Source organism: Orcinus orca, chromosome 6 (assembly GCF_937001465.1).
Source record: "Orcinus orca chromosome 6, mOrcOrc1.1, whole genome shotgun sequence".
In the NCBI taxonomy this organism is placed as follows: domain Eukaryota; kingdom Metazoa; phylum Chordata; class Mammalia; order Artiodactyla; family Delphinidae; genus Orcinus; species Orcinus orca.
Window position 1 is genome coordinate 39,813,453 of NC_064564.1, and position 68,904 is coordinate 39,882,356.

Sequence of the window (68,904 nt, forward strand, 5' to 3'; positions counted from 1 at the left end):
CAGCGGAGACCTGGCCAGGGCTGAGTGAGCGAGTGAGTGTGAATGAGCGACCCGGGGGGACTGGGTGTGCGCCCAGCGGCCCTGGGGGATCCAGCGGAGTGGGTGTGGGTGTGTGTGCGTGCGCGTTTTTGAGACCCGCGGTCGGGGCTGCACATGAAGCGCGGGGACTACAGCAGTCTGGAAGGCGTTTCCGAGAGAGGGCGAATGCGAGGGGGCCAAGCGTGCCAGTGCGGGCGAGTGTGCCCGCGGTGGGGAGGGTGCGTGCCAGCACGAGGCGAATGGGAGCGGGGGCTCACAGGCCTACGCAGGATGAGTGTGCCCGCGCGAGCGGGCCGCGCGTGCCAGGCGCGGGAGCGTGCCAAGGCGGGGGCACGCGGGGGCCGTGGCCGGGAGGGGGTCGTGGCGCGCGGCCGCCGAGGCGCGGGGAGACCAGGCGGGAGGGGGAGGGGAGCGAGGGCGCGCGCGGCCGAGCGGGCGCCCGCGGTCACATGGGCGAGGGAAGGAGGGAAGGAGCGCGCGAGGGAGGGAGGAGGATGGGGGGGTTAAAGCCGCCGAGCGCCGGGGAGCCGGTGCAGAGCGGGCGGCGGCGGCGGCGGCAGCGGACGCGGCGGCTCCAGCCGGCGCGGCGCGGGGCTCGGCGGCAGGATCTGGCAGCGGTGCTAGCTCCGCGCTCCCTGCGTCGCTCCCTGCCGGGAGCGGTCGAAGGTCGAGGCGCGGAGCCCCGGCGGCCCGAGGGCGCGGTGAGTACCCAGCGCGGACCGCGCGCGGCCGGACCCTCAAACCCTCCGGCTGACCTACAGACCCGGGGCCCTCGTGCGCGCGGGAAGAGGGAGGGGACGTGCATGGGCCCGAGACCGGGGGGGAGGGGGACAGGAAAGTTCACGGGAAACTTTGCCCGTAAACTCGGGGGCGGGGGCGCAGGAGAAGCTGCTCCCCACGTCCGGGCGCGCCGGGGGTTGGGCGTGGTGGGAGGGGGGGCGGACAATCGGCTGGCGGGAGGTGGCAGGGGCCAACTGCCCTAGCCTCCCTGTTCTCCCTCACCGCTCAGCACCGCGCGCAGGGTCTGGGAAAATTCCGGAGCTGGGGGGTCGCAGTGACCCCCGCGCGCCCAGAGGCGGCTTCTTTCTCCAGCAGAAATCTGGACTTCAAAGCGCCCAGGGGTGTGAATGGACGGTTGCGCGTCTGCCAGTGTATGTATGTCCGTGTGAATCCGCTTGTGTGTGTGTGTGTGTGTGTGTGTGTGTGTGTGTGTCAGCGTGAGCCCGCCTGTGGTTTTCTCGTGAGTCCGCCTGAATGTATCTCCATTTAGTGGGTCTCCTGCAGTATCTCTTTGTAAGTGTTCCTGTGTTGTGTGTCCGTGTGGGTCCGCCTGTGGTGTATCCCCGTCTCTTTGTGAGTCCGCCGGTGTGTGTCTCCCACAGTGCGGCTCTACATGAGCCGGCCTGGGTATCCCTGTATTGCTCGGAGGAGTGTATCTCCCCGTGCGTGGGGGCTGGGCCGCGGGGAGGTCACCAGACGGACAGCTCTCCTCCTCGCCTCCTCTCCTCTCCTCTCCCGAGCCTCTCCTCTAGCGCTCCCTAGACCCCCTCCCCCCCTTCAGTAGCTTCAGGCGGGTAGGACTATTTCACGCCTTGTTGAAAATTCAGGATTTTCTTTCTCTTTCCGTCTAGTCTCTCTCTTTGAGAAGCCTCTGTGTGTGTCTATGTGTCTGGCAGTTTGTCTGCAACACTGGGTGTGTGTCTGCATGCCGCTGTAGGAGTGTGTCTGCAACACTAGTTGTGTTGCCTGTAATACTTGGTATATTTGTGTCTGTGTCGGTAGGGTATTCGTGTGGCTGTAATCACTGAAGTGGTGGGAGTATGAAATGCTGGGTGTGTTTGTGCATCTGTAACTGCTGTTTGTCCAGGGGGTCTGAAACACTGAGTGCATTTTTGTGTGTCTAACTCTGGGTGTGATGGTGTACCAATGTATGTATGGGGGTGGTGGGACTTTAACAATTGGATATTCCTACGGCTGTAGGGCTAGCCGGGGCTTGGCGGGTGGAGGGGGCTGTGTCTCAATAAACTGCGCATCCCTGCTCCACGGCCAAAACCCACACAAATCTTCTGGACTGGTTCTTAGGGCTCCTGGTCAGGATCAGTGACATGCAGCCAAAGTTCACACTCCATCACAGTTAATACTCCACCTGGGACCCTGAGCCTTATGTGAAAAGTAGGAATTTAAAGTTAACACTCAAGACTTCTAGGGGCTCTGGAATTCATCCTCAGCTTTCCTCTGGGACACTTAAACTCATATGGACTCGCACCAAGAATTACACCAGGACAATGGACTTGCACTCAGATTCACACTTATGTTCTTGTCATATCCAGTGATACACTTCAGTCCTGTAGTTTACACTCAGACTCACATTGGGACTCTAGGCTCACACTTTAGATTCACGTTTCTGTCCTGAGGCTCATAGGCTGACATTGAGACCTAGAGCCCATGCTCAGAACACACTGGAGTCCCAGGGCTCACAGTGGGACTCGCACTAAGACCCTGGAGCTTTCTCAGTTCACACATTCTGAGGCTCACACTCAGACTCACATGGAGAACCTGGGGCCCACATTTGAACTCAAGGACTCACGTAGGACACTGGGGTTGATACACTCACGCTCACATCAGTTCACCCTCAGATTCACACTAGGACATGCAAGATTCTCACTTCCATCCTGGGATCACTTAGGGACCCAGACTTATAAAGGGACCCCAGCGCTCACACTCAGACTCACATGGGGAAACGTAGCTCGCATTCAGAAAGCCGTGAAGACCAGGGGCTCACATTCACACGAACACTAAGTCTCTAATGCCTATACTGACTTGTTTGGGAATCCTGGGGTTCACAGACTCCTACTTCCGTCCTGGGGCTTACAGTCACATGCACACTGGGACCTACATTCACAGTCAAACCTATACTTGCATCTTGGAGTTCACACTCAGATTGACATCCCTGTCAGTTACATTAAACTTGCTTCCATCTTGGGGCTCGTGCTCAGACCCACCCTAGGGACCTAGGGCTCACACTCAGACTCATGCTTGCACCTTGAGGCTTTCATATTCACATGGGAGCCCTGGGGTTCACACTTAGAATCACACACAGCTACCCTTCCATCTGGGGCTCACATTCAAACCCACATTAGGATTGTGTTCACGCTCCCAGTGGAACTTAGAACTCATAGTTAAATACACCCATGCTATGGTGTGTCTCAGGGAAGTTGGGGACAGGAACAAGATCTGTCCTCTCCAAAAGTGGGGAGGGGAGGAGATACATGTTTGGTCACATCTCTTACTTGGGTTGTGGGCTGATGGAGGGGGCGGTGGGAAACACTGACCCAGTTAAATTTTTCTGCCTTTTCTTCCAGAGGAGACTAGACTCTCACAGCAGGAAGGTTGAGTGGCTTTTTTGGTACAGGGGTGACATGTACCCTTAGAGTTCCCCATGTACATGCACATCCCCCTTAAATAGTTTTGGGTACCCTTCCTGTGATAGAGAGGGTCAGGTATGGGGACATGAGATTCATGTCCTCCCAAGACATCTCCCCCATCCCAATCATCCTTAGGTTGGGAGAGGTGTGAAGATTGACTTGGTGAGGGGTAGACCTCTGGCTCCTCTGACCTTTCCAGGATGGTGAATCTCTGATTCTAAGGGAGATGGTAGCCCCAGATCTGTGGTGAGAAGGTGGCTGGAGGAGGAGACTGGACTGGAACCCACCCGCCTCTCTCTCCTCTGCCCTGGCTGGAAAGGGGTTGGACCAAGTTATGTTATATCTCACAGTGTCTCCTGGAATGCCTGAGTCCTTATCCTGTCTCCAGGGTATGCCCAGCGTTCTCCACTCTGCTTCTTCCCCAAAGAGCAATAGCCCTGGGGAGGGGGGGCAATTGAGTCAGGTTGCAACCAACCTTAGGACTCCACCTGCCTTGGAGACACTGCCGGGGGCTTTATATACCTTCCCGCTGTGGAGGCCAGTGGGCGGGGCTGCTGAAGTACATGAGCACCCCTTGGGAGCCCGTGAAGTAGGGACCTGGCCCTCAGGCTCAGATGGCTAGGCTGTTAACTGCTCCTTGTCCCAGAGGGGGACACGTGCTCTCCAGCCCCCCCTATGGGGGTGGTGCGCTCGAAGGCAAAGCACCCTGCTCTGCCCCCCCATGGCGAGCTGAAGTGTAAATGAATCGGAAACAGATGGAGCGTATTTTCTTTGAAATGCAGATGGTTGTGGGGGGGAACCCTGTGTGCCTGGTTGGGAGGGGGGGCGTCCCAGAGAACAAGGAGGCTAAGAAGAGAGAGCTGACCCCTCCTCCAGACCCGCTGTGGGGTTGGGGGGAGTGGTGGAGACCTCAGCTGTGTAAACTCCCGTGGCCCAGGGTGACCACACCCACCCCGGCTCCTGGCTTCCTGTGGGGAGGGGCTGGGGAGCCTAGTGGTCCCTGTGAGCTGAGAGCCCTGAGGTCGTCACCCCCCTTTACCTCTGCAGAGGGCAAAGAGAACCCCCAAAGCATAGGGCATGCTGGGTTTGGGGTCACCAGAGCCAAGGAGTGGGAGGAAGAGCTGGGGCAGATGTGGGGAAGTTAGACCCTGCTGCTGCGGGGAACCAGCTCCCAGAAGCTGGGGCTGGAGCTACAGTGGAAGGAACTGAAGTTAGACTATGGTAGTGACTTCTGGGCCGTCCAAGGGCCCGTCCTGGGGTTTAGGAATGGACTGAAGCATCCTCAGTCCTGAAAGAAGTCAGCATGCCCCACCATACGTTACCTGTACTTCCTCTTCACAGTACTCACCAAGGCTGCATAATAATTGCCTGTGAACTCTGGGACCTAGGGACTGGGGTCTGCTTTGCTTACCACCCACCCACCCTGCCCCTGGCACAGACCAGGTACACAGTGGGAGGGCACTGCTGAGTAAATAATACATCTTTTTCTCTCCTGCCAGACTGAGTGTTGTTGGTGGGCAGGACCATGTCCCTAACTCCTGGCACAGGACCTGGCAGGGATTAGGTACTCAAGAAATGTTGAGGAATGAACATTGAGTGGGACAGACCATGGGGAGAGGGGACTCTCTGGGGTTTGTGGCTTGAGACCCAACAGCCTCTGTTGTATAACCCTGTTTGGCTCAAAGGACCCCTGAGTGATTTGCAGCTAGACTAAAGGAAGGACTTCCCTGCCTTCAGGGAAGGAGTGCAAAGGATAGGCAGCTTCTTCCTTGAAAAGGTCTGGACTAGGTGAGACTGGGGCAGGGCAATGCCCCTGCTTCTGTGGCAGAGGTCAGAGGTCACCTCTGTCCTCTCCCCAGCTTCAGGATTTTTCAGAAGATGGGAAAGTCCTTTTCTCCCCGCGTGGTTGTGAGCATGTCATGTCCCTTGCTCTCTCTAGGTCTGGGTTTCTTGGACTGTAGCTAAGGCAGTGGACCCCATGTCTGAGCCTTTGAGGCTGGGTTCCGAGTTTGTTTAGCTGCTGTGGGCACCACGGACTGTCTGTATTGGTTATTAATGTCTGTCTGAGAACACAGGGTTCGGATCCTAAAAATACCCTGTCCAGCCAGAGCCAGGGAGTTGCTGGTGTGGGTCAGTGTAGCAGTGGCTGCATCTTGATGGGATAGGCACAGAGGCACGAGAGACTGGGAGAGTGTGGGGAAACTGAGGCAGCATGGGCGAGAGTTGCACAGGAGACAGAGCCTTTGTTTTATCTGGAACAAAGGTTTATAAAATAGTGGTGCCACTTAGTCAAATTATGGCAACATTTAGGGTAAACTGTTACCCTGCACTGCAGAGAATTTCTTTCTCAGAGAGCCTGGAGGTACATCTGATATCAGACATAAAAATCGAGTAGTCAATAGTACTCTAATAGTCATTTCAAGTCCAGCTTCAGGATGTTCCAAAATAGTGTGTGGCAAAGAACAAAATCTTCCCCAAGTAGCCTTTTCTGAGCCACTGCCTCCATCCCTGCCTCCTAGAGCTCTTCCTTGCAGCCCAAGACCCAATGAGGTTCTTCCACACCCTATTCTATAGGTCCCCACCTCACTTCTGACCCCCACGCCTCTGTGTAGCCCCTCTCCCCCAGGAGAAAGGAACTGCACAGTGGGCCCCAAAAGGTAAGAAGAGCCCCAGCCTCTGAGGGCAGATGTCACGTGACCCTGGCCCGTGAGCTGACCTTTCTGGGCCCCTCCGTGAAATCGCGAGATGAGGGGCTGGGCCCTGGCCCAGGCCCTGAGAGAAGGCGGTTTTGGCACCCATCCAGGTCCTTGACGTCAATGACTCTCCAAATAATGGAATCAATATTGGGGGGTGGGGGCCAGCGTGAACCAGGCCCCAGCGATTAGAAACAGATCAGCACAAACCCGCAGCTGATTCTGATAGAGCTGCCTTGGAGAGCTAGGGTGGGAGGCCTGGAAGGAGGTGGACCTGGGGGGGCTCAGGAATGGAGGCGGAGCCATGGCGTGTCCAAAGCGTGAGAGTACACAAGTGGGCAGAGACTTTGGGGCTGCCTGGGTTGGAATGATGGGGTGGGAAAAGGGGGGCTGTCCTGGTGCCTTCCTCCTTTGAGCCTGTGGGGTTCCAAGGCTGGGGAAGCTTTGTGAATGGAGACTTCTTTCAGCCAGTGAGTGATGAAGAGTGGGCAAGGGGAGTCCAGAGTTCATTTCTCTCTGTGTCCCCAGACCTGGGCCTCTAGGCCACATTAGGGGTTACAGGTTATACCCAGGGAAGGGGGAGAGTTCTGAGTGAGACCTAAGGGAAATGACCTTTTGCTTGGGAACATTGGGCATTAATCCAAGATAGAGAAATGGGTATTCTCCCTCAGGTTGGGAGTCTGGTCTCCTTCCCTAGCCCATGTCCTCTCAGCCCTGTAGAAGACAGCAGGTGAGGATGGAGGGGGCCATGGGGTCCACAGGGGGCTGGCCTGGTGGCAGCTGACAAAAAACAGGAAGAAGGGCTGGGGGAGTGGCTGTAATTACGGGGCATTTATTATTAATCAGATGAAATTGCTGGAAGCAGCTGGTGTAATGTGTGTAGTGATACAGATTCTGCATGCCCCCAACACAGGCACACTCGAATGCACACTTACACACTTACCACACACTGCCTGAGTCTTGTTTGTTTTCACAGTTTTCTTCTTGTGCAGGTGGGATGGTTCCATATGTGTCTGTATGTCTGTGTCTATCCTTCTGTGTTTTTTTCACGTCGGCCTGTATCCTCCTCTCCCTCTATTGTCTCCTTTTCCCACTGTCTCTGTCATTCCTTGGTCCCGTGTGTCTGTCTCTGTCTTCCTCTCTTTGGGCCTACCTATCTCTTGGTGTGTCTGTATCTGTTACCACCAGCCAGCCTGTCTCTAACACCTTGTTTTCGTTTCTGGCCATCTCTCTCTGTTCGGTGGTACCTCTGCCTCTCTGGGCAGGGTTGGATGACATGGCGTCCCTTTCTCATGGGTATGTGTTTAGGCACTTGATCATGCCTTTGGCAGACACATCTGGGACCTGTTTTGGCAGGGAGAGGAGCAGTTGAACCCTGAGAGTCTCCCGGGGTCTTGTAGACGTCGAGGGCTCTGTTAAGTAAGTGGAGTCCTAGAAGCAACAGTGACTTTCAGAACAGCCAGCTTTCTTACCAACTACCAGTCATGTGACTTGGGGCAAGGCGCTTTTGTTCTCTGAGCCTCAGTTTTCTCATCTGCCAAAACTGTGTGTTAAGTCCTCAGCATGGTATCTGGCTCATCAAGGACCCTGAGCAAGTGTTAGCCGTTCCTATTATTATTGGGAAAGGCACTGTGCTGGTGGGAGAGAGATCTGCAGAGGCAGACTGGTATAGCAGAAGGGCTTTGGAGCTGGACTTGCACTCATATCTATGCTCTGGAACGGATCAGCTGTGTGGTCTTGGGCAAGTCAACCTCCCCGAATCTCAGTTTTTTCAGCTGTCAAATGGGAATAATAGTAGAACCTACCTCACGGAGAAGTCATGAAGATTCAATGAGATCATGCATATAAAGTGCCTAACAGTTCCTGACACATAACAGATGCTCAATAAATCGTAGTGGTGATGAGGAGAAAACAGTATGATGGTGGGTGTTTATGCCCTCCTGGGGGCCATGGGTCTCTGTATGAGTACGCATGGGAGAATGTGTGTGACATGGAGGTGCTTGTGTCTGTGACCTGGTTGTGTGGGCATTTTGGATTGTCTTTGGGTGTGTATCTATGTGTGGTGTCAGGCCACTGGCTTCTGGCCTACTTTTGTCCCTGTGGTTCAGAACCTAAGGTCTGCAAAGGGTGCTGCAGGGAGTCTGGACCACTCCCAACTTTTTCTCTTCTAGACACTTCCCTGCTGCCTGCCTCAGTCTCTCCTTCTCACAGTGGGGTTGTGAGTGTGAAGTGAGCTCTGAGTTGGACTAAGGTCTCCTCTGTAGCCTCTGATTTGTGCCCTTTGCCCTTCTAGAATCGAGCCTTGTCACATCATCCCGCCCCCTTGGTTTTGGAAGTCTCAGGAAGAGTTTGGTCTGGAGGAGGAGGACGTTGATGTGCTCCGTGTGCGGCCAGCGGTGAAGAGGTATGTGCTGGGGACCCAGGGGAGGCGGGTCAGTTTCAGGGCATCTGGCAGGTGCATTGGGGCTGTAGGTCTGGGAATGTGAGTGAAGGAGGGCCTGAGATCTCTTCCTGCTCTCCCCTCCTCCTTCCTCCTGAGGCTTTTCATGACAGGCCAGTAAAGGGGAAGAGACTTACCCACAGTCACACAGGCAAGGGCAAAGCCAGGTCAGAAAATTGGGTTCTGCACTGAGGGAGCTGAATCTGGATGTGGGAGTATGTTTCGTCTCATTGTCAGGCTCCCTCTCTGCCCCCAAAGCATCTCTCTGGCTTGACAACAGGGAGCAGCTGGGCTTGGAGGAGGCAGGATAGAGGGTCAGAAAGTCCAGAATCTTCTGAGGCCAGCCTCGGAGGCTGGGCCTGACTCTCCCCGCCTTTCATTCCCCGCCTTTCATTCCGACCAGGCAAGGCCCCCGGATTGGCAGCCCCCAGGGTGGGGGTGTCCATGGGATCGAGGCGCGCTGGAGCGGAACGGAAGGGCCTATTGTCCGAAACCCGCCAGAGGCCCACAAAGGCCGGCCAGGCTTTTCATCTCAGCTCCCAAACAGACTGGCCATTTTCCTGGCCTAGGAGTTGGGGGGGTGGGGTGGGTTGCTGACCCTTCAGAACTAGGAATGGGGTGTTGTTGAGGGTGCGGGGGGGGGTATCCAGGCTGACAACATGGCCACGAAAGGGACAAAATGGAGCTGGGGTTCTGAAGAGGAGGAAGGGAGGCTCCAGAAGGCTGGAGAGAGTTAAGCTTCTGTCTCACTGTTCCCAGAAGACCTAGGGACTTGGAGTGGGGTGTCTGACAGAAGTTCAGATTTACCCAGTATTAGGGAGCACACCTGGAAGGAGTGTGATGGCCGGTTGGGAAAGTGAGCTGCTCAGCTGTGAGGGCCATAATCCTCCCTCCGACTGGGGACATCTTAGGGCGTTGGAACTGGGACCAGAGAAGAGAAGGCTAGTGGTCAGGCAAGAGAATGGGCTCCCTGCAGCAGGAGGGACTGAGGCCAGACAGCAGGAAGGACTTTCTGCCAATGAACAGTAGCTCAGATGCCCTGACCCTGTCCCTGGGGATCCCAGAGGATCACAGAGAGCAGGGGAGCTGGAGAATACCCCTGGGGGCTAGGGCTGAGGCAGCTTCTGTGGGGGCAGACGAGGAGGCTGAGAGGGAGGACTTGGCAGTTCCGTCCACTCTCCCGCAGCAGCACCTCCAGCACCACTTTAAAGACAGCTTTTTAATTTAACATAGTGGATGAAAAACTGTTTTTGGAAATAAAAGATATCTGCTGTCTCCCAGGCTAGCACTCAGCCCTTGCAGAGAACCTGTCTCTGGGTTTCTTCCTGCTGTCGGTGACTCCTTTCCTCTCTCTCTGTCTGTCTCTTTTGTTAGTTTGTTTGTTTCTACTCTTCAGCCCCCCAGCTTCCCCTCGGCCTCACCATCACCCCCCCACCCCCCGGCCCCATTCAGCCTCCGTGGGAGTGTCATCCGCAGCCTCTTATTTCCGTGTCTCAGTATCTCCTTCTGTCTCTCCGCTCCCAGTCTCTCTCTTCTGGGGCTTGTCTCTCTCTCCTGATTCATCTCTGTCTCCCAGCCTGTCTCAATCTCTGTCTCCCTTCCCCCCCTCCTTTCTCCCCCAACCCCTGCTCTAAATGGGTCTATTTAAAACACCCGACGCTGCCAAGTCAGAAAAGCGTCTCCTGATAAAGCGCATTAGGCGGAGGGAGGGAGGAGGAGGGAGGAGGGAAGAGGGAGCGGCGGGCAGATGGATTGATCCAAGCCGGTAACCCCATTAATCAGGCATTGTGGATCCCCCTCCCTCCCCCAGCTTCAGCCCCTTCAGAGCTAAAAGCTGCTTAAATATTTATCACCCCTCCTCCATGGGGGCGGGGGGAGGGGTGTGTGGCCCTCGGTGTGAGTGTCCCCAGCCGCCTGGTCTCCCCCCATGTGCGTGTACACATGTGTGCATGTGCTTGTGCGTGCACACCTGACAGGCCCAGGGCCCAACTGTCTCGTCTTGCCCTCCCACCACTTGAGTGACCTGCTCCCCTGAGCAGCCTCTGGGGACCTTGGGGTTCTGGCCTGGCTCCTGCCCCTCCTGAAGAGTTGGGCATGCAGAGTAGAGACCCTGGGCTCCGTTGGGGGTCCTCATGCCCCCCAAAGTGCAGGACTGGGAGGCATTGCACTGTCATTCTCAGGAGGCAGGAAGGGGAGCTTCGGTTCAATGTCCAGATTCCCCCAAATTCCCAGTGCAAGAAGTCACCTGGGGAGTAGAGTTGGGGACTCCACGTTTCTAGAGTGCACGAAGGTCCCTTGCAAGGCTGGTGGAAGTTCCCCCTTTATCCTCACAGGGCAGAAATACGACCTGGGGGTGGGATGGGGGCTTCCCATTACCCTCAGACATGCGGGAGGGCAACCTGGGCCGGGAGGGGGTCCCCATCACCCCCAGAGAATAGAAAGGTGGCCGCTCTATGGGGGCGATGTGGGTTGGAGCCCCCATGGCAGCAGAGGTCAGCCTTGAGTGAGACGGGCAGGGGTTTGTCCCAGTTGGCCCGAGACAACTTGGCCCTGGGCGGGGGAAGGGAGGCCGCGGCCGGCCCTGGGTGTGAGGAGGGGCCCCGGCCCGGAGCCGGGAGGGTCCCTTCCCCCTCCCCTCCCCCTGCATCGAGTGCCACATCTCCTCCTGACTCAGACAATTAGATTCAAAGGATGACCTCACTGCCTGCCGTCCCTCACTCGCTCCCTCCGCTAGCTCGGCTCGCTCGCTCGCCGTGCGCTCCTTCCTCCCCTCCTCCCGGCCCGCTCGCCGCCTCGCCCGCCCGCCCGCCCGCCCGCCGGGACTCTCGGGGGTGGGGGTAGGCGGGGGGGGGGGACACGCCTGCTCCCCGGGCCGCCCGGGCCCCAGCCCCGAACCCCAGGGGCCCGATGACCGCGGGCGGCCGGGCGCACCCGCGGAGCGCCGGAGGCACCTACTGGGCGCCTGCACGGGGACCCAGGTCAGTGGCCGCGCAGCCGCAGGGCCGGAGAACTTGTCACCCCCGCTCCCGCGGCAGAGACGCCCCCGCCCGCGCCGCCCGCCAGCCCGCCTCGCCGCTTCCCGCTCCTTTCTCGGCCCCCGCCCCCCGCGGCTGCTCGGCCCTCCCTCTGCCAAGCTGTCTCTCTTCTCTTCTCTTTCTCCCCCCCCAGCCCCCCTCCTCTGCAGCCGGTGGGAGGGGCTGGGACTTCCTGAGGTCCCAGGGATGGGGCCGGGGCCCAGTGGCTGCAACTGGACCAGGCCTCTGAGCGAGGAGGGGGCTCTGGCTGTGTGCATTGGCCTGGGGGAGGGGACCAGCACCTGGGTGGGAAGGGGGCTACTGAGAGAGAGGCCCAGGGTGTGGGGGACATCTAGACAGAGGGCATGAGCTCCTGATAGCTTTCTTTTCTCCCATCCTGTGGGCCTCTCGCCTGGCTTCATTTGTCCCCACCTCCTAGCTAACTTAAGTCCCCGCGGCCTGGCTTCATTTGGCCCCCACAGCCTATGTTCTTTTGGGCCCTGTCGCCTAGTTTCCGCAGACCTTGCTGCCTGATTTCTTTTGTGCCCACGGCCTGCTTTTCCTAAGTCCCCATCACCTGGCTTTATGGGGTCGCCCTGCCTGGTTTCCTTAGGTTCTGCTGCCCGCTGTTTGCTCCCCCGCCTGGCTTCCATGGAGCCCTCTCAGACTCACTTTAGGATGGGGCATCAGGGCTCAAGCTACACCTGGAGTGGCAAGTGGTGAGGATGTCAACAGCATTGCCAATTGTTCTCCAGTTGGGGCCCTGCCAGCACAGCCTGGATTCCTTTCTGCCTGGACAGCGACACAGCGTCCTCTCTTGTGATGGGAGGTGGGGCTGCAGGGTCCAAGGACACTTTAGGATTCTTGTCCTCAGTGGTTTGTCAGAGGAGCACTGGCTTGGCCAGTGCTGTCCCCATCTCTCTTTGGGGTCTGACAGTGATGACAGGGCTTTGGCAGGGGCTGGGGGTTGAGGTCGAGGCCTCATCTCCTTCCCCTTGCCTCCCTTCCTGCAGCCAGGCCTGACATTCAGGTGCCCTATAGACAGTTGTAGGCACAGAGAGGTTTTGAAGAGGCCTGGGGTCACTCAGCAGGTGGCTAGGCTGAGAGCTGCTGCTTCTCCTCATCCTGGAGAAGAGGGGGTGAGGAGGTGAGGCAGGAGGGCCCTGGGGGCAGGCTGGTTTCTGGGGTTTGCTGGCTCCTGCTGCCACCATCTCTTCACCCGGGGGCTCCCTCACCCCTCTGCTCTGGCCAGGATCTCCCCTCATTCCCAAATACTGGCAAAAGCAGGGTTAGGAGAGGAAGGAGCCGAGTAGGGAATAGTCTGTTTCCTCGATTTTCAGGAACTTTCCCTTCCTGCTTTAGGCCACCCTGAGCTTTATCCTGTCTTCCCCCAGGCACAGGCCAGGCAACGCGAGGTCCCAGCATGGAGTGTGTATCTATTTCCCACTGCCGAGTGTAGGGGTGTGAGGGCTGAGGGTGCCGGGGGGTGGGGGGGGCGCTCTGCGTTTCTGGAGGTGCTCTGTTATCTGTGTGGAAGGGTGAGTGTTCTGAGTGTGTGCTGGTATCCATATGTGAGACCAGGACTGTTTTGATTGAGTGCGTGTGAGAGAGTCTGTTGTGTGTGACTGTGACTGTGATTCGTGTGTGCGCGCATACCAGCATGTGCGAGGCTGTGGCAGCGGGTGTCCACGTGGGAGGCCGTGATGAGTGGCTGTGATGGGAGACTCCAAGTGCCTGTGTCAGCGAGAGGCTGCCTGGGTGTGTCTGTGAAGCTCTGGCTGTGTGTGGTGGAGGTGGGGGACTTTGGGAGGCTCTGCCAGTGGTAGTGAGAGCCCGAGTGTGCGTCCCATCTTGGGGTGAAGTGAGCACTGGGTGTCACGCACCCCTGAATCGCGGGTGTGTGTGTGAGCATGTGTGCGCGCATACTCATGCCTGTGTTTACCCATCAGGAACAGATTGCTCTGGCTTCCCCACTGTGCGGAGGGGAGGAAGGGGGAGGAAGGATGGCTTGCTTTTGCCCAGCAGACCAGAAGCTTCCTCAGAAGTAGTGTGTGCAGTGTGCGTGCGTGTTGGGGGGCAGGGAGAACAGCGCACGTGAAGACAGTTGACATTTCTGTTCCCCTGCTCACCTCTGGCTCTGTCGGAAAGACCATCTTCAGTTCTTTTCGTTACACATCAGTGCTTCACATGCACTGCCCACCCCCACCCCCCCTTTGTGTGTGTGTGTGTGTTCGTGTGCGCACGTGTGCACGCACGCACGTGTACACACAAGCTTGCAAAGCATCTACCTCTGTGTATATATTTGAGGGTGTGTCTGTGCCATAGCAGTGATGGGGCCAGGGGTGGGGTGTAGTGGGACATGCTGAGGCAAATAGGTCTTTGTCCCAGCCCCCAAGTCTGGAAAGCTATTCTGTCCATCCTTCTGTCTCCATGGAGGGCTCAGCAGCCTCCTTCCTGCCCCTGCCTCATCTGCTGCGAGCCCACTCCCCTGTTGGCGGAGGGAGGTCTCAGTCAACCCTGTTGCTCTGCCCATCCCCCGCCTTTCATGGAGTTCTTCCAGCTGTCTAACCTCCTGCTGCAGCATCTGTCCCTCCAAGAAGGCCAGCCCCCAAGCCCCCACTCCCCCTAGACTTAACCCGACTGGTATGTGGGCCTTTTCTGGATAGAGGGATCCTCCTGATTCTTCTAGAAGCCAGAAGGGATTCTGGACTGGGGTTAGGGGATGAGGGATTTGGAGCTTGTACCTCAGGTGCTGTGAAGCTATCCAGAGCCCATGTGCCCAAAGGGAGGATATGAACTTATCTGCCCCTTCCTGCTTCCCATTTGAGAGGCAGGGGGCTGGATCAGATGACTTTTGAGGGAGAAAGCCCAGACCTTTTGCACCGAGAGGGCTGCTTAAGTCCAGGCCTGCATATGTGAGCATATACAAGCTGGTGCCCAGGTCACCAGGCAGCATGCAGGGCCCCGAGTGGGGCTCCACATGTGCGCACGGCTGGTGGGATTCAGACACCCATCTCCCCAGGACACCTCCCAGCTGCCCAGCCAGGCCCGTCATATGGGAGGCCCACAACACGCCCGCACACACGTGCAGCAGGGCACGCACATGCTGATCTCAGGGTCCCCACGGTGCAAGAGGCTGGGGGGTGGGGGGTTTGAGCGCTCAGAGTCCGGGCTGCTGCCAAAATCCATCGGAATCTTGTCCCCCCCCCCAGGCCCCCATCTCCGGCTGTGGAGGTCACAACAGCAGGTGCGGATACCCCCCCCAACTCACTCACATTGGGCCGCCTCCTTTTCCACAGCCTCAGCCAGAGGCTGGAGCTGGGGGACCGCTCCCCCTGCCTCCCTCCTGGCCCCCTCCCGCTGGTGCTCAGCTTCTCCTGCCCCCTTCTGTGGGGGAGGGGGGGGCATATGTTTGGGTGGGGTCCTTTCCCCTGAGCATGGGGGCTTGCTCCCGGAGCGGGTGGGGATGGGTAGCCCAGGAGGAGGTACGGCTTGAGTCCTAAACCCAGGCATGGCTTCTGGGTCCTGTGCCACTTAGGGTGGGGGCACTGAGAGCTGAGAGGAGGGCCAGGTCTGGATTCAGAGAGAAAGGAGGAAGAGATAGGGGGAGATACCGTGGGGAGTAGGAGGCTGCCCCATGGCCAGCCGGCCCCAGCCCAGGAGCTGGCCCCTGACCCAGGCCCGCCCCCTCCCCCATGGGGGGCCTGCTGGGCCAGCTGCCAGGGGCCAGGCCTCCATCCTTGGCCTCCGCCCCACCCCCAGCCTCTGGACCGCTCAGGCCTCTGCCCCCCCCACCGCCCACGCTGTCCAGGCTGCCTAGGCCTGGTGGGATCTGGGGGCCTCCTGGCCTCAGCCCCTCCTCCCCATCCTGGAGCTTCCCGCCCGCCCAGACTGTCTCTCCCAGCCGCCCCCTCAGCCAGCACTGTTCCTCCCTGTCCACCATGTCCTTGTCCCTGTCTCTGCCCCTGCCCTGTCTTTCATTTTCCCTCTCTGTCTCCAAGTGTAGGTGTCTGTCTTCCCCCACCCTAATTCCTCTGCAGGTCTGAGGCCCCTAGAGTTTCCTAGGCCTTTGAATCAGCGGGTCGTCCGGCCCTGGGTTCTTGCCTCATTCCCAGGATGCATCTTCTAGGGCTGTGGTAGGGAGAGAAGAAGGGGATGAGGCCCCAACACAGAGTGCCTTTTCCCTTACCCTGGGGGATCCTGGAGTCTGGGGTTGCCAAGGGAGACTGGAAGCTATGGAGATGTCACCTTGGCCCCTGCTGTGGGCCAGATGCCCTCCCTCAGAGGGATGCTTCTGACCTCACCCCAGCCCCAGGCCGAGGGGGGTGGGGTCCAGGCCAGTGACCTTCATCGGATCTCAGTTTCTCGGAGGAACCACGTGGGGCCTCCCCATTCATTCATTGTCCAGGCCAGATTGAACCTACCTGACCCTCAACACACCCACACCAACCAGCACCCTGAAGCCCGAAGCTCAGAACACGCTATTGCACGTCGACACACACACAGTCAGAGCTGGGCCCCAGGCAGTGGTGCCCAGAACCCCCAGTCCCATCCTGGATGTGGCAGGGGTTCCCCAGGGTTGGGCTGAATAACTTAATGCAGGGGTGAATAGAGGCTTTCCCAGACTCACACTTCCCTTTCTTCGGTTTTGCCTTCAGCTGGGCAGGGGCTGAGGGTTGAGGTGCAGGGCACCTGAGCTCCTGCTGGGGCTGGCAAAAGGGCTCTTGGGCCTTGGATCCTAAGCCAGAAACTGGGTAGTTGAGGTCCTTGATCTGGAACACATCACTGTGTCAGTGTCCCTGCTGGCGACTGTCAGCCTCCGTGGTGTCAGCGTTACTGAGGGCTGGTGTTACTCTGCGTGACTGTCCATCTTACTGAGTCTGCCAACATCCCTGTGTCACTGTGGATGTCACTGTCATTGTTAGCCTATGTGACTGTCAGTCTCATTGCATCTTTGATTCTGAGGTTACTGTCATTGTGACTGTGTCAGTGTCAACAGGTGTCATTGCCTTGTTTGTTGATGTCATTGTGTGTGGCTGTCACTCACTGCATCATTGTCACTGTGGTGACTGTCATTATCCCTGTGTGTCATTGTCAACTGTGCAACTGTGTAATTTTCACTGGGTGGTGTTGTCAGTGTGTAATGTGTTTGTGTCATGGTGGAACAGTGACAGTAAGTTGGGAGCCCAGGGTTGTCTCTTGATGTGTCACCTGTGTGTGTGTGTATGTGTGTGGCAACACTGTGGGGTTCTGTGTCAGGAGAGGTGCTGGGCTTCTGTTTACAAGGGATTTGGGCTGCTGGGCACTTGCTAGTGGGGTGCCCTCTGTTCCCTCCTCATTTCTGGGTCTGGGGCTGGCGGCCAGGCTGGGCCTCTGGAAGGGTCTGCAAGGAGCCTGGGCCAGTTTGCATAGCCCTCATCTGGGGCTTTATGGGATTTAGGCTCCAGATCTATCCCAGAGCCATGGGGTGTGGACTTGGAAAGTTCCTGGGAAAGATGCTCTTTGCCCTGGGATGGGTGGCCTGAGGTGAGCCAGGGTAGGGCAGAGGTGTAGCTTGGATGCCTCTGGCCTCAGCTTCCCTACCTGGGAATGGGTCCAGCGGGGACTTGGAGGGAAGAGGGAAGTGAAATTGGCCTGGGGCCCCCTGGACCTGCAGGTGGGGTGGGATGGGGGTTTTGTCCGCCCTTATGCCCTTGGGGCTGGGGTCCTGGATTCATAGGCAGAAGCCCTCCCGCCCCCAGGAAGCCCTGCTCTTGTCGCAGATCAGCCAGCACTGCTGCACTGATGGCATCCTCTCCTCACACTGCAGGAGGTGGGTGGGCTTGGAGAGATGCTCTTGGTGGGCACAGAGACCCTGTTGGGGTCTCTGTCACTCTCTCTGGGTCTGTCTCTCCCTCTGTCCTTGAATCTCTGCCCATCTCCTATGCTCCCTGTCTCTCTTCCTGTGCCTCTTCTTCCATTTCTCCCTGTCTTGTTCTTTTCTTGTCCCTCGGGGTCTCTGCTCACTGCGTTCCCTCTCTCCTTGCCTCTCTGTTCCCCCCTCCTTGGGTCTCTCCCTTTTCTGGGTGTCCCCAACCGTGCAGCATCTGTCGTGGTACCCCATCCCCCCTCTCTGCAGTGCTTGCTCTCAGCAGCGCCCGTCTCCCATGGCTGCAGCCCCGTTGGCCCAGGGCCCAGCCCTTACAGTAACTCATCGGGCTGATGGAGGCGACTTTGATGAAGAAGCCTCCCCTCCCCCTGTGAGGACCCGGGTGTGTGTGTGTGTGTGTGTTTGCTTGTATGCCTTACACTCATGCCAGGCCATCTCCTCACCCACATGGCCCTCCCAACTGGGACCAGGAAGGAGCAGGGAGCAGAGGACCACCCTGTCCCTCTACTCCCATTCTGTGATCTAACCTCTGTCCACTCTGCCTGGTTCCTCTCCCATGTGGTGGGCAGTGGGCTGGCTCTGAGGAGACGGCATGGGTGGACGGCAGAGAGGGTCGGGGAGGGTCTGAGGGCGCCCTGCAGGGGTTGAGCTGGGGAACCACGTAGGCCTCCAGCCTCCTATCTCCCTTTCTCCAGCCCCAGCTCTGAGTTTGGCACTGGTTCATCCTGGGTTCGGTTGCTCTGAGTTTAGCACTGGTTCATCCTGGGTTCGGTTGCTCTGAGTTTAGCACTGGTTCATCCTGGGTTCGGTTGCTCTGAGTTTAGCACTGGTTCATCCTGGGTTCGGTTGCTCTGAGTTTAGCACTGGTTCATCCTGGGTTCGTTTGCTCTGAGTTTAGCACTGGTTCATCCTGGGTTCGGTTGCTCTGAGTTTAGCACTGGTTCATCCTGGGTTCGTTTGCTCTGAGTTTGGCACTGGTTCATCCTGGGTTCGTTTGCTCTGAGTTTAGCACTGGTTCATCCTGGGTTCCTTTCTTCGCCCCACCACTTGCTGACTGTGACTTTGGCCATTGTCTTACCCTCCTAGGCCTGAGGAGTAGCTAAAGATAGGGGAGTGGCAGAGGGTCAGGAGCTAGGCCAGGTGGTAGCAAAGGCCTCAGGGGTCACAGATGTGGGAGGGGTAGCCGAGGCCAGTTGGGGCCTAGAGAGATGAGCTGTGCCAGGGAGGGGCAGCCGGAGCTCCTGCGGCTGTAGCTGGAGGAGCACCAGGTGCAGAGGGGAGGGCTCGCCTGGTGAGGGGCGAGTGTAGCAGTGGGTAGGCAGGAGCCCTTCCCATAAAGGAGGCCCTGGAAGTCAGATTCTCTCCGGCTCCCCCACCCGCCGCTCCAGGCTGACGGCCACACTCATCTCCCCTGCTGTAACTCTGTCTGCAGTGTCTCTGGCTGTTTGTCTGGCAGTGTTTCCGACTGTGTGTCTGCATGCCCCTGGCAGTGTTTTGAGTGGTATGGCTACTTCCTGACTGAGCATCTGACTGTGTCTCTGGCTCTCTCAGTGGCAGTTTTCCTGGGTGTACGCCTGTTTGTGTCTATCAGTTCCTCTGGTATTTCTCTGCCTGTGTGTCAGGCAGTTTCTCTGGCATGGTTTCTGACAGTGTCTCTGGCTCTCCGGCTCTGTTGCTGATGGTGTCTCTGCCTGTGCTGCTTACTCTCTCTGATATGTCTGCCTGCGTCTGGCCGAATCTTTCACAGGGTTTCTTGCGGGCCCTTTGGCTGTGTGTTGGCCGTGTTTCTGGCCGGTTATCTGGTTTGTCTACCTGTTTCTCTGGCTTTGTCTGATCGTGCCCGACACAGTCTCTCCAGTCTGTGTGTGGGCTCTTTTCCTGGGGCTCTGTCTCTTGTTTTGGGCAGTGTCTCTGGCTAGTGTCTTTGCTGTGTGTCTGGCTGTACCTCTGGTGGTGGCCATGGTTGAGTGTCTGGCAGTGTCCCTCTCTGGATCGCTGCTTCTGTCTTGTTGACAGTCCCCCTCTCTCCTCAGACTGGGGCAGGAGAATCAGGTCTGGAACCTTTCCTGCAGGAAATAGTTATTTCCCTGCCCTCAGGTATGGGCATGTGCTGGGGTGGAGTGGGGTGAGGGCAGCTGGACCCATCCCAGGAAGCAGGACAGCAGGTAGGGGGGCCACTGGATCCATCCTGGCTTCTGGGAACATGTCCTGAGTGTGCTTTGTGTTCCCACATGGGAGCGTGTAGGCACTGATGCATATCTGCTGGGCTGGGGCTCCCAGGCTCCTGGGCTGAAGGACGGGCTGTGGTCCCTGACAGGGAAAACCCCTCATCCTTCTCATGATCCTTAATGTCCACTAAAGCAAAAGCCACATCTGACCTGGTCACAGTGCACCACTGCCCTGGCACCCTGCTGCTCTGTGAACTTCCCGGAGCCCAGTGGGGCAAGACTCACCCGGGGGTGGGGGTGGGTAGGGGGCACATGGCAGGGGCAGATCCGAGGGGCTCTCTCCCCAGGAGCGTGGCAGGCGGCCTTTTCTTCAAGGCAATTTGGAGAAGTGTAGACCTCCAATCAAGTTAGAACATCACCCTTTCAGTTTGTGATGTTTATAGCTAATTAGCTAACCTTACCAGTGAAGTTATTTTTTTCCTAGAAAAATGGCCCTAGCATTACCAGTGATCTGTAACCCATCCTGCCTCCAGCGGCTGTAATGAACAACAAACCATTGTAGGTTGCCTTCTACCATCTTCGCAGACCTCTGCCTACAGATGCCAATAATGTTTTCTGTTGCTTGAAGAGGATCCTGAGCCCCATTAAGAAGGGCATTTGGGGGCTTCCCTGGTGGCGCAGCGGTTGAGAGTCCGCCTGCCGATGCAGGGGACGCGGGTTCGTGCCCCGGTCCGGGAAGATCCCACATGCCGCGGAGCGGCTGGGCCCATGAGCCATGGCCGCTGAGCCTGAGCGTCGGGAGCCTGTGCTCCGCAACGGGAGACGCCACAGCAGTGAGAGGCCCGCGTACGGCAAAAAAAAAAAAAAAAAAAAAAAAAGAAGGGCATTTGGGGTCAAGGTGCCCTGGCCCTAGGGCTGGGGTTTCCCAGTCTTGCCTGAGAGGAGTGAGGGCTCCCCAGGAGGCTCCTGCCTAGGCTGATGCTGCCCCTTTCCCCGCCGCCCACTCTTTCCCAACAGATGGCTGTTCCTGTCCCGTGGGCCTGTTGTGCCGTGCTTGCTGCTGCCGCTGCCGTGGTCTACGCCCAGAGACACAGTCCACAGGGTGAGTGCTGGGTGGGGGAGCTCCCTGCTGACCCCCTCTGGGAACTGAGCATGAACCCTCCCCGGCATAGCTGTACTCACCCACCCAAGAGCCACGTACTGCCGTAGGCTGGCATCGTCACACGTGAACATGAGTCATATGACACTGATATACGGGGTGACCCACTGATGTCGTCCCATAAACACAGTCCCCCAGTCACTCCTGGGCGGTCTCATGCTGATGGTATCTCTGGCTTGAGATGATCTGTCCCTCTGCCCACTAGCACTGATACAAGGTACAGGCGGGTGGGATGGGAGTTGGGGGCAGCTAGGGGTAGGGCCCTGTACGGTATCTGGTGAAATGGGGTCCCCTCGGATTTATGGGGGTGCAGTGGGAGGCACTGAGACAGTGGGTAAGAATATTTCTCCTTATCCCAGAAGGAATACAGGGACAGAGATGGTAGACTGAGAACAAGGTGTGGGGATGGGCAGGGTGACGAGTGGGAGAGGGCTGGCACATCAAGGAAGGGGCCCAGTCAGTGAGCTGGGTTGGCTGGAGGGGGCAGGGATCGCTCAGGCTGCGCCACTGGCAGCCTCCTGCCCTTCCCCTACCACCTGTCCAGTGAGTGCTGAGTCCTCACACTCCACGGGGCAAGGAGCTGCACCCCTGCTGGGAAACTTTACCACTGGCCCTTCTGCATCTGAGGCAGCACCTCAGACAGCCACGTCAGTATGAGGTCTGACCTCGAAACTCCTTGAACGAGGGAGGCTCCAAGTGTAGGGAGCTCCCCCCTTGGTTGTGTCCTGCCCCCCACCTCAGTTGGCTCAGGTAGAGGCAGAGAAGGTGGGGGCATCTCTGGGGCCCAGGCGCAGAGCAGACCCTAATGGCTGAGCTCCATGACCCTCAAGGCTGTGGGTTCAAGGGGGGCAGTAGGTCGAGGCTCCTGTGGCCTCTTCCTCATGAGCCCAGCACCGAGGCCCAGAGAGAGCCTGGCCTGCCCCAGGGCTGCTCCGCAGTGGGCAGGGACTGAAGGGACCACCAGGCCAGCCCATCGACCCCCACCTGCAGTTGGCCTGCCTGGGGCTCCTGTGCTGACCGGACCAGCCTAGGCCCGCCAGCGGTCTTTCCCGTTGGCCTCGCCCCTGCCCTGTGTGTGGGCATAGGCTGCATCTCTGAGAGTGTGAGACTGTCCTTGTGCGTTAGACTGTGTTCTTGTGTGAGCGAGACTGTGTCCCTGTTTGGGTGTGTTTCTCTGTGTAGTTATATCCTTGTGGGCTGTGCCCTGGGTGTGACATAGTTGATGTGTGACCGTGGCCTTTGTGGGGTTGTGTCCTTGTGGTTTAGACTGTACCCCATGTGTGATAGTTTGTTAGTTTCTCTTTGTTTCTGTCTCTTCGTGTGTTCGTGTCCCTGTTAAACTGTCTCTCTGTGTGTGAGACCATGTCCCCATGTGACAGTGCCCTTCCTGTGCATGCATGTGACCTTTTATCAGGTGTTACCGTCCCTGAAGTGGGACAGTGTCCCTGCGTAGCTGTGACCTTGTGGATGGTTGTCTTGGGTGTGCTTTTTCTTCTTTGTGGTGACTGTCTTCATCCTGTGTGTGGTGATGTGAAGTTGCTTAGGACACCTGGGGGGACTGTTTCCGGCGTGTGGTCCCCATGTGAGCCCATGTGCACAGGTGTGAGGGAGCTGTCAGCTCTATCCCTGTGTGTTTTCGATGTCCATGACCTCATCCTGTCTCTGTCTCTTATCCTGGCTTCTAACAACCTTTTCACAGCTGATTCCTTTGGAGCATTTGTCACCGCGTCAGGGCCAAGAACCCCATCCTCCCCCTGCTGCTTGATTTAATTTCTGAAATGGACAGCACATCAGTAGGGGCACCCACGGGGTGGGAGGAAAGCTGTCCAGAGACAAAGGATTAAATCACTGCCATCTTTGGAGCTGTTGCATGGCTGTGTGTATTGTAGCAGTTGTGGCACTGTGTGATTGTCATGTCACATTACCCCCTCTGCCTCTGCGTTGTGGCCTGTAGTTGTCATCTGTCATTGTGTTGTCATTTTTTCATTCCTGCCCTGCCCTTACATGGTTGGTTTGTCACTGTCGTCAGGTTGTGTTTCCGTTTCCTTTGTGAGGCAGACAGGGTTCCCCACGTGTTACCCCACTGCCATTGCATTCGTTGTGCTGTTGGGTTGGTTTCCTCATCTTGCGGCTTGTACCTGCCCCCCAGTATTAAAGGCCCATACTGGGGCCGTGTTAGTTCTGAGCTGCTGTTGGTCAGTGTCGATGTGTTGCTGCTGGGACCGTGTTGGCCACGCCCCCTCCACCACGGTCAGTTTTCAGCCTCCTCCTCAGGCCGCTGGATGCAGTCTCTCTGCTGGGGCGGGGGTGGGGGGGGCGGGCGGTGTGTGTGCAGAGAGAGGGGCTTGGCGTGTTTCCTGGAAGCTCCAGGTTTTTGGAAGGGAGGCTGGAGGGGGGCTCCGTGGCTAGGGCTGGTGGACTGGGGGGGCTCTATGGCTTGAGCCGTGGACACTGGGCCTCTGGTCAGAGGGAGGCCCCCAGTCAGTCTCTGGTCCAACCTCACAGCTGTGGCCTCCAAGGCCCCCCGGCCACCACCCTTCCGCCTGTTCATCCTCTGTTCGGCTGGTCCCAGGCCCCACAGACGAGTGGTCAGGGCTGGCTGGGTTTCCTGCTTCCCTCTCCTTTGACAGGGACAGAGAGGCTCAGAGAGGGGTGAGACAGAGACAGGCAGCGGGGGAGAGAGCTGGAGATCCCCGGCCCAGGGAGGGTGACTGAGGCAGCAAACAGGGACAGATGTTTCAGCACAGAGAAAAGCAGAACTGGGGAGGGGTCTATAAAGGAGGGAAGGGGGCGGCGGCATGGGGCCGGGGGTGGGGTGGGGTGGGGTGGGGTATCCCTACCCCCTGCAGTCCTGGTGGTGTTAACAAGTCTAATTAAGAGGCCACTGGCCCAACTTAATTGGCTCGTTAACAGGAATTGCCTCTGAAAATCCCCCAGCTAGGCAGGGTGGCTCTCTGGAGGGGAAATGTGAAGGAGTGTTAACAAGGCATACCGCTGCCACCACCACCCCGCCCCCCTCCCCCTCGCTCTGCCCCTCCCACCCTCACTCCACAGATCTGGCTGGGACCAGGGAAGCATCTGTTCTTCCAGGCTTGGGGGGCAGGATGAGGAGGGTAGGTTCGCATCTCCTGGTGCCCGCTTCTCTGGGGCTGTCTGTAGAACCGATGCCTTAGACTTCCTCTGTCCCACTCGCCCCCACCACCTAGCGCTGCCTCTCGACAGGTGCTCCCTCCGGCCCTTCCACTCCAGTCTCCTGGGCTCTGTCCATTACGCCTGGGTTGCCGAGGCCGGGGCTGGGGTTTGCTTTTGCCTCTGACAGGCCCCTCCTGGGGGCAAGAGAGGAATGGTCAGAGAGCTCCCTCAGTCCCAGCACTCCCCGACCCACACCCTGAGCAGTTCCTGCCTCATGATGATGTTGACAGCTGCTAGGAGTTCCCTAGGGCTCCTGTCCGGGACCCTGCCCATTCTCCCTTCTCCTGCTGCTGCCCCAGCCCTGTGTGGTTGGGAGCGGGGGACTTGTCAGGGACTCAGAGTCAGGGAGAGGGAGAGAGGCAGGACAGAAAGACGAGGATGGGGAAGATGAAGAGATGGGAAGAGACAGAGGGAGGAGTTCAGGAGAGGGGCCCCTCAGCCCCAGCTTGCCTGGGTAGCAGATGTCAGTGACTGGAGCTGGGCCTGTTGGTGGCAAGACGTTGGGGTCATGGGGGTCAGGAAAACTTTTAAAAGGACCTGGGGACTGGAGGTGAACTGGGTCTTCTCTCCCAGCATGCTACACAAACTCTCTACACATACACACACACACACAGTCCCCAGACATGCACACACACGTACGAATTTGGAGGCACTCACATGCCTGTACCCTTGTACGGCCGCACAGGAATTTTGCATACCCCTCATCTCCCCAGGACACTCACACCGTGAGACTCATAGCGTCTCGGCCTGGACTCCTCACTTTCGCACATTCACGGGCTCTCATCCGTGCACGTTTGCCTGGGGGTGCTGGGCGGGGCTGTGACCTGTGGCTTTTGCCTTGTGCCCTGCCCGGCCCCCACAGAGACACCCCACGTGCAGTATGAACGCCTGGGCTCAGACGTGACTCTGCCGTGTGGGACGGCGAACTGGGATGCAGCTGTGACGTGGCGGGTGAATGGGACAGACCTGGCCCCTGACCTGCTCAACGGCTCTCAGCTCGTGCTCCGTGGCCTGGAACTGGGCCACAGCGGCCTCTACGCCTGCTTCCACCGCGACTCCTGGCACCTGCGCCACCAAGTCCTCCTAAATGTGGGCTGTAAGTGTTACTCCCAGCACCCCTCATTTGACCTCCCACTTCACTCAAGGGCGTTGTCCACGAGGCCCAGACCCTTGGCCCGGTTCAAAGCCCCTTCCTGGTGGTAGTGGTGGAGGCCCTGACCCTTGCCCTCTGATCCTATTTGAGCCTGCTCTTCTGACCTCTGAGCCCAGTCTCACCCCGAGTGCGGACCCCTGGCATTTTGCACTTGTATCCACCCCCACTGGAGATCTTTGAGATCCTAAAATCCTGTTCCCTATGACAAGATGGGCACAGGAGGGCTGGCAGGCATGGCCCACCTGGGGCCTGGTGGGGAAGAATCCTAGAGTCACAGCTCCGAGCTGGAGTGGCCTCACTCCACTGTGTCCTCTCACAGGGTCTGGCCCTGAGGACCTTAGGGAAGAAAATGGGGTATACGGTTATGCAGGTAGAGGTGTGGCACTCTGGGAAGCTCCAGGGAAGAAGGAGGGCTTCCTGGAGTGTGAAGCACATGGAGACTTGGAAGATTTGGAAGAAACACTGAAAAAGTTCTTTCTGGCAGAGAGCTGAGTGTGACCATAGGTTTCAGAGGCTGGGAGGGCATGAAAAGGCCACTTGGGTTGGTATAAATGGCAGAAGGTTGCTGAAGGAGGGGACGGGGCAGATCATGATCCTAGAAGCTGGGGAGTGACACGATCAGAGTCATGTTGTTAAAAGGTCCCTCTCTCTGTGCTGAGGGGAGGCAGGTGGATGGGCAAAGGCAGGGCCAGGAAGGAGGCTGTTGCTGGGATGCGGGAGAGATGAGGGGGACCTAGGACCGGGGCATAGAGTTGGGGAAGTTGAGAGGGGGTGATTGGACCTCCAGGAGTTGGTGATGGATTCGAGGTAGGGAGGACAGGAGAATAGAAAGGGGGAGGAGTCAAGACGGCTGGTGGTACCAGTCGCTGCAACAGAGACAAGGTGGAAGGGTCAGCTGGAGGAGGAGATGGCGTGTTCCGTTTACACGGTGTCTCAGTTTTGGTTTCCCTAGAATCAGGTGAGAGTTTGCATACAGGTGGTCTATTTGGCAGGTGACAGAAACATCACAAGGGAATGGGAAAGTGATAGAAAAGAAAGTTAAGCTAGCCAGTAAAGGGGGAGTTATCTAGCCACTGCTTCTGGGCAACTGGCGCTTAACCCGCTGGGGGAGCCGTGGGAGCCGAGGCAGAATGTATGCCTCAGAGTTCTCCTGCCTGGGGAGTGCGGGGCCTCAGATGCTTATACACTAAGGGGTCGGGGTGGGGCTGCTTTAATTCCCCAGCACTTTTGGCCTGATGCCCTGACAGGCAATGCAGGTTTTGGTGGCCAAAGAAAGCTCTGAGGCAAATAACTGCAGAAGCGGTCAGCGGGTACGGGTGAGGGATCTGTGGCACCACCATCTGCTATAGACATGTTGGGTTGTGGTCCCCGGGGGACAGCCGGGAGTTGATGGCTGGTAGCCGGTGAATCTAAGGGTCTGGGACTCGGGGAGAGGCCTGTGCTGGAGATGGGAATTTGGGGGGGTTGTCAGCATTAACTCTTTGGGAGGGGGTGAGATGGCCAAGGGTGAGATTGTGGGGTAAGGAGAGAAGAGGACCCAGAACCCAGCCCTGAAGACCCTCACTGTAAAAGGGGTTGATGGAAGAAACGAGCCACAAAAAGAGATGAAAGATCCCAAGGAGCCGGCAGGAAGGTAGAAGGAAGAGCAGGTGAGTGTGATTCCGAGGAGGCATTTGCAGAATCGGGACGGTGAGGTTATCAGTGTTGCTGGCGGTCGTCTGGGCAGGCCTCTGGAGCTCAGCCAGAGGCACCAACTGACAGAGTAAATACTCTGAAAATAGTTTCTTTTCTTCTTGAGCCAAGGATTCAAGCTTCTCCGGCCTCATCCCACTTGGGTGATGCACCCCACTGTCTGAAGATGGTTTCTTTACTCCTGGGAGCTACTGAGGGGAGGAGATGCTTGAGGGACCTGGGAGCAGGCCCTTTCCCCACTATCAGGAGACTGGTGTGGACAACCGTGGGAAATGTTAGGCTGAAGTGTTGCTCGGGGTCCGCCACAACACTGACGTGTCAGTGGGGCTAGAGGAGAGGTACAGGTATGTTTCGGTAGGGCTGTTCCTTTCCCCACAGAAAAGCTTTTTTATGTGTTTAAACTGGAGAGATGGCAGTCGTCACGAAACGCCTTAGTTGCAAACCGAGGGTGGAGTGACCCCTGTCGGCCAGCTTGAGATATGCAGGATCAGCCCACCAGAGTCCTCCCTGGCCCACTACAGGGTGCATTAGAAGTGGACCACGCAGCCTAGCCCTGGGCCCTTACATGGGGAAAAGGCCATATATTGAGTGGCATGCAAGGAGTATGAGGCCAACTTGGTACAAGTCACCCATACCCTTGTCTTCTCAGTTCGAGTCCCAGAAGTCCTCAGGATGGACAAGGCTGGATGTGATGGCTGGGCCTTGGTGGCTCTGGGCCCCCATTCCTGATGACTCGGTTTTCTTTGAGAGGTCATTGGAAGGGGATTGGGTCTAGATGTAATGCCTGCAGCCATACCCACAGCTGCCCTTTGTGACCAGAGCCCAGACTTTTTTTTTAATAAGTTTTTAAATTAATTAATTAATTTATTTATTTATTTTTGGCTGTGTTGGGTCTTCGCAGCAAGCAGGGGCCACTCTTCATCGCGGTGCACGGGCCTCTTACTATCGCGGCCTCTCTTAGTTGCGGAGCACAGGCTCCAGACGCACAGGCTCAGTAGTTGAGGCTCACGGGCCTAACTGCTCCGCGGCATGTGGGATCTTCCCAGACCAGGGCTCGAACCCATGTCCTTTGCATCGGCAGGCAGATTCTCAACCACTGTGCCACCAGGGAAGCCCCAGACCTTTTATATATAGTGCTGACCACTCCCCAGGCCCTGCCTGTCAGAGGAGAGCTGGCCATGAGTTGGCTGTAGCATTAGTTACAGATACGTATCTCTCATTGCCTTGTTTCCTTCTAAAGAGTTGGTCAGAGGAACAGGGGACATTAACCATGATTGTTTCAGTCACTTTATATTAGTAACAACAGACTGGGTTTGGCAACACTCAATATCAAATTATCCTTCTCGCCAGTGCTCAGAGAACAGGACAGAGCTACCCCTGATTTGTGGGCCATTCAAACTAAAAATTATTCAGTATTTATCCTAAACATGTAAGATTTTCATGTCTCTATTTCCAAGGGAACCTGACCATAAAAATATTCCGTTGGAAGTCCCCTTAACCAGGCTGATCCCTGAACCGCTTCCTCCTGACCCACCTTCCTGCCCTCAGGCAGATGGTCACAACCAGCAAGGAGGCCCCTACCCGGGGTGATGAAAGGATCCCCCACATTAGGAAACAGGATCGCAAGGTTCCTTTTAGTAGCATCCTTTTGTTTCCTTAGACACTGCTAATTCCATGTCATTCTGATTTTAAGCTGAAATAAATCAGAGATTAAGTGACTAATTTTAAATAGACAGTTCTTTGTCCAGTTTTAAAATATTTGTATTTGATGGGTCAGGACAGGAACTCCCGAACCCCTAGTTCAGCATCGCTTCCTCCTCAGCTCTGTTTGGTGGGGAAGGAGAGAGCAGCCTGTGGTTGAAGAAGAAATTGGGGAGAAAAGTCGGGTAGAAGGCGGGCATTTAGGAGTCCAGAAGTTGGGGTGCCTTGAGGGATGTCACGAGATAAGGTTAGCACAGGCCGTGGGCCTTGAATGCCGGGCAGGAGGAGGAGTGTGGGTGCGGCCCGGGCAGGGCTGGAGCTGGAAGGGTCACCCCGCCCCGCCTGGCCTGATCTGGCCTGGCCAGGGGTGTGGGCAGCCTGCCCCTCCTCCTCTCTGAGCCGGCGGGCAGGTCTCGTGCATGCCGGGGGCTCCAGCCCAGGCGGGCTGGCGAGATGAGAGGAAAAACATGCGGTTTGGTGGGCTGGACATGGAAAAACAAGCCAGTTAGGAAAACAAACAAATCCTGGGCCAGCGGGGGTACACGCACGCATGCACACGCACACACAGCCCCCGTGTGGGACTCAGGGACACCCTGCTACGGGCTGATGCTGTCACTTGGGCATCTCAGGAGCCCCCATGAGGGCAACTCAGGAAGTCTGGGCATCCAGGAGCATGCCTGTATGTGATATCATGACACGTATGCATATGGGCTTTTGCTCACACACAGCCTCTAGCACGCTCTCACACGGTGTTCAGCTCATACGTGTGCACACACTTGGAATTCTGGGCAGCTTCCCACACCCACCATTCGAAAAATGCATTCAGACAAGTTCCGTCTCATACGCAGTGTCTCAGGTTTGTAGTCCTGCTGTCACCGTTTCACACACAACAGCGCCTTTACACGCATTTGCACAGAGGACCTCAGCCACACAGCCTCACACGTGTAGACAATCCCTAAGTCACACAACCTCACCCCGAGCCCCACACAAATGCAGTCACCCGGCCACGCACAGCCAATCGCAGTGACACTGCTGCCGAGTCCCAGTTACACACAGGAAGCCTCTCGGAGTTACGCACACAGCCTCACAATGGCCGTCGCTTACAAACAGCTTCTCCCCTGACTTGCAGCGCGCTCCCAGCAGGCCTCCTCACTGCATACTGTCCCACAGCCTCACACTTGGTCTCTCTCAGCACCCCCACCTCCGCCCACCCGGCCGCTCAGCTGGGCTCCAGCTGCAGCAAGTCACTCCTTTTCTTCCTTTTCTTTGTTTTTCTTTCCTCCTTTTCCCTCTGAGAAACCTGGTCCCTGTCAGGAAACCCAAGCCCTTCCCTACTCAGGGCCCAGGGCCAGGCAAGAGTAGCCAGATGACAGACAAAGCCCTGCCTGCCCTCCCCCTCGCCCCCCATGACCTGCCCAGTCAGAGAGGGGAACTGGTTTTGGGGGGGATGTCTGAGGGGAGACGGGTCCGAGGGGAGACAGGACGGTCAGAGGGAAATGGAGGAAACCAGCCAGTGGGGAGGCTGGGCGGGGGCGGGGGCCTGCGAGTCCAGTGCCATGGCCCGCTCTGCCCTCCGAAGAGTCCCAGGTGGCAGGGAGCTGACTCTGCAGGCTTCAGTCCCCCCCCCGCCCCCCGCCCAGTGCCCTTCTCCTTTGAAGCTGGGGGTAAGGGAGGGTGGTGGTAGGAGGGGGCAGTGGAGGCTTCTCAGCCAACCTCGGAATGTCCTTTCCTCCTGGGGTGGCTGCCAACTCCGGCCTGGCCCACAGGCCCCCACGAGGCGCTTCCTGTGTCCTTGGCCACCACCCCCCCACCATGCCTCTGTGTCCCTGGGCAGATAGGCACGGCGTACGTGAGGCGCGCAGAATGAACATGGAAGAGACACAAGATGGACGTGGGGCCAGGAAGGCTTCCCGGGGGAGGCAGGCGGCAGCGGGCAGAAAGCAGGCTGCCCCTCGTGCAGGCTCAGCTGGCCTCCAGCTCTCCCCTGCAGGCCAGGGGCTGGAGCCACCTCTGCCCACAGCGTAGCCCACGCCACCTGCCACATACAAGCTCCCCTCATGCCTCTCTGACGCCTTCATCTCTCCTGCTGCAAAGCCAGATTGGGCCCTGGGGGTTCGGCCCCAATACATACATACTTCACATGTACTGGACGTGTACATGCAGTCACACACAGCCATTCACAATCCCGTGCACACTGTGGATGGAAGCCCACGGCTCCCCAAGTCTCACCACGGCCACTCAGCAAGCGTGGACATGCACTCCCCCTCACCGTCCCTGGCTTATTGAGCTGCCCCCCTCCCATTTCCTGTCCACCTGTCAGGCAGAGGGCGGGGTGGGGGGGCACAGGAGGGAGGTGTCAGTGTCCCTGGAGCCGTGGACGGACATGCCTTGCCTGGGTCAGATCACAGAAGCTGCCTCCTTCCAGGAACCTGAGCCGGCTGTCCTCATGCCTTACCGAATGCCCGAGGGTGGGACAGCTGGTCTAAGTGCTCACAGCAGCAAAAAGAGTGGTTAGACAACAGAGAGGACTTCCCAAGTATGTGTGTGTGGTCATGTTGGTGGGTATCCCCGTCCTGGTGTTTAGTACCAGCTCTGGCTTGCTGTGTGGCCACAGGTAGGTTCCCATCCCTCTCTGGCCCTCCGCGTTCCCCAGAGTAAAGGCAGGTGCTGACCACATAAAGGGCTGCTTTTTTCTTTCTTAAAATAAATTTATTTATTTATTTATATTTGGCTGCGTTGGGTCTTCGTTGATGCGCTCGGGCTTTCTCTAGTTGTGGCGAGTGGGGGCTACTCTTTGTTGCAGTGCACGGGCTTCTCACTGCAGTGGCTGCTCTTGTTGCGGAGCGCCGGCTCTAGGGTCATGGGCTTCAGTATTTGTGGCACACGGGCTCAGTAGTTGTGGCTCGCAGGTTCTAGAGTGCAGGCTCAGTTGTGGCGCACGGGCTTAGTTGCTCCGCTGCATGTGCGATCTTCCCGGACCAGGGCTCAAACCCATGTTCCCTGCATTGGCAGGTGGATTCTTAACCACTGCATCACCAAGGAAGTTTCCTAAAGGGCTTCCTTAGGGGTCTGTGATGGAGAAGCTGGGGGCTGGGGCTGGGGTGAGGTACACACCAAGGGAACAGCAGCTTCCTCTCTGCACACACACACAGTCACACATAGACATGTGCTCTGAGAGCCATACACATAGACATTCCTACATACGTACCCACATTCCATCACACGTCACTCATTCACGTCACACACAGACACGTATGTGACATGTATGCATATGAACAGCCGCCCAGTGCTGTCGTTCATGTGGAGCCACCAGGCCTGTCCTCGTGTTTCTCATTCTCTCCCGAGGGGAAGCCTGGGATGTCTCTTCTCCAGGGAGTGCACCCTGATCACCCCACCAACCAGAGGACCCGGTCAAGAACCCCCCTTGGCCTCTGTTGCACAATCTTCCTCTGGAAATGGACGCAGTGTGGCAGGAGATTTGGGGCTGGGGTCGATTCCCCCAGACATCACCTCCATCCTGTGATCGATGAGCTGAGGCCTGCAGCCCCCTGCTCCCCACGTTCCCGCCTCCATTGAGCAGGTGGGGGGGGCTCTCTCCATACAGCCCTTGTTTTCCTTTAATTAAACATCTGGCTCTCTGTGGCCTGGGAAGCCTCAGACCCTCGCTGACAGCACCCTCCCCCCGCCATCTCTGGCATTGCTGATGGGTTGAAGGGGGAGAGCTGGGGTTCTGGGGCCCACCTGTCCCCACACTAACGCAGGGGACTGGGGGCTCCAAGAATGTCCTGACTGTGCTGTCCTCACCCCCAGTGCCGCCGCGGGAGCCCGTACTCAGCTGCCGCTCCAACACTTATCCCAAGGGCTTCTACTGCAGCTGGCATCTGCCCACTCCCACCTACATCCCCAACACCTTCAATGTGACTGTGCTGTGAGTAGATGCACCTGTGACCTGGTTCCAACCCTGACCTCTGACCTCTCCCCCGGCCCCCCACCATGCCCTCAGTCCAGACCCTAGCCCAGCCTTGGGCTTGACCTTCCCCCAGCCTCTGCCCTACCCGACCTTGACGTTGGTAACGGTGCCTGGGCTTCATCCCTCCCCAGGCATGGCTCCAAGATTATGGTCTGTGAGAAGGACCCGGCCCTCAAGAACCGCTGCCACATCCGCTACATGCACCTGTTCTCCACCGTCAAGTACAAGGTCTCGATAAGTGTCAGCAACGCTCTGGGCCACAACACCACAGCTATCACCTTCGATGAGTTCACCATTGGTGCGTGGGGAGGGGGCGGGTCCCCGCTGCATACTCCAGTGGGAGTAAGTGGATGTTTGCCAACGTGTATATGAGCATTGGTGGGGGTGTCCACATTGTGTGCCCAGGTATATGTGGAACGTATAATGTGTACACATGTGCGTGGCATGCATATACCCGTGAACATCTGAGTGGATGTCCTTCACCTGCCGGGGCCAAGAGACCTCTCCAGCGGCTCTTCCCATCGTCTCTCTGGCTCCCAGAGCATGCAGGAGGGGGAGGGGGGCAGGCTGGGCCAGACCCCTGTGCAGCTGCAGCCTCCACCGCCCCCCCCTCCACGCTAATGGCTTCCTTACGGCCTGTGATGAACGAGGTGTCAGAACAGGAGACAGGACTGGGACAGATACCGCCCTCCCCCCACCCCCATCCCAGCCAGACCCTCTGCCCGCCCCTGCCCCATCCCAGCCAGACCCTGTGCCTCCGCCTGCCCCCACCCCAGCATGGCTGGATCCCCAGCCAGTCTCTTGCTATGTGAGCTGGGCCCTTAGATGCTCTCATCAGATTCTCAGCCCACTTCCAACCCAGATCTGCAACACCTGTGGACTGTCTTTTACCTTTGACCCACAAAGCAGCTTCAAACCCAGCCTCTTCCAAGCTAGGCCGTGTCTTGGTTTGGAGCTGGAAAAGTTGAGGTGAAAAGCCAGGCTTGGGGCAGTGTGTGATGCTGGTACAGGCTGGGGTGATCCAGGTGATGACGAGGGTCGTGGTAGGGCATGACATAGGCTTAGTAATTGGGGTGCTGGTCATCATGAGGATGGGGTTGATGATGGGATGAAATTTAGGATGTTGATATCATGAGCTGGTGACAGTGACTGTAGTGACCGTCATTGGCGATGACAGGGATGTGAAAGGTGGAAGTAATGAGATGGTTGTTAACGGTGGTTGCCAAAATGGACAACAGAGAAGAGCGATGATTACTGATGTGCATTGGTTGACATGGCGGCTGGGGTTGACGAAATGGGGTTGTTCCAAAAGATCAGTGTGGTACTGAAGCTGTGTTTCCTCAACAGTGAAGCCTGACCCTCCAGAAAACGTGGTAGCCCGGCCAGTGCCCAGCAACCCTCGCCGGCTAGAGGTGACATGGCAGACCCCCTCGACCTGGCCTGACCCCGAGTCCTTTCCTCTCAAGTTCTTTCTGCGCTATCGACCCCTCATCCTGGACCAGTGGCAGCATGTGAGTACCCTGCCCAGATCCCGAGAGCCTGAATCAGAGCCGCACGGTGTGGGAGGCCCCTGTATCCCTGCTGCCGGCTGTTCCCATGTGAAGCCTGAGGGCAGTCAGAGAGGCTTTCCGGGGGAAAGAAGGGACCAGGTGGGCCTGGAAGGATGGATGGAGCTGAGGGAGGTGTCCTGATCTAAGGTCCTTAGGGGTTCCTGGTGACCCCCATTAGGGCAACAGGAACGCATCTGTCGTTGTGGCTCCGCATGGTAGTGGAGAGAAATGCCGGGAGGCAGATGGCAGGCAGTGTTTCCCTTTTCTTACCTCTGGCTTCAGCCCTGATCAGACATCTCCCTCTTACACTCTGGGCCAGGCTCTGAGCCTGTGCTGGACCCAAGGGGCACGATAGTCCCTGTCCTCAAGGACTCACAGATGGGCTCAAGGGGTCAGAATCAGGCAATAGAGTCAAGCTCAATCCAGGGTGTGAGCTCAGGCCGTGATTAGTGTCATGGCTCCCCAAAGTCAAGTCCACCTTAGAGGTCAGCTTAAAGTTATGGGTCAGAAGGTGGTCTGGACCGGGAACGAAGCAGTGGACAGGGGGCTGTGGTCTGGGATATTGATCAAGCTACGAGAGCGAGCTCTGGGGAGCAGCCAGGGGCTTGGGGCAGACTTGAGTTTCTCTCTCCTTGAGGGCCCTGGGCCCATAGGGCTGTGGGCGCTATGTGGCCCATAGGGCTGTGGGCTAGGTCTGGGGCTGGGAAGGTGCGCCCTGGGGCAACCCAGGCTGGCACCCAGGGTCAACCTGTGCCCCCACTGCATCCACCTGGTTCCAACCTCATCTCCTCCTGCGCCTCTCCCAGCTGGCCTTTAAAGCGCGTAATTCGATTCCAGGGCGCCTGTCCTGGTTGCAGGCCTGGCTCCCACAAAGGCTGCTTACATGCTCATATGTTCCCTGACAGAGTCCGGAGTCCCTCCCGCCTGGCCAGCTGCCCGCGACTAATGCATCGCTAATAACCAGGGTCTAGTTTCACAAGCCCCCCCTCCTGCTAACTAGCTACAGGCAGCAGCCCTGCGCGTCGCAGTGCACACGCCTTGCAGTGGACCTGGCACACTGCCTACCACACACACACGGGAACATGCACGCACACACGTGGCCCCCAGCAGGAACCATGCTCCCTACGTGCGTGTGACTAACATGCCAAGGCCACCCACTGGCCTGCACCGTGGGCAGAGCTGACCCCAACGCTGAGGCGGGCAGAGCAAAATATGTGGGCTCTGTGGCAAGAACATGAGTGGCCTGTGGCACAAGTTATCCCTGCTCCATGTCACATTGGTATTGTGGTTGGCTAGATTTATGGCTCTTTTGAACTTGAGTTTTGCTCTGAACAGAATGGACTCTCCCCAGTCCTTAAGCTTGGAGAGAGGCAGGTGTATGATTGGGAGGGGCAGTGGAGGGGAGAGCAGAGAAAAACATCACTTGGATTTTCAGGAGGATGTGAGAGATACAGGTCAGGAATTACACAAGAATGGGCACCATGAGGTCTGGCAGGGGCTGTCTCAGCATGGACAAGGGGGAGGTGAGTACTGGGACCCAGCATGGGTTCCCTGCATCTTCTGCTCTGGGCCTAACTCAGCAGGAAGGCTGGGAGGGCATGTTTGATGTCTGCTGCCACAGACTGGATGGAGGACTCCTAGGAAAGGCGGATGCCAGCAACTAGGGAATTCCTGACAGTTGTGGAGCCATTCTCTTAAGGGGGTGGATTAAGGGATCAGTGACAACCTAACAAGAAGGGCCCAGGCCTAGGAGATGTGGCTTCCAGGAGGGCACTGTGCTTCTAGGCTACATTCCTAGAGGTATGGTTGGTTGCCCACCGTAAGCCCACCAATGAGGTGGTAATTTGATCTGCTCCCCATGGCCCTCTCCCTTTGGGGAAAGACAGATGTGGAGATCCGGGGGACAGAATCAAAGGAGGAGGCCCGAGGGTCAAATCCTGGGAAGAGGGAGAAGGAGCGGAATGAGCTAGGGCTACTTAGCCAGAGGGGGTTTTTGCAGAGCAGAAGGGGCCTGGGGGACCAGAGGTGGAACTGGGCCCCAACTCCAGGAGAGGGGAGTCTCTGGGGCCCACCGATCTTCCAGGGCTGGGAGTAGAACTTAACTGAGCCCAGATCTGGGCCCAAAATGGCTCTCATACCGACTCTGGCCTTTACCAGTACCTCCTATCTCAGGCTCACAACCCCTGGAGGAACTGGGAGGCTTTCCTGCCCCACTTGGACCCAGCTGCCCACACACGAATCCACATACACACACGCACATGGGCTCACAGACTGTCAGGTCAGGTAGCCCAGACCCTGGTTTTCTTGGGGGAAGAGTGTAACAGGGACCAAAAATGCCCTGAAGCCAGACGTGGCCCAGAGCCGGGGGGGGGGGGGGGGGGGGCGGGGGCCCTCCTCCGCCCCTGCCGGCTGCCCCTGTTTACGAGGCGCCTTAATGAGGCGGCGGGTGCCACTGAGATGAACCAGAGCCCAGCCTGGGCCTGGGAGGGGCGCCGGACAGGCAGGCCAGCCTGGAGGGTGCGGGGAGACCCTCAGGATGGGGCCGGCCAGGGCAGGGGTGGGGTGGCCATGCCTCCAGGAGGAAATGGAGCAGCTGTCCTGCTGTCCTGCCGCCCCAGGAGCTGCCCCCCCACCCCTTTTCCACCTCAGGCAGGGCGATGACTGTAAGTGAGGCCACCCTGAGGGGGAAACCCCGCCGGGGCCAGGCTGGTGGGTGCACTGGGCATCTGGGAGCCCAGGCTCTGAGCTGGAACCCGTGGTAACGACAGAGCTGGCTGAAGTCTCTCTGGTGCTCACCATGTGCCTGAGTCCTCGTTACAACCCTGTGAGAGCGATCATTAACGCCATTTTACAGATGAGGACCGCAGGGCATGTGGAAGTTAGGTAACTTAGTCACCTAGTTAGTAGGGGATGGAGCTAAAATTTGGACTCGGGCAGCCTAGCTCCATGCCTGCGTTTGTAACCTTCCCTTTAAACAGCTCCTTGATGGAGTGGGAGAGGGCAGCACAACATTACGCCTGTCTCACCCCATTCCTCTTGTCGCCTCCAGCTGGAACTGAAGTCGGGGCTGGGCTGGGGCTAGTGAGAGAGCTGGGGTGACAGCAGAGTGAAGACACTGAGCAAAGTCCTCCTCACTCTCCCCTCGGGGCATTTCTCATCTACTTAAAGATCTCCTCCCCCAGGACTGTCTTTGCTCCCTGTTGGTGGGGGGGGGGGCGGTCTCCTCCCGGAGAAGTCTTCACTCTCCCAGGGATATTCTCAGTGTCCTCCCCCCAGGGTCCGCCGTCCCTATACACTCCCACCCCGTGATTTGGCTGCAGGTGGAGCTGTCGGATGGCACGGCGCACACCATCACGGACGCCTACGCTGGAAAGGAGTACATCATCCAGGTGGCCGCCAAGGACAATGAGATTGGGACGTGGAGTGACTGGAGTGTGGCCGCCCACGCCACACCCTGGACCGAGGAGCCACGACACCTCACCACCGAGGCCCAGGCCCCCGGTGAGCCCGCCCCCTGGCCTCCCTCCACCTCCTCCTGGGACTTGGAGCATCTGCCCCAGGGGTCTCCACAGTCTGTGCGGCTGGCACACTCCCGTCGGTCTGTCCAGCCCCTGCTGTCACTCGTCCTTGCTGTCTGCACATTCTCGGTAGGGGCCTCTGATGGAGGGGGCCTCTGGGTGCCTTGGGGAAGCAAAGACTTGCCTGATGGGCGAGGCAGGGGCTGTCTGACAGGAGAAGCAGGAGCAGTGTGCCTGTGGACCCCAGATGGAGGTGGGACTCCAGCCCCGGCCCGGCCCGGCTCTGAGTTTCCCCCGTGTTCCCCAGAGACCACGGCCAGCACCACCAGCTCCCTGGCACCCCCGCCTACCACGAAGATCTGTGACCCCGGGGAGCTGGGCAGCGGCGGAGGACCCTCGGCGCCCTTCTTCATCAGTGTCCTTGTCACCCTGGCCCTGGCTGCCGCTGCCGCCGCTGCCGGCAGTCTCCTGATCTGGTAAGTGGAGTGAGGCTGGGTGGTGGAGGGGAGCCCGAGGGGACCCCGACCCCACCCTCTTCCCTCACAGCCTCCTGCCCTGTCCCCCCAGAGCCCGGCATCCCGTGAGGACATGCCAGCGCACCTGCAGAGGAGCAGGAGGCCGGAGCTGAGCCTGAACACCCTGGTTTCTATTTTGCACACGGGCAGGAGGACCTTCGGCATTCTCTCGAGACACAATTTGTAGAGACCCCGGCAGGCCCGGGCCTGCCGCCCCCCAGCCCCGCCACACCACGCCGGCCCCCCTCCCTGATCAGGGCAGGGGGCCATGCAGCTAACCCACCCACCAAAGAGCACCCACACCTCCGTCCTAAGCCCTGGGGCTGGGCCCTCCAACGCCAGCGACTCCCAGGAGCCCTTGGGGGGCCTGAGGGGAGCCCCTCACATCACAGTCTCGCCTCCTGTCCCAGCCTCCTGTCTGTTCCAGGGTCTTTGTTGCCACCATCAGATTATAAGCTCCTGGCGCTGGGGGGGCCCGGCCATCCCCTTCCCCCGGCACCCACACTTTTCAGTGCCCCGCCTCCGCCCCTGTTTTGTACGACCCTCCCCTTTTCCTGCTCCTGCCCCGCAGTATTTAATGCCCTGTCAGTCCCCTGTAGTCTGACTCAGTGGTAACTTGCTGTATTTGAATTTTTTACAGATGTATATACGGGGGTGGGGGGTTCTCATTAAACGTCACCATTTCATGAGTCCTTGGACCGGACCCACTTTGGGAGGGTAGCCCTTGTCCAAGGACCTCTCCCCTTCCAGGCCTGGAGGAGGGAAGCAGTTAGAGTTGGAGAGAGACAGCCCTCTCCAGACAGGTGGGGAGAGGCAGCTCATCTCTCAGGCAGGTGTGTCTGTGGACGGGGCTTCCCGCCTCTTTGGAGGGTAGAGCTCCCTGGAGGCCATGGGCAGAGTTTTGGGGAACGAGGGGCCCCAGTGAGGCAGGTCCCACGCCGGGGGCATCCAGTCATCCCCGGAGGCTACTGAATCCTGGCAGGGCCAAGGTCTGTCAGGGGTCATCTCCGGAGCTGCCTTCCACGGGTGCCCAGGCCTGGCTTTACCCACGGGGCAGAGGTGCAAGAAGGGGAGGAGGCCGGGTTTCATCCTCGGGGTGGAGGGGTTGTCATCCCGGCCATTCAGGAGACACAGGCCGGGGTTCCAGCAGGTCAGGCCTGGAGCTCAGCCAGGGCTGAGAGTGCAGAGCGCAGAGTAGCCTGGGCAGGCAGGGAGGTTGCCCGAAGGAGGCCACTTGGCACGTGACCAGGCATTGGCCTGGTGCTTCAGGACGGGAGGCGCGGAGTGCGAGGTTTACCCCAGGGTTAGACTGCAGTGAGGACTCAGTGTGAGTGGGAGGGGAGCGGGCTTCGGCTTTACAGGGTACTCAGGCTCTGGGCCAGCGCCACACCCTCTGCCCACACCCTTCCGGTCCCCAAACCGGGACTCCAGGATCCCTTTGATTTCCCCTCAGAGGAGAGGCCCCCGGCTGCCTCAGGTCCAGCCCCCCTCGTCGGAGCCGCCTCCCTGCAGCTCCTTGGCTGAGAATCCCCGGGGCTGGGGCCAAGTTGGCCGGCACCTCTGGCCTGGGGGTGGGGGCAAAGGGTTAGGCCACAGCCCCAACCTGGGAGCCGGGCTTGGCCACGCTCCAGGCGGCTGGAGCAGCAAGAGAAGTGGAGTCGAAGCCAGAACACGCTGGTCCACGCACAGCCAAGCCCCCACCGCCCAGGCAGGCACGGAGCCGCGCACCGCCACTGAGCTGCTGCCCCCGAGTCACACGTGCACCCCGGTTCAAACCCTCCTCCTCAGACCAGGGTCAGGAAACGAGCATTCCTTTGCTGGTCTCGCTGCCAGCCTGGGATGATGCCCTGGGAGGAGGGGTTCACAGTTCCAGGAGTACTGATGAGTCAGGCCTGGACAGGACTCCGGGCGGGTGAGGGGCTGAGAGCGAAGGTGGCTGGCTCTCCTCCAGGCCGGGCACTAGAGGACGAGACGGGTGTTCCAGGCGGGAGAGGCCATGGAAAGCAAAGGCCGGTGTCAGGGGAGAGAGGCCTGTGGCGTTTCGAGCCGAATAGCCTGGCCCCAGCTGTGGGAGCACACGGCTCATCCACAGGAAGAGGCTCCCAGGATGGACATCCTGAGCAGTGGCTGTGGACCTGTCTCTGTGTCCTGGACCCCCAGTTCTGTCTGTCTGGTCTCTGAGGTGTGGCTCGGGCCTGAAACCTGCACTCCAGGTCCAGCAGGGGTGGAGGGAGTAGTGGGTCCCCAACTCTCACGAAGGACATTGTATTCCCGGGGTGGGTCTGAACCTCCCCCTTCCCCGTCCTTGTGGTAGGAGGGCTGAATTAAGGAGTCTCTGGCCTGTGCTGCCTTCCTGCCTTGAGAGCCCTGGTCAGCCCTGACCCACCCGCCGCCCACCCAGGGCTTGGGCATCATTAGCAACATGGGAAAGCAATTACGTGGGGCCTGGGGAGGAGATGGAGGGGAGGGGGACTGCTGGAGCCTCAGAGGCCGATGGAGAGGAGGACTGGGCCATCTCCCTGCCCCCAACCCCAAGGGAGAGACCCAGCCCCATCCTAAGCCCTGAGGTGGCCGGAGGGGCAGTGTCATTGCCTCTGACCAGACTGGACCTCAGCCCGGAGGTAGTCATCCCTCCTTGGGGGTCCTGGCCCTCGAGCTCACAGGGGCTGCTCGCCTTGGAGGGTCTTGGCTGCCGTCTGTCTGCTGCCGCCTCTGCCTGCTGTCCCTTCCACATCCGTTGTAGCTCATCGCGGTTCTGGGGAGCTGGGGACAACTATAGGCATCAGTTCTTGGAGCTAGATCAGAACGTGGAGAATGAAAACACTGCTGTTGGGGGTTGGGGGCACTGCAGGGGGAGACTTGGATCCCAGGCCCAAGGTGCACAGCAGCCCAGCCTTTCAGCTCACTACAGTTCTCCTTCCTCCTTCAAGGGGCACTGGGGATGGGAACCCTCCTCTGTGCCCCATTCCTATAACACTAACTTGTCTCTGCCCCATCCTCTCCTCTCTGAACCCATTCCTGTCTCTGTCTCCGTCCCATGCCTATCGCTGAAGATGTCTTTGTCCTGGTCCCTGTCCTTGTGTTTCTCTCTGCATGTCCCTCTCCCATCTCTCTCTCTCTACGTCTCCTGTCTCTGCTGCCCTCTTTGTCTCTCTAGCCGTCTCTTTCTCTGTCGCCATCCCTGTCTTTGCCTCTGTCCCTCCTTCCTATTTCTCAGTCTTCTCCTTTTCTGCCTCCCTCCCTCGGTCTCTCCGGGTCTATCTCCATCTCAGAGTCTCTCTGTCTCTCTCTGTGTTTCTGTCTCTCTGTGTGTCTATCTCCATCACCAGCTCTGTGTCTCTGTTCCTCTTCCCTGAGTCTGGCAGTCCTTCCCTCTCTGCCTCCCTCTGTGTGTTCCTGCCCTGGTCCAGACCCCAGCCTGTGACTGCTGTGCCTCTCTGGCCTGAGCCGGGGGCTGTCCTGGCTTCTGCTGCCCCCTCTCGGCCGCCTGCCTGCCCTTCAGTCTCCCGGGCAGGCAGCTGTCAGCACATGCATCCCACGTCTGCCTCCCAGCAGCCAGCCAGGAGAGGGAAGGTGGTCGGGAGACAGCAGGCAGGAATACCTCCGTGCAGCCTCTGGCTTTGAGAACCCCCCCAGAGCCGGTGAGCTCCCTTAACTCCCTAGGCTGGGACTCTGAGAAAGTTCATTGTCACATGGTGAGAACGGAATGCTTGGCTGCAAACCCAGCCCCGTGTCCTGCACCTGTGTGTCTCTATGTCTTGGGTCCCACGTGTTCACTGTGCCCACAGGCCAGAGCTACTGGATGTGGACAGGTAGAGAAAGGACCTTCAGGTGGTAGCACCTGCCTGTGGATGTAAGGCTAAAGACCTGGGGGCAAGAAGGGCTGGAGTGTAGTCCTCACACCCCTCTCCTCTCCTCAGAGGAGGGTGGAGGGGAAGGAGGTCTGAGGAGAGGAGTTGGGTGGAGCCAGTCTGAGGAGAGAGGCTGGAAGGGGCTTTATCTGACAGAGCCACTATGATGGGGAAGGCTAACCTGAAGTTGAGCGGGTCTGAGAGGGCCTGCGTGACAGGGTTAGTTTGAGGGGAGACTGGTGCGGGACACACTGCTGAAGAGATCGTGTTTGGGAGGGCCAGTCTGAGGGGATAGGCTGATCCAGAGAGCATCTGAAGGGTCCAGTCTCAGGAGAAGCTACTCTGGAGGCAGACAGGTCCCAGAATAGGCTCACCAACTCGTCGTAGTTTGCCTGGGACTTGCCCAGTTTTAGCACCGAATACCCCTCAGCCCCAGGTGACTGAGAGAGTTGGTCAGCCTGTTTGAGAAGGCCTCACCTAACAGCGCTGGCCTGATAGGAGAGGCCTACCTGGGAGCAAGTGGGTCCGAGACGGCTTGTCAGACGGCACCAGTCTGAGGGGAGAGGTTGTTAAGGCTAGAAGCTTCTCTGCACAGGAACCAGGCCCTGGAGGGGGTGGACCATTTGGGTCCTTCCAGAAGGTCAGTGGCTTGGGGAGTGGCCACCAGGGGGCAGGGCAAGCTCTCAGGAGAATCAGAGCCAAAGGCCCCAGAGGGAGCCAGACAGTGCGGGGCTGTGTGCAAAGTGTGCTGGCAATAGCGTGTGTCACTGCGCCATCACGGGCAAGTTTGTGTGATGGTGCACGGCCTGCAGTTACGCTTTTGTGTGACTGGGTGAGCAGGGGGCATGTCTGTGATGTGTCAGTGTGTGCCCAGTGTGGCTGGGCGGAGGCCTTGCCTGTGGCTGTGGCGGAGAGAGCAGGAGCCTCTTGGGACACCAGGACAGGGAGGCCATGGGAGTGGCTCAGTCAGAGAAGTTTCCCTGGCAGGGGCTGAGATGGGGAGAAGAGGTGGGACCAGGCTTCCCCTACCTGTGCCCGCCCCTGCCCACTAGAGTATCCCCGAGAGTCCAGACACTAAGGGCTTTGGTCACACACAGGGGCAGCCCCCAGGCCGGTCTGCACGCCTAGGCCCTGCCTGCCCTCCTCTCCAGCTTCTCTCCTTCTGCTCCCTTCAGCTGGCACTCCTTCAGCTGGACACCTCACCCTCACCCCACCCTACCCCGATCCCCGATCGTTGTTTCTACCTCTCCTATCACCATGCCCTGGTTCATGCTGTTCCCTGCCCGACGCGCTCCTGTGAAGCATTTGAGGTCCCTCTGATGCTGCCCGCATGAGACACTCCCTGCTCATTCCGCTTTACCGTGGGCTGGGCACCCACTGTGTGCTGAGGCCTAGTCCGGCGGGCCCCTGTCTCACCTCTGGGACCTGAAAGTGATGGGGGTGGTGCTGCTAGGATCTTGCCCAGAGGAGGGCTCTGAGGGGGGAGGTATGGACAGAGCAAGTCTGGGAATCTCGGAGACAGGACGGCAAAGTGACGCCACAGTCACAGAATCACTCCACTCCATCCTACCCACCCACTAACAACTGACCAAAAGCCAAAACAAACCAAAACAAAAATGCTGTTACCAGCTCAAGTCCAACCAAACAAGGAAATAATTCTTCTTTTTTAATGTATTTATTTCATTTATTTATTTTTGACTGCGTTAGGTCTTCGTTGCTGAACGCAGGCCTTCTCTAGTTGCAGCGAGCGGGGGCCACTCTTCGCTGTGGTGCGCCTGCCCCTCACTGTGGTGGCTTCTCCCGCCGCGGAACACGGGCTCTAGGCGCGCGGGCTCAGTAGTTGTGGCGCACGGGCTTAGTTTCTCCACGGCACGTGGGATCTTCCCGGACCAGGATTTGAACCTGTGCCACCTGCATTGGCAGCGGACTCCCAACCACTGCGCCACCAGGGAAGCCTGGAAATTCCTTTTATAAACCTTAAAATGTGATAGCCAAGGAAAATAACAGAAGATTCTGGTGCAATGAGTGAGTGGTGTGTCTCCTAACCCCATGCCCAAAAGTAGCATTGAGAAAAGGCAAGTCAACAGAACACCAAGAATTCTCACTAATATACTGTAATCTGAGAGATGTGGACTGTTGAGTAAGTAGGTAGCCTTAGGAAAAATCTGGGGGAAAAAACCCTTTGTAAATGGAAGCCCCTGTGTTCCTCCACGAGACCTCGGGAGAGGCAGGAAGAGCTGCCTTGGCTCTGCATCTTCCAGGGTGCTGGGCTGAGGTTAGGGCGGCAAGCCAAAGCCCACAGGATGGGATGTGCCCCACCCGCCAGCTGGAGCAGCATGTCTAACAGGGCCTCAGAGGAGAGGCAGCGCTCAGGCCCCATCAAGGTCAGCAGGCAGCCCCAGCCAAGCCACCCTCGGGCTGCAGAAATGGGGCGGGTGGGTGTGAAAGCAACAGTCAACTTTTAAACCGTAGCTCCCAGGGGAAGATAAACTGGTCCAGACAAGATGGGAAGGGGCTCAACTCCGGAGCAAGGAGAGGTGTGCCATGGCAGATGTAAGAGGGAAGGAAAGGGCATGGTCTCTAGGCACAGAGACCACAGCCACAATGTAGGTGGGAAGGAAGGAAAGAAGGAAGGGAGGGAGGGAGGGAAGGAAAGGAACAAGGAGGACAGAATGCAAAAATAGATAAAGAGCCCAATCTAGAAGAAAACACAACCAAAGGAATAAAAGCAGATTCCTGGCAAGTTCTTCCTGTTATAAAAGGCCTTAATAATAGCACGAAATCAATAGAACAAGAACTCAAAGACAAGATAAAAACAACAGAATGAGATGAAAAGGGAGATCACGGAACTAAGGGAAAATAATAAAGGACCAAAACAATACCATTACAGATGTAATAAATAAACCAGGAACAGCAAAACACAGAATGGATACGACTGGACACCAAAGTAATGTGTAGGAAAGGCTTGAGATATCGAGTAAATGTGATGGGAAAAGGTAAAGATATTAAAGCAATTAGAGTGAAGTTAATAGATAGGACGAAGACGAGCTACCATAAGCATAACTGTTAGCAGCCCTAAAGTTGAGGTTCCAAAAATGGAACAGAAAAAGTTATTAAGGTATGAAACACAGGAAAGCTTTCCCTGAAATGAAGGAAGAACTGAATATTCAGATTGGAAGTGCACACCATATGCTAGAAGAATTGATACGGAATAGCACTGACATTAAGACACACTGATTTAGTAACCAAACTTAGAGGATAAAATAAGAATACTTTAGGAATCTAGGCAGAAAAGGCAAGTCATCTCAGGGGGAAAATTCAGTCTGCTCTCAGATTTCTCCAAGATAACATTCATCAAACGAAGATAATGAATCAAAATCTACAAAGTTCTGAGGGTAGAAAGTATCACCCCAAAACCTAACCAACCAAGGGGTTGATCTCAATCATGAATTTGGGGATACAGAACTCGTGAGCCCTTCTGGAAAAACTACTCAATGACAAAATCCAATCGGCCAAGAGATGAATCAAAACAAGGGGCTGAGAAAGGGAAATTCATGGGAAAAGGACTTAACTCCATTTAGATTAAGATTCAACCTTAGGAATTTTAGTTGCAGAACAGAATGTAAATATTATAAAGCCTGATAAAGTAGAAACAACACTGGCAATATAATCTGGAATGGAGAAAAGGAGTGCGAAGGAGGGCAGAAGTACTAATCACATTTTCTTTCACAGTTCAGAGCGACTGATATGCGTATAAAACTGAAACATAATTGTAAAACTCCTACTCCAATCTCTTAACTGAAATCGTTTTTCTTGAGAGGGGTCTTTTAAGAATGAATATTTTTTTGAGGTGAAGGAATATTAGCTGAAGTTCAGCTGTTCCTTCATTTTCACTTTAGTTTCTTTCCCCTCTATTAAATTCAAGTAACAGTACACTTTGTACTTTGGTTAAGAAAATAGCTTCTGTAGTATGTCTCCTTCATTTTTCTATCTGTCTGGCTCTATTTCTACCTCTCTCTCTCAATCTCTCAATGTTTTTTGCACACACATGTTAATACTGACCGTTTCTGGGTGGTGAGATTTTTGAGTGACTTCTTGCATTTTTCTCTGTATTCTTTTCTATGGCTTATAAACCATTTAAAAATAATAAGCATGTAACTTGTTTCAGTTTTAAAAGACTATCATCTATCTATCTATCAATCTATCTATCTCTTCTGGTTTAAGGTAAATCACCTAATCTCGAGCCTCAGATTCCTCTTCAATCTGCAGATAACAAGATTTACATTAGAGGATGTTTTGAAAATTGTGAGATAATATACCCCACCCCCACCCCGTGGTAGGCTGAATACTGGCCCTCAAATAAAGTCACATCCTAATTCCCCAAACCTGGGAATGTTAATTTACATGGTAAAAGGATTTTACCACTGTGATTAAGTTAAGGCTCTTAAAATGGGAAGATTATCCTGGATTATCAGGTGCTGTGGATGTAATCACAGCCATCCAAATAGAAACGAGGCAGGAGTCGTCGGAGTCAGAGGGGAAGGTGATGGGATGATGGAAGCAGAGGCTGGAAGATGTAGGAAGGGTCCGCAAGCCAAAGAACACATGCAGCCACTAGAAGCTGAAAGGGCAAGGAAATTGATTGTCTTCTCAGAGCCTCCAAAAGGAACCAAGTCTGCCCACACCTTGACGTTAGCCCAGTGAAACTGATTTCAGACCTCTGACCTTCAGACTGTAAGAGAATAACCTGCGTTGTTTGAAGCCACTAAATGTATGATAATTTATTAAAACAGCAACAGAAAACTAATATCAGACATTCCTATATGCTGTTCCTTTAGCCTAAGTTGAGCTCCTCACCCATCTCTTTCATCCCCCCAACTCCTACTTGTTCAATATTCAATTCAAGTTTCCCTGACATTGCCTACCTTCCACTGCTGCCCAGAGTGTGTATCCCCCATCACAGCACTTGCCATCTCTGTTACAGCTGCTCACGGATAGGCCTCTCTCCCTCACAGCTCATGCCTGTGAGGACAGGGCTGGGCCCCAGGCTCTCTGCCTACCAAGCACAGCAGAGAACCCAGCTCAGTAACTATTAAATGAACAGATGGGTAAATGAGGGCTAGGTGAGTAGTTGGAACCATATAATCATTACACTCATTCCTTGGTGTCAGGATCTCTTCCTTCCCTGTTTCTACCTGGCTCTCTCCCACCAGCCTCTTCTCCACATAACACACACTCTTCCAATCTCTAGAAAACTGATCTGGGTCTTTCTCTCTGACTTCTTTCCTCGGTCATTGGTCCAAAACACATTTGCTGACAACTGTTGAGTCTGTAGGTAGGTTTACCTTTGGGCGGGCATGTCTGTGTGTGTGTGTGTGTGTGTGTATTACGGAGACCTGTGAACCTCTTTAAGTGTGTTTTCCTGGATATGTAATATGTGTGTAGTGAGTGTTAGACGCATGTGTCCCATATGGTTGTGTGTTTTCATGTACATGCCCGTGTCTGTGGCTAAGCTTGTTGTTTCTGCATACAGGTCTCTGCTTGTATGCTGTGTCTCTCTGATTATGGGTTATGTGTCTGTGTGTTAGTGTGTGTCTGTACAAGCAGGAAAAGATACCTTTTGATTGCTGCCCCCTAGAGATCTGACCGCCTGAGGCAGGTGTTGGTGTGCCGGCTTAGCTCGCTGAGTTGCCGCCTGTCTTCTATTTCCTGTCTCAGGCAGAAGGCTGGGCCTTTTTTTCTCCCTGTCTCGTGGGGTGAGGATCTCAGGCCCGAGGCTGAGCCAGCCACAGACATCTTCCTGACTCTGCCTTCTGAAGGCCTAAGCTTCTTGCGGGGATTTTGCTAAGGAGAGGGGAGAGGGGGCAAAGCCATCCAGAGAGTCCCTCCAAATGAAGAGGGGGTCTGCGTTTGCATGGGCAGATGGGACCCATAAACATTCCCTAAAGATGCCCTAGGACAGGGGTCAGGGTGGGCTTGGGAAGGGAGGCTCCTGGACATTGAGCTCCAGCCTGGGAATCTCAGCAGAGACCATGTGAATCACAGCATCAAATACCCAGGACCTCTGCACAGTTAGAGAGGATGGGGTGAGGAGGGGCCTCCAAAATGACCTTCCTACTGCTCCAGGGACTGGGACCTTGGAGAGGAGTTACATTTAGTTTGGTTTGGTTTGGTTTTTTTTTTTTTGGTTTGGTTTATATAGTGTATAGTTCTGTGCTATTAAGTATATTCGCATTGTTGTGCAACCATATATTTAGTTTATAAAATATAGTTATGTATTTGGCTTATATATTTATGTAAATGTATATAATTTATATATAAATATATATTTCGTGTATATAATTATTTAGTTTCTAAAATAGAGAAACATCACCAGTTTTGCACACCTGAGCACACCCACCTCTGGGCTCAGTGTCACCAGAAGGAACACATACCAGTTGTGGGGAGGACTGTGGAGAGGGAGGGGACACGGCCCCGGGGGGGGAGGTAAGGGCAGGAATGTGAGGCCCCTCCTGCGGGAGCTGGGGTAGCAGAGGAGGTGGGGCTGGGCAGGCTGGGCTTTGAAAGCCAGGCTGAGGTTCAGGGGCTTCTGCTGAGAGTCAGGGGGCCCTGGGGGGTGGGGAGACCTGGCCAGGTTTGTGTTTGGGAAAGATTGCTCTGGGGGCCGTGCAGAGGATGGGAAGGAGGAAGAGAATGTGGAACCCATGGTGATGAGAGCAGCAGCAGGCCTGAGTGAGGCGCTTTGAGTGAATGATGTGTGAGGCCTGAGAGCAGGTCGAAGGACTAGGGCTGGGGCAGTGACTACTGAGCTTTTTCTGGCCTTTTTTTCATTCTTTAAAAAATAGAAGTATAGTTGCTGTACAATATTATATGTTATAGGCATACAATATAGTGATTCACAATTTTTTTTTTTTTTTTTTTGCGGTACGCGGGCCTCTCACTGTTGTGGCCTCTCCCATTGCGGAGCACAGGCTCTGGATGCGCAGGCTGAGCGGCCACGGCTCACGGGCCCAGCCGCTCCGCGGCATGTGGGATCTTCCCGGACCGGGGCACGAACCTGCGTCCCCTGCATCGGCAGGCGGACTCTCAACCACTGCGCCACCAGGGAAGCCCAATTTTTAAAGGTTATGCTCCATTTATAATTTTTATAAAATATTGACTATATGTGTTGTACAGTATATCCTTGTAGCTTATTTTATACCTAATAGTTTGTACCTCTTACTCCCCTACCTCTCTGTTTTCCCTCCCCACTTCCCTTTCCCCACTGGTAACCACCAGTTTGGAGAACTGTGCTTTGAAGAGCACACAGTCTGCCCTCTCCCTTCCCTCTCCACCCCACGTCTTGATGAATGTGGGGTGGAGAGGGAAGAGTCACTTGCAACCCCTGTGGATTTGGAAGATGGTAGGACTATTTATTGAACTGGTGAGCACAGAAGGAGTACAGACTCTGGGGAAGTTGATAATAACCATGGCTCAGACATTCAATCACTTGCCTGCGGTTACATAGCACGTAAGGGGTAGCCGAGGTCAGATGTAGACATGTCAAGTGTAAGGCACGAAACCATCTGGCCAGTTGTTACAAGAATGCGCTCTGGGGTCAGACAAACCCGGCCTCCTTTTGACCTGGTGATTAATCTCTCTAAGGCTCAGTTTCCTTAAGTGGAAAATGGGAAAACAGCACCTACCTCATAGGGCTGTAAGGATTTTATGAGATGATGTGTATAAAGAACTTAGCACAGTGCCTACTATGTTGTAAACACTCCATAAATCTTAGCTCTTAATATTGTAACAACAGCAGCAGCAGGGGAGGGGAGGGGAGGGGAGGGGAGGGGAGGGGAGTGGGTGCAGAGAGCACAGCCCACCAAGGAGGCTGAGGAGGGACCGGAGAGGTGAGGCAGCCAAGCAGCATGCCGGAGCTGGGGGCAATGCAGCAAATTCGGGTTATAATCCAGGCTATCACTGCTGCTGCAGAGCCTTAGGAAAGCCCCCTGATTGCCTTGAGCCCCGGTTCCCTCACCTGCTCCATGGACCTGGTCTGTATGAAGGTGAGGGATATCTGTGATGCACGTACAGCTCTGGGTGCTTCATAAACAATAGTTGTCATTTTAGGAGGAGGAATAAACGTTCCCAGAGAGAGTGGCTTCGTGGAAGTCAAGGAAAGGTAGGGTTTCAAGAAGGGCCTCACTGCTCAACAGCCTCACAGCTGCCAAGAAGTCAACAAAGATAAAGGCAGAAAAGTATTCACTGGCTGTGACAAGGAGATGAAAGTGACCTTGGTGAGCCAGCTTCAGGGATGCTGAGAGCAGAAGTTGGGGGCAGCGGCTGAGGAGTGATGGGAGGCGGGGAAGGGGAGCTGAGAAAGCAGGAGGAGGAAGGAGTAAGTGCGGAGGGGGCAGCGACAGGCACGGTTCTGAGATAGGAACCACAGCCCATGGCAAGTTTGCCTGTCCCAGAGTGTAACTGCTTTGTGTCTACCCTGCCCCCACTTGCTGGCTGCAGCCCTGGGCCCCTTTGTTCTCTACACAAGGCCTCTCTGTCTGGGCACAGACCATGGTACGATCCCAGGGCCTTGGGTACTCCCTGGGCCCCAACCTGGGTCACCCAATGCTGAGGCCAGGCACCTCCTCTCTCTGCCCTACTTTCCAGTGTGGCCTAGCAAAAGTTGAAGTGGTTCACATCTTCTGCCAGAGCCTTAGCTTCCATCCCTCATCCCTCTCCCTGCATGCCTGGATCTGTACAGCCCAGGGGAGATGGAGAGTCATGATAAAAATAGCTATCAATTATATCCTTTCTCCTGGTTCCTTCTCACCAGTATTTAAACATGCCTGTGTAAGAAACACATAAGAAATTTTTAGAAAAGAAAGAAAACTTCCTCTAATCCTACATCCTTCTGTATCTATTCTCCTTCCACCTAACTTTTCCAGTCAATCATCTATACTGCATCCACTTCTTACTCATGAAACCACTAAAAGCTGGCGTCCACCACATACCCCATCTCTACTGTCCACTGCAACTACTTCTTGCCAAGATAATCAACAACCTCCTTGTTCTTAAATCCAATGGTCCCTTTCTATAAACTACTGGACCTTCTATGACATTTTGGATTGCTGACCTCTCCCTCCTTCTTGAACCTCTGTCCTTTCTTGGCTTCCTTAAAACTATGTTCCCTCCCAGTTTTCCTTCTCTCTGAGAGCTTCTTCCTTATTTACGTTGAATATTTATCTTTTCCCCTGCACCCATGAACGTTAGTATGGTATCCTCTTTTACATTTTGTTTCCCTTCTGGTGTGAACTCATATGGTTATCAGGGGTGTCCCCATCCTATGACCCCACCGCCCACCCCCTCCACAGGTCACTGGTGCAGGGAATGGCATCTGACCAAAGCCAGGCTGATGAGAGCCAGTCCCTAGAAATTTTGGACCTGGAACTGACAAGAATAAGCCTGAACTGGAACTGAAAGGGATGAGCCAACATTTTGTTAGGTACCTGGATTTAAGCTATAAAATTGAGAACTGTAAGAAGCTGGGTTTATTATTATTATTATGTGGACTGAGAAAGCATAAGAAGCTTGTCAGGAGAGAAAAAAGGAGAGAGAGAAGGCAGGGTGGGGACAAAAAGCAGCGCTTGTTCAATTCCTCTGGCTCTTCCAACGTACCTCCACCCTGATTTCTGGGACCTCTCAGTTTGCTAATCAGGGCATCAACATCAGTGAACGGCCAATAACTCAGCGTCTGCAGTTCAGCCAGGCGCATAATGACCTAGCTCCTAGCAGTCTGAGGTCAAGAATGAAACACATTTCGTTATCCAAGTTAAATAAGTTAACACTTACTCTGCTGTCCTCTAACTGCTTGCAGACCACCATTTTGGATTTACCCTTCCAGGCGCATGCGACGGTGCCTCTCATCGTAAAATGAGTTGAATGGAATGTAGGCGAGGCAAAGGCATCATTCAAGGGCAGGTTGAAGAAGAAAGGTTTCCAGCCCTGTTACTCCAGCCTAAGAGGTCCCATGAAGCCAGAAGCCATAGTCAGAGAGATTGAAAGAGCCCCCAGATGTAGTGCTACAAAAGGGAAACTGCTCCAAGAGCTTGCACAGACCTTGCACCTTCTTGGCAAACCTGAAGATTCAAAGAGCATGGTCCTACAAGATTCTAGTATTGATTATGGAAGTGGAAGTCTGTTGTATTCATGGATGTGTTCAACTTTTAAATAGTTTTTCTACATGGGAAAATTCCCATTTTAAAACCTAGCCTCCTCAGTACAGAAGTCAGAACTAAAATTCCCAGCACCCCTTGCAGCTTGTCTGTAGGCATGCTACTTCCCCCACGTGAGATTTTGATTGGAAGTGAGCGATATGAGCAAGGTAAATATCACCAAAGTTCACCAATATTTCTGGTTCTCCTCTCCTTCTAAGCACCAGGAGGATTGCACTTGTGGCCACGAGATTTGTTTTGATCAATGCAATGTGCGCAGAAGCCAGTACACGTTTTCCCTCACTCTCTTCTGCCACAGCCAACTCTGAAGGTTCATATCAAGAAGGTGGCATCATTGTAAGATGGTGGAGCTTCCAAAAGCTTAGATCCTTGAGTGACCGCAGTGAGCAAGGCTCTTCCTCCCCACTTCACCCATGCTGGAACTGTAGCTGAGCAAGAAATACATCTTTGCTATTTTAAGCCAGTAAGATCTGGGGGTTGTTTGTAACTACTGTGTTGCCTAACGAATTCTGGCTGATGAAGAAAGGAAGCAGGTTGGACATAGGACTTCATTTTCGTATAGCGCAAGTATCTAGCTTTTGGGAATGATAGTAGTAACAGCATTGGTTTCCTAGTGGTTGCAGAACCGAGTTCTTACCACAGAAGTGCCGTAGAGCTTAGTGCTTGGAGTGGTAATGACTGTGATTTCCTCATCAGGTTGTATGGTATGGTTTGGGTGTTGTTCCTAGAAACTTATCCTCAAGTCCATTTCCTTAGCCCTCCTAACGATTCTGAGCTAAGTAATATCTTTTTTTTTTTTCAGTACGCGGGCCTCTCACTGTTGTGGCCTCTCTCATTGCGGAGCACAGGCTCTGGACGCGCAGGCTCAGCGGCCATGGCTCACGGGCCCAGCCGCTCCGCGGCATGTGGGATCTTCCCGGACCGGGGCACGAACCTGCGTCCCCTGCATCGGCAGGCGGACTCTCAACCACTGCGCTACCAGGGAAGCCCCTTAAGTAATATCTTTTAACAAATCCCTTTTATGCTTCAACTATCCAGTGGATTCTATTATTTGTGATAAAGAACTCTGACTGATAAAATTACTGTATTTAGTAGATCACATGTTCCATCAATTATAAGAGGCAAGTTATTTGAATTACTAAATGAATAACTAAAAAAAGAGGCTTAAAAACTATTACATGCCATTAATTGTAAGACATATTCTGATTTCAGAGTTGTTTAAACTAGAAAAAAATGTGCCTTAGGATCAATGAAATATAGTATTAGCCAAAGGAATTCTCCCCACCCCCCCACAGATGAGACTAACAGATGGCTGATTTTAAAAGAATAGTTGTAAAAGAATTGTATCATCTGGGAGGAAAAATAAAACCATACCCAATCCTCATAAATGCAGAGATCTGTGATTGCTCAATTCCAGGAAAATCCCTAAGACACCACCAGAAAGTGTAGTGCTAAATAGTAGAGTACCCCACAGAGAAATCCTCCACAATGGTGCTCTCAGAGCACTGGGTAAGAAATCTTGTCTTCGTGGGCAAAACCTGGGGCAGCCAGATTGGCTGATGGAGGAATTCTGCAGCCAAAGAAGTGAGTCAACACACAGCTGCCAGGAGATTTCCTAGTCCCATCATCTTCATTGTTATTCGTGGCCAAAATATTATAGACAATGTTCTGGATAGTGACCACCATACAATGCTTTCTTTTTACTCCATTTTATTCTCTATTTCTTCCATCTCTAAATATCAGGGTTTTTTTTTGGGGCGTGGGGAGGAGTGGTTTAAAGGTAGTTCAAAGGCAGTTCAAACAAAGGTAATGGGATTATTAGAAGCCATGTTCACACCCTATAGAGACCTGACTAGAACATGAAGGGACATTACCCAGGGAAACTATACACGAAGAATATTGGTCCTATGATATAACCTCCAGAAGCAGTAGCTGGATGTGTCATTGAGCTGCCCTCCACTGAAAAGGAAATGAATTTATTGGCATATGTACAGTGAGATGGTTGGATTATATAGGTGAGGGCATTTGGGGAATCATACATATAGGGAAAAAAATGTGTTTGTGTTGGGCAAAGGATGGACTATAGTGAACAACTGCCGTTCTGCTTTTTCAGAATCTCTCTTCTCCTCCTCCACTCACCCCAGTGTCCATGCAGTTATGATGTGGGTCATGTTAGGCAATCTGATCCTCATCGATCCCTTGGCCCCAGTTGATTGGTCCAGAGTTAAGCATCTAACTAAGCTGAGCCAATCAGAGTACTTCCTGAGAAATCTGCAAACTGCAACCAAGAAAATGAAGCCAGTGTCTTGTTGGATGCCTAGACATTAAGATTTTAAGCTATGGGATTGTCTGAAGTCTTGTTTTTCACCATGTGGACCAGAAGAGCATTGGAAGCCAGACTGGGGGTGGGGATGACAATGCTGGGGCAGGGCAGGGGACGGAAATGAAGGAGACAGGCAGAAAGTAAGAGAGATAAGTGGAGAGAGAACCTAATGGCTTTTGTGTCTATTAGTTCCAGTTGTTCTTCAGGCATCCTTGTCTTTAGGTTTCAGGTATCTGATTATAAATATATCTTTTTCTTTAAACCAGTTCCTATTCTTCTTGGGTGAGTTCTTCCACTTTTCTGGTTTGACTACTACTGTTTTGCTGAAACTCACACAATGTTACCTTCAGCCTGGACCTCTCTCCTGAACCTCAGACCTGTTTATCCAACTGCCTATTGAACATCTCAACTTGGGTGTCCAATTCGTACCTCAAATTCAACATATCCAAAAGAGAATTCATCACCTCCCCACCCCAACCCTCTGTTGAAACTTACCCCTTCTCCTGTGTTCTCTATCTTAGTAAATAGCATCACGGTATCCCTATCACCAAGCTGGGAGTTATCCCAGACTTTTTCCTCCCTCTTACCCCCCATATCCTATAGGTCTAGGTCTCTAAGTCCTGCCAGTTGTAACTCTCCAATATTCTCAATGCTTTCCTGTTCTCTCTAATCCTATTCCCCTACCTCATTTCAATGCCCTGTCCTTACTTCTTGCCTTTACTCTCAAATGCCTTCAATCCCTCCTTCCACCCAGCAGCCCAAATCATCCTTCTAATTTCTGGATATGATCACATTTACTCCTCTGTTCAAAATTTCTTCAGTGGCTCCCCACTGTCTTTAGGATAAAATCTGAACTCCAGCAGCTGGGTCACAAATTCACTCATATTACACTCAGATGTGCAATATTATTAGTCTTCTCTCTTTCCTAGAACTGATTTGATCTTGTTCACAATGCCCCCACCCTGCTGAGTAACAGGGGCAGGGGAAACTAAAATTAATCCACTCTGGTCAACTCAGGCAGGTCTAAAAATTTATTTTAGTCAGTCTCTAAGAAATTCAGTAGGTTTGGATGACTCAGTTTTTCAGGTTATTTTACCCTTCCCTTTCTCATTTTCAAGATAGCACTTGGTTTTATAGGGATCTCACTGGGGGAAGGGGCTCCTTACCCATGTGGTCCTTGGAGTTGTGTCACTTGGTATTTGCTGAGCTATGGTTGGTCTGGTATAAATAGTGAATTACAATCCTGAGAGGTAGCTGCTACTAAAACCATTTTACAGATAAAGAAGCTGAGGCTAAAAGAGGTTGAGTAAATTGCCCCAAGATCACAAAGTTAGTTAAGTGGCAGAACCAGTAATCAACACCACCCTGATTCTGCTTGGCACTTGGATCTGCGTCTAGAATTCCAGAGATAAGTTAACATCGGATTTGGGAGCACTGAGAGACTTCATGGTATAGCTTTAGAGCTGCACTTATCCATGGGAGAATATGTCCAGTGGAATGAGAGAAGGGTCCATTCAGAACACTTAGGAATCACTTGCATATGAAGTAGGGTAGAAAGCCCTACCTGAGGGCTCCTGCCCAAGGTGACCTTTCTCTTAGGAGAGCTTCTAGGATGGAGGAGTCAGGAGCTTCTAGGATGGAGAGTCATGCCTGGTCCTATTCCAGCCAGGGCTGAGCCATCCCTTGGAATACCCCATTCCTCTCTGTCCTAGGCTCCCCCATAGCAGGGTAAAGTACAAACCCCTGACCAGTACTGGGTGGGAACTCAATAAATGTGTCAAAACAACTTATGTTGGCAGAGCTGCTCACACCTCCTGGGGCCAGGGAATGTGGAACCAACTACAGACCCTCTGAAGTGGGGATGCAGAGTCCACACCCCGGTGGGAGTGGACGTGCGGGAGTATAGGGGACTTCCAAGACCAGGAGGTTCGGTCTCCTCCCAGATGTTGTATCCCAGTGCCTCCCTCCAGATGATGGGGACAGAGACCTCTCGCAGATATGGAAGGGTGGTCTCCTGGTAGAGGGGTACGGCGGCTCTGGCCTTTCTCACATGTTGGGTGTGCAGATCTTCCGGGTGTTGAAAGTGCAAGAAATCCCCTCAAGTAGGTGGGCCCCGCCCCCTTCCCCCCAGTGGAGGGATCCACACTGAGTAGCCCCTTCAGCCCTCTTCCCGCCCCCGCCCCGCCTGCACAAGGGGCGGGCCAGTCTTCACACCGGCGCACAACCAATGGCAAGGGAGCCTGGCACGGCCAGCCAATTAACTGGCGGCAGCTGCGAGGGATGGCTCCTCCTCCGACAGGCCGCCGGCCGCTGGCCTCCGAGAAGGCGGGGCTCTTTCCCTGTTTTTGCTGCCGGCCGAGCCTGGCCGAGCCCAGCCGGGAGACCAGTCGAGCCCAGCCGAACGTAGCCGAACGCAGCCGAGCCCAGCCGAGCCCCGCGCCCAAACGGCCGCCGCCGCCCGAGCGCCGCCGTGCGAGCAGGCGAGCGGCCTCGGCCGCGGAGGAGGCGCCGCCCCAGGGGGAGGAGGTCCCTGCTCGCCGCAGACCGCCCGCGGCAGAGGCCGCCCCGGTCGCGCCGCCGCGGGAGCGGCCGGCGGAGGCTGCGCTGCGGAGGGGGAGGGTCGGGGGGAGGGGAAGTCACCCCTGCCCGCCTCCCGCTGCTCCCCGCCCGCAGGCTCTCGAGCAGCAGTCGGCGCCCTGCATCCCGCTGCCCCGGACCCTCCTGCGGGCGCGCACCGGGCTCAACTCAGGTAAGAGGGGCCCTCCCACCACGGGCATGGGGGGCGTTGAAAACCAGAGACGGAGATGAAGAGACATAGACACACACGGAGACAGAGACACAGCCGGGGAGAAAGAGACACACACAAAGACAGACACACACAAGAGACGCACAGAACTACAGAGACAGACCGCACGGAGAGGGGATAGAGACACGTCCACGGGGACAGACGGACACACAGCGGGGAAGAAAGAGAGACGGAGACACAAGAGACCCATACACACAGAGACAGGGAGAAAGAGACACACAGAGACTGATACAGAGACACACAAAGAAATAGACTGGGAGAGAAACGAGACACAAGAGAGACCCTTATAGACTCAGAGATGGGGACACAGAGAGAGACAGATATAAAGAGAGCTACAGAGAGACAGACAGGTACACACGGAGGTGGGTATACAGAGGCAGAGGCACAGATCCAGGCAAGGGAACCAAGGGACAGAGTAAGGGCCAGACACACAGACACACGCACCTGACCTGGAGAGACAGTCTCACAGAGAGGTGCACCTAGGTACACAGTCTTAGATAACACAGACCCACACATGCCTGCCAGGCCTCCACAAAGTTCCCTCTGTGTGAGCTGGCGCCTCTGGAGGTCTCCTGGGCTGGCTGGCTGGAGTCCTGAGTCAGGGGAGGTGCCCAGGCCATGTCGAAGCTGGTCACAGTGCCCATCCTTCAAGGCCTTGGGCTTCCTCAATCCCACCCACTCACACAGTTCTTCTGAGGGCTGGATGTTCAGTGGGCAGGGCCACGCCATGCCCACTGGTCAAAAGGAGAATGAGTTATAGGCTGCCTAATGCAGCTTCCCCACAGTAGCCACACCCCCATCCAGGTGCCCAGAGCCAGGTGTTGGCTCTGCGGGGTACTGAGGCCTGCTGGGAGGCCAGAGGTGTGGGAGCGGGCTGTCTTCCCTACGCCTCTCCTCCTAGGCCTAACCCCACCCCTTCCTCCTCACCACCCTTTGCCTTTGCTCTGTACTCCCCACAGGCTGAGAACTGCAGGCGGACGTCTTCACTGTCCGGGAATCATTGAGTGTGTGGACAGGACAGCCTCCTTGGAAGGCCGGCTGTACCGGAGTTCCGCCTCGGCATGGGCCTTGCCATTGAGGCAGCTTCTCAGTCTGTGCCTGTCTGAGGGTGCTGCCCGTCATGGGGGCAGCCATCTCCCAGGGGGCCCTCATCGCCATCATCTGCAACGGCCTCGTAGGCTTCTTGCTGCTGCTGCTCTGGGTCATTCTCTGCTGGGCCTGCCACTCCCGTTCTGCCAACATCGACTCCCTCTCCGAATCCAGTCCCAACTCCAGCCCCGGCCCCTGTCCCGAGAAGGCGCCCCCGCCCCAGAAGCTCAGCCATGAAGGCAGCTACCTGCTGCAGCCCTGAAGGCCCCTGGCCTAGCCCGGAGTCTGGGACTTAAGTCCACCCCACTTGGAACCTGGAATCGGGATCCCAGGGTCCAGCCAGCCTGGGGTCCAGAACTCAGAGTCCAGCCTGTCTGGAGCTGGACCCAGCAGGCCAGAGTCTGGTCGGCCTGGCTCCAAGAGGGGCTCTGCTGGCCCTCGGTAGACAGGCCTGGGGTGGGGGATTCATGAGTTGGTGCTAGGGCCAGGGCCATCTGGACTCTGCTCCATCCCAGTGGTCGGGGCTGGGTCCACCGCCCCCTAGGCCAAGCGCCTCCAGGCCCTCGAGGTTGGGGAATCAATCCATGGCAATAATGGGAGGGTGTCCAGGCTGGGCCCCTTCTCTGGTCCTCCTACTGTTTGCTGGATAATAAATGGAACTATGGCTCTACCCTGAGATTTTCTCCTCTTCCTGGGGGCCTTGCTGTAGCAAAATGAAAGGTTGTGGGTGGGCTTCCAGACACAAGTTTATTTGCACAGAGAAGGAGGGGGTAATGGTGGTTGAGGGCCAAATCCTGGGGTGAGGTGCTGGGACCAGGGCTGGAGCAGGGTGCTAAGGGCAGGTGCTGGGACCTGATCAGGGGTGTGGTCGCACACATACTGGGTGCTAAGCCTGGGCTGGGGTACCAGGGTCAGGTGCTACAAGTACGGGGTTCAAGACATGGGCCAGGCCCTGGGGCCAGGCCCTCAGGTCTTGGGTTTTACTTCCCTCACCAGGTTCAGCAGTTTGTCCAGTTTTGCGATCTCTACAGCTGGACCCTTCTGCACTTCCTGGCCCTTCTTTTCCTGGTGAGAAGGGAAGTACACATGGGGGAGGAATGGTGAGGGATGGGCCACCTCTCTCTACTTCCCAGCACCACCTCCTGTGCCCAGCTTAGGCAGCTGTGCCACGCCTCTCTCCTGCCCAATTAGATTCCGGACCCCTGCCTGCCGCCCCCAACCCCCCCAAGGATCCTTCCCCATCCCAGGTTGGGTGGCAGGGGCCCAGCTGAGGCCTGCAAGAGACATCCAGCTGTGTTTCTGAACCTCCGATCAACGTAGGATCCTTATGCTGGGAGGAGTGGGGGAAGCCAGGAAGAGCTGTAGCCCAGGGCCTCTACCTGTTGGGAGCACCCTTCCCACAGGAAGGTCCCTGGCTGAGTCCTAACACGGAGCTAAGAGGTGTGTGTTTGTGGAGGGAAAAGAGTGTGGACAAAGCCACAGGTGCCCTCACCTAGTACTGTTACCTAGCACTTTCAGGTCAGGTTGGGAGTGGGGTACCGTTTGGGGCCAGGCCCGCTGTGTCAGACATACCCAGGGTGGGGGCAGGTGTCAGGAGACCCAGGAGGGCTGATGGGATATCCCGTGTGGTTCCAGATGTCCTTGGCTGGGACTGTCCCTCAGAAGGGCGGGTCCTGAATTTATGACCCCTCACCCCTGCCTACAGGCCACACTAATCCTTTAGCTGGTAAGCTGGGCCCTGAGAAAAAGAGAGCTGGGACACTGGGGTATGTGTCACTCAGGCCCTGAGAGCTCCCTGGCAGACCAGCACCAGTGCCATCCTCCCTTCTGTCCAGGCGGTGGGGTGTGGGCTAGGCTGGGGCAGCTGCCATTTCCTGCCTTCCCTTTGTGCCCGGGCCCCTGCCCTCTCAGCCACCTGTGCCCACTGCTCACTGGCACCTGCCCCAGCCTTGCCTGCTGAGGGCCCAGTGTGGATCTGGCCCGGGCTATGAGGTGGGAGGAGAATGCAGGGCCAGCAGGCCCCTTCCTGGCCCCATCTTGCCTGCTGCCACCCTGTGGAACTCAGATCTCCTCCTGGTGTGACCCCTGCGCCTGTTCCCAAATCTGTCTCCCCCTCCCCGTGCGGCCCAGTGCCTTTGCCACTCCCCGGCTCACCTCTGCATTCCTGAGGCAGAGGACAAAGATGTCTTTTTCTCTCTCACCCCCCTCTCCCTCCCAAATTAACCTCGTGTTCTCTTGCCCTCACCTCACCTCCTGGGAGTCAGGAGATCTGGCTTTTAGTTCCAGCTTTGTCATTAACTCCCTATATGACTTTGGGCAACTTCTGCCCAAACTGTTTCTATCTATACTGCAGTTGGGGAAAGTAGGCCTTGACCTTTGACAAGTTGGGCTCTGACACCAATCCTGGGAAGCTCCTTGGGCTGGGAAGTCGGGCCTCTGTGGCCAAGCCCTCTTGGGAAGATCAGGGAGACTGCAGCCTGCAGAGAGGGGCGGTAGGGATGCCCAGAGGACTTCCTTTGGCCCGAATCACTTGGCTGCTAATAGAGTCAGGTGGCGATTTCACAGGAACTGCCAATCCACCCAAGAACTAGCCCCCAGCTATCACCTGCTCAGGTCCTCTGATTCCCAGGTACCCGTGTCCTCAGGTCCTCAGAGATATAGATGCTGAGCATTGCTCTGAGAGGAGCTGGGACTGTGGGAGATCCTTGCATCCCTGGGTCAAAGTGGGCAGGGCAGGCCCCCACCCAGATCTACTGCCTTCAAGGTGTGATGGTCATACCCCAGCCCCAAGGGGTCACCACCATCCCTCCCACAGGGCTGTCCAGCTCTCCTAGCTCAAGCCTGGGTTTCTCTCCTCACTAAATTAAGAGCAGATTTTATCTGTTCCACAAATTATACTGCCTTCTTCCCCCTCCTTGAGGCCAGCTAGCTGGGCTTAGCAGAGTTTTAGACCACACCCAACCCCCCCCCCCCCATCCTATCCCATCCCATCCCACCCCCAGCCCACCACGGCCTCTGGGCCACAGCTGCAGGCACTCAGCAGCCTTCTGAGTATTTATAGCCAAGTTCACCCCTTCCCCCAGCTGGCTACAATTACAGGCCCCGCCAAATTCCCAGCCCTTGCCTCCCTGGCCCTGGTGGGGAATAGGCCAGGCTGGCGCGAGAGGGTTAGTGCGGTGGCCCCTGCCTTGGTAGGCAGCAGTTGAAAGAGACAGGCCCCTGCTCTTGCCTCAGACTGCAAGTAAATGCCTCAAACTGCAACCAGGGGGTACAGTCATCAGGGCAACATGGCCCAGCTCCGGCCCAGCTCTGATGCTGGCCCAGAACCTGGCAGGAAGCAAATTCCATTTTCTCTCCTAGCGCCCAAATGGACAGGACTGGGCTCTAGGTTTTTGGACGCTGGATTTTTAAGTTGGACCTCTGGGCGCTGGATTCTAAGGCCTGGGTTCTTAAGTCTGAATTGGGACTCTGAGAGCTAGACTTCGAGGTCATGGCTCTGGGCTTGGTGGCCTGTATTCAGGGCCCTTGGGCTCTGGGCAGGGCCTCCGGATCATTAGAGATTCCAGAAAGGAACCAGAGCTCAAAAGGAGGACTGCCTAGCTGCTGACCTAGTTACCCTCCTCATGGCTCATTTCCTACTTCCGTGTGGACCCGGAGCTCCCAGTTCAGAAGCCCTGTGCGAGCCCAGCCAATGAAGCAGAAACTAGGCCTCAAGCCCCTACCTGCATGACACCAAACAAGCCAATGATGCCCGTGTGCTTCCCCCAGGCTTCGGGTCCTCATAGTCACCTGCTTACCTGATGTCTCCACCTGGGGGCCCCACAGGTAACTCAGATTCAGCATGTCAGAACTGATCTGTCTCCTGCTTCCCCTGTGCTCCTCACTTGGGCGATGACACCACCCTTACCCTGGGCCCCCAAAGCCAGAAACCTGGGGGCCACCCCCTGGCTCCTCCCCTTTCTCTCAACCCCCTGCCATCCTGGAGACTTTCTCTCACGGCAGCCCAAACTCCCCAAAACCGTACCTTCGGCATCTTGCGCAAATTGGGTGAGAGCTTGAGGCAGGTGACGTGCCCACGATCATCGCCCACAATGATGATGGGGTGGATGGGGTTGAACTGCACATGGGTGAGCTTGTTCTTCTTTCGGGCCACCACAGGCTGGTTGCATATGGCCTCGTACTTGTTGATGGACAAGTCAAACACGTGGGTCTGTGAAGAGGTGGGTGTCAGCACACTCGGGGAAATGAGACCCCTGTCGCCCACCTCAGAGTAACTGCCCCTGAACTTTCTGGGGAAAGTCGACAGAAGCCTAGGCAGTGTGAGAGGCAATTTGTGTCTCTGTTTCTCCTGTGGTTGAGGGAATGGGGATAAAACGTTTAGGAAAAAATTTAAGTCTATGCAGAATTAACAGAGCAGCTGCCATTTATGGAGCACTTACTATGTACTAGACTCTGGGCAAGCGTGTCACATGGTTGCATCATCGAATTATAATCCTCACAGCCACTCTATAAGGTAGGTTCTGTTATTATCCCCATTTTATAAATGACGAGAAAGAGGCTCTTAAGGCTAACTTGCCAGTAAGTGGCAGAGCCAGGTTTTCTACCAACTAATATATGTCAGGTGTTCAGAGAGTGCATGTCATAAAGGTGCTCAACAGGGACTTCCCTGGTGGCGCAGGGGATAAGACTCCGCACTCCCGATGCCGGGGGCCCAGGTTTGATCCCTGGCCAGGGAACCAGATCCCACATGCATGCCACAACGAAGAGTTCGCATGCCACAAATAAGGAGCTGGCGAGCTGCAACTAAGGAGCCCGCCTGCCACAACTAAGACCGGGTGCAACCAAATAAATAAATATAAAATAAAATAAAACTGTTTAAAAAAAAAAACGGTGCTCAATAAATGTTTGATCTTATTTTTACCGCATCCTAAGTCCGAACCATTAGCAACTCTTGCCTAGATGACTGTGGCAGCATCCTAACTGGTCTTCCTGCTTCAGCTCTTGCCTTTCTATCATCCATCCTTCATGCAGCAGCCATACTTACCTTTAAAAAATCTAAAATCCTCCGATAGTCTCCCTGGGCACGCTACATAAAATCCAGATGTGCTTACTCTAGATTCTGCACTGTCTGCTCTCATCTCAGGCTCTCACCCCTTTGCCTACTAGACCCCAGCCACCCTACCTGCCTGTTTCTTAAACCCTTCCAGCTAATTCTCCCCTCAGGGCATTTGCACTAGCTGTTCCTCTGTCTGGAATGCATCCCCGCATCTTCACCTGGCTGGCTCTTTCTTGCGACTCAGCTCTCAGCTTGAATGTCACCTCTTTAAAGAAGATTTCCCTGACCACTCTATCTAAGAAACCACCGAGTCCTTTTCTTTTACATCACTCTCTCTCGTTTTAAAGATATAACAGTGTTGTGAAGATAGAACTCACATACTATAAAATTTACCCATTTAAAGTATACAATTCCTCTTTTATAGTATGTTGACAGTTATGTAACCATCACCACAACCAATTTTAGGACATTTTCATCACCCCCAAAAGAACCCTTATACCTATTAGCAAGTCATTCCCCGTTTTCTCCCAACTCCTCTAGCCCTAGGTAACCACACATCTACTTTGTCCCTATAGATTTGCCTATTCTAGACCTATATAAATGGAAGCATACAATGTTTGGTCTTTTGTGACTGGCTTCTTAACCTAAGCATTTTTCAAGGTTCATTCACGATATAGCATGCATCAATACTTCATTCCTTGTTATTACTGAATAATACTCCTTGTGGATATAGCACCTATTGTTTACCCATTCATCAGTTGACAGACATTTGGGTTGTTTCTACTTTTTGGCTGTTATGAATAATGCTGCTACAAACATGGGTGTACATACATCATCCTCTTTTAATCTCTGCCTAGCACTTAAATCTATTGGGGGTTTTGTTGTTGTTCCTTTTGTCTCTTTCCCTTCACTGGAACGTAAGTTCTGTGACAGCAGGAACCTGAATCACCAGGCCCTGGCCTGGAGCTGGGAACCACAGTTGACCCTTGGTTACGCATTTGTTCAGCAAATAGATGACTGACTTGAGGGTGATGCGTTAATCACTATATTCTTTTCTGGTAGGTGCTTCTCAGTTTATATCAAAGTCCAAAAGGAAAATGTACTGCAGAAGAATTTTCTCACAAACTGTTTCTGAACTTTCACCAACTCTCATTGCGGCATAGAGCCCCTTCCATCTCCCCTTCTCAGACTCAGCTTGCACACTCCCAGGGATGGGGACCTTGTTGCCTTTTAGACACTATTTCCATCACAGATCAACTCTGGCTCAGAAGTTTTTCCTTACATCAGGTTGGCACCTGCCACCCTGCAGCTCCCTCCCCAGGGCCCTCAGAGAGGATAACTGCTCCTCATGGTACCTTAACCCCCAGAGTGCTCTCTCCTTCAAGGTGAACAGCCCCACTCTCTCCTCCAGGCCTCATGGGATGAATGATCCCTCTTTTGACAGGGCCCTGGGTGGCCTGGCCCTTGAGGATACACAGTCCTTATGTTCTGCCTTCCCCCACCTGACCTGGGCATGGCGTGGGCTCTCCAGGAGGGAGACCTTGAGACAGCTCATCCTACCTTCAGTAGGGGGTCAGCTGGGTCAGGAAGGGGGCGCTCACCTTCCCATTGGTGGTGACTGCTGCAAACACAGTGGAAGAGTATGGGGCCCAGGCCACGTCGCCCACGGCTGAATTTAGGTCATAGATGAACATCGGGGTCCTGCAGGGGGGAGGGGTGGAAAGCTCAGGGCACAGAGGGCTTACGGTGCCAGAGCCCCGCCGGCCCCAGCCCAGGGTGGTGCCTGAGGGAGGGCAGGCCCCTCACTTGATGGTGTGGTCCCAGATCTTCACGGTCCAGTCGGAGCTGCAGGACATGAAGACCTTGGTGTGGTAGGGGTTCCAGGACACAGCATCCACTGCCATGCTGTGGGCGTCATAGGTGCTGAGGAACTGGTTGGAGTAGGATTTGGAGCACTGGGGTGAGGGTGGGGAAGCGGGGTTCAGGAGTGAGAGAGGCCAGCAGCCACCACTTCCCTGGGGGCCCTAAAGGGTCAGGCCCTGAGATTCCTCTTCTGTCCTCACCCCACATCACTGTCACAGCTGAGCTGGGACCAAGCTCTCGGCTGCATTTCTCACCCTCAAAGCAACCAGAGAGAAAGGAGGGGCTTAAGGGGCTGGGCAGGGGAGTCTTCCTGGAGGGTGAGGGAAGTCTGCCCAGAGGATTCCAGGTCTGGCAGAAAAGGCCTTCCCTCCCTGAACCCAGGCAGAGCAGGTGTAAGGGGCCCTGGGGGAGGTGTGGTGTCTCGCCTGTGTCCAGACCAAGGCCTGTGGACGGGCAGACAGAGTGCTGGATCCACCTGCACGGACAGAAGCCTTGCAGCAGTGATAAACATCCCACCTTGCCCAGGTGAGAGCAGGTACAGAGCCTGCAGCAAGTCCCAATCTCACGATTTCTCATTCGGTTTCTTGCCCTGACCAGCAGGCCCCTCACACCCTCCCTCCAGGAGACTGAGTGGCCAACTAGCCTCTTACTCTCTCCCGCATGGCCACTGGGAGGGGGGTGGGGGTGGGGACCTCTTTTACATTCAGACCAGCTCTGCCTGGGCCTCAGGGGCTCCCGGAGGCGGCCTGTAATTAACATTCTGAGTCTCAGAGCCTAAGAAAAGCTTGCGGCAGAGCTATTTCTGGGTGGATGAAGGTTCAGAAGGATGTTCACCTACTAACACTGAGACTTGGCAGAAACTGGCCCTGAAGTTCCATCCCGCTGCCGGCTGGGATGAACCCAGTATTCAGAGATAAATTTTCTTGTTACCTGGCCTTGGAAGCTCAGCTCAAGTTCAGATCTCCTCCAGGAAGTCTCCCCAGAATGTTCCAAGCCCCCCAACCTCCACTCCCAGGAAGGGAGCAGGACCCAGAGGGAAGGATGCTGGGCTGGGCCAAAGTCACCTTCTAGATTCTCCATCCCCTTTCCTGCACTCGGCCACTCTTCCCGCCACCCAAGCAGGTCAAGAAATGCATTCTCTTCCCGCAAGAAGCCTTCCAGAACTGATGAGCCCTAAGATCTGTCCGAGGGTCTTTTGAGAACGATAAGCTCCCAGGTCTAAGAGGCCCTGTAAGGAGCTGGCATTGAGGGCAGTGCTGCCTCACCTTGTAGATTTTCCCCTCCTCTGTGCCCACTAGGAACAGGTAGTCGATCTCTTTGTGGAAGTCAAAGGCAGTGCCACAGCCTTGGGAGAAGAGGGAACAGTTTTAGGCCAGTTCTGGGAGGGAGGCTCCCAGCACCTCCTCTACCCAGGATGGCCTGAGCCCAGGTGCTTGTGAGGGACGGCTGGGGCCAGCCAGGCAAACAGAAACTGGGTCTCTGGCCTGCAGCTTGTCCCGGGCAGTTGGGACTCTGCAAACGGGCCAGGGCTTCTGCAGACAGGAATGGGGCCTGGATAAACAAGGCAGGGATTGAGTTAAACAGGGTCAGGGTCAGGGTAAACAGGGACAGGGTCTGCAAACAGGGATATGGTCTGTGCAAACAGGGTTCTAGTCTGCATAAACAGGGGAGGAATTGAGTAAACAGGGAGAGGATCTGGGCAAACAGGGACCTGATCTGCATAAACAGGGCTGGATCTGCATAACAGCACCCAATCTGCATAAACAGGGAGGGTCTGCAAATGGCCAAGGGCTGGGTGCACTGGGCCAGGCTTTCTCATTACCTCCGGTCAGGCACAAGTGGAGGCACGGTGAGGCAGAAAGAGGGAGGACCAGACACCTCATGGGCTGGGGTGACGTGGCCAGGCGTGGATGTGAGGGGCTGGGGCTCTTACCCACTGTGTGTATCTGCAAGCCCTCGAGACCCTCGGTCGTGCTGTCCTCCACCTTCAGCTTGATGACATCTGTGTGAACCAGCTCGCTCTGCAGTCACACAGGGAGGGGGAAGCACGTGGGTGGGGCTGGACCGGCAAGGTTGGGGGTCCCTCTGTCATTCATCTCCCCCCACTCCCTCTCTCCACCCCGGCATGACCCTTTCTGGGAAACAGGCACCTTCACGAGTGTCCAAGACACGATCCTGCCATCAGATGATACAGAGAAGAAGTTAAGGTTGTGGTCCATGTCATCCTTCTGCCACTTGACCTGAAACATCCCAAACTATGAGCTCTAGGGTGTTGGGTTAGGGCCCCTCAAGAACCCGTCTGAGGTCCAGAAGCCAGTTCTGGGAGCCCATATCTCAGAATCCCCTGATTTCCCCGCCCTCCCTCCTTCCACTCATTTCTCTCTCCCTGAGCATCCTGAGGCAGCAGGCCAGTCGGGGCACTGCCCAGTGTCCGGGCTCAGCACTGGAGGTGCCCGGTTCCTCCCTGGGTTGAGTTTTAGGAGCCCAGTTGTAAGAAGGCAGTGGCTCTGGGTTTGACCTCCTTACAGAGCCTGGGAAGGACAGAGCCCATCAACCAGCTTCCTCATTTACAAAACAGGAGCCATGATAGCACGGGCTTGTTGTAAGGAATAAATGAAACAATGAGTGTGAAGCCCTTAGGCCAGAACATTGCAAATATGAAGTGTTCAATAAATATTATTAGCTGATATCCTCAGTATTACCATCATGCTAGGAATCAGGGTGGCAAGGCTCTCGGGAGGCTTTTTCCTGCTTCCTTGGGCAGTGGGGAGGAACAGCCTCCCTCCACCACCCTCCCCATCCAGGCTTGGCCTTCTCTAGGCGGCTCTCTTCTGTTCCCAACTTCACTTCACCACTAGCCCCTGCTTCCAGAATCTTGCTCCCAGATCTCAGATGTGAGCTGCATTTCTCCATCTGCAAATTGGGGTTAATAATCCTGCCCCACCCATCTTCTCTGGGCTGGAAGCAAACATATGCGAAAGTGTTTGGGAGACAGAGCTGTCGTCTTATGAAGATGACACGCTTGAGGCTCAAGTTTCTGTTGCCAGATGTGGAGGCCTGGCCAAGCCACGTCCGGGAGAGCTGGGGCAGGGCTGGGTGCCCAGATCTTCCCACCCTCCAGTTCCCTCCAGGCCTCCTGTGCTGGGGCCACTGTCCCTTCCCCCTGTCACAAGCAGAGGCCCAGTGAGGGAGGACAGGAACCCAGGGCTGCTGCCTGTAACCACAGTTGTCACCTGGCCCTTGAGGGGTGTGTGTAGCAGGGAGGGGATTGCTCTTCCGGGGCCACGCCCCAGGCCTGACTGGTCAGAGCTGCAGGAGGGCAGACCCAGTCCCGCCTGGGTCTGTCTGGGCAGGCTGCTCTTTTGTGCGTTCACTGGGGGGCCTAGAACACCACAGAGCTTGTGAGGCACAAGTCAGAGCAGCCCTGATGCTGAGACCGTTTCCTCTTCTGTGTAAAGGCAGTCCCTTTAAAGGGGGGAGGGGACAGGGGGTGTCAAAGGCCAGGCTGTAAGAGGCGCGAGGGAGCTGCCAAGGGAAGTGTTTAATGAGCGGCGCCAGCATGCACGGAAATTGTATTTCACACCCCACTTAGCAGCCTGATGCCCAG

At 55.7% G+C, this 68,904-nt stretch overlaps 3 protein-coding genes across 3 annotated transcripts in view; 2 read left to right on the forward strand and 1 right to left on the reverse strand.

Annotated features, from left to right (window-relative positions):
* The first annotated feature begins 552 nt into the window (after positions 1-552).
* CNTFR (ciliary neurotrophic factor receptor) lies at positions 553-38,787 on the forward strand. Its single transcript, XM_004275107.3, has 10 exons — positions 553-740; positions 8,451-8,561; positions 20,666-20,750; positions 24,862-25,095; positions 32,356-32,473; positions 32,647-32,813; positions 33,863-34,026; positions 37,386-37,566; positions 37,891-38,059; positions 38,151-38,787. Coding segments are annotated over exons 3-10 (1,119 nt in total). The 5' UTR covers positions 553-740; positions 8,451-8,561; the 3' UTR covers positions 38,152-38,787.
* Positions 38,788-56,882: 18,095 nt separating this feature from the next.
* On the forward strand, positions 56,883-59,048 carry ENHO (energy homeostasis associated). Its single transcript, XM_004275105.4, has 2 exons — positions 56,883-57,232; positions 58,249-59,048. Exon 2 carries the CDS (start codon positions 58,410-58,412, stop codon positions 58,638-58,640), a length of 231 nt encoding a protein of 76 aa, XP_004275153.1. The 5' UTR covers positions 56,883-57,232; positions 58,249-58,409; the 3' UTR covers positions 58,641-59,048.
* A 25-nt stretch (positions 59,049-59,073) lies between these two features.
* DNAI1 (dynein axonemal intermediate chain 1) overlaps positions 59,074-68,904 on the reverse strand; it is a 60,772-nt gene continuing 50,941 nt past the window's right edge. The window contains exons 14-20 of the mRNA XM_004275104.4: positions 67,448-67,537; positions 67,231-67,318; positions 66,563-66,642; positions 65,241-65,389; positions 65,036-65,135; positions 62,403-62,588; positions 59,074-59,443 (exon numbers count right to left, since the gene is read on the reverse strand). Coding sequence (XP_004275152.1) covers positions 59,345-59,443; positions 62,403-62,588; positions 65,036-65,135; positions 65,241-65,389; positions 66,563-66,642; positions 67,231-67,318; positions 67,448-67,537 — 792 coding nt within the window. The 3' untranslated portion in view covers positions 59,074-59,344. The remainder of the gene's footprint in view (positions 59,444-62,402; positions 62,589-65,035; positions 65,136-65,240; positions 65,390-66,562; positions 66,643-67,230; positions 67,319-67,447; positions 67,538-68,904) is intronic.

What these genes read in the sequence shown, in the direction of transcription:
- CNTFR (XM_004275107.3), top strand. Translation starts at nt 20,666, where the DNA reads ATGGCTGTTCCTGTCCCGTGGGCCTGTTGTGCCGTGCTTGCTGCTGCC. An exon ending in CTTCGATGAGTTCACCATTG is followed by an intron (nt 32,814 to 33,862) that starts GTGCGTGGGGAG and finishes TTTCCTCAACAG; the next exon opens with TGAAGCCTGACCCTCCAGAA. An exon ending in CACCGAGGCCCAGGCCCCCG is followed by an intron (nt 37,567 to 37,890) that starts GTGAGCCCGCCC and finishes CGTGTTCCCCAG; the next exon opens with AGACCACGGCCAGCACCACC.
- ENHO (XM_004275105.4), top strand. Translation starts at nt 58,410, where the DNA reads ATGGGGGCAGCCATCTCCCAGGGGGCCCTCATCGCCATCATCTGCAAC.